General features: G+C 47.8%; 1 protein-coding gene across 11 annotated transcripts; it reads right to left on the bottom strand.

Moving 5' to 3' along the window:
• Positions 1-8,578: 8,578 nt before the first annotated feature.
• LOC129854555 (transducin-like enhancer protein 3-B) lies at positions 8,579-59,558 on the bottom strand. 11 transcript variants are annotated; one of them, XM_055921757.1, is made up of 22 exons: positions 59,100-59,558; positions 58,212-58,417; positions 56,523-56,623; positions 56,165-56,228; positions 54,323-54,367; positions 43,681-43,743; positions 43,325-43,399; positions 33,151-33,183; positions 30,159-30,373; positions 29,663-29,723; positions 25,558-25,680; positions 25,115-25,165; positions 24,471-24,623; positions 23,077-23,209; positions 22,742-22,914; positions 18,922-18,995; positions 18,547-18,796; positions 15,639-15,886; positions 15,310-15,457; positions 10,897-11,047; positions 10,535-10,611; positions 8,579-10,265 (listed from the first exon to the last, which is right to left on the bottom strand). In XM_055921757.1, the coding sequence occupies exons 2-22, from the start codon at positions 58,233-58,235 to the stop codon at positions 10,158-10,160; spliced, it is 2,370 nt and encodes a 789-aa protein (XP_055777732.1). In that variant the 5' UTR covers positions 58,236-58,417; positions 59,100-59,558; the 3' UTR covers positions 8,579-10,157. The 11 variants fall into 11 exon arrangements, with proteins under 11 accessions (XP_055777732.1, XP_055777735.1, XP_055777734.1 ...); XM_055921760.1 differs by having other exon boundaries at positions 22,742-22,911; positions 29,663-29,679; positions 30,160-30,373; positions 43,295-43,399; XM_055921759.1 differs by having other exon boundaries at positions 29,663-29,679; positions 30,160-30,373; positions 43,295-43,399.
• Between the last annotated feature and the right edge of the window lie 12,531 nt (positions 59,559-72,089).

The following is a 72,089-nucleotide window of genomic DNA, read 5'->3' on the forward strand; positions in this document are numbered from 1 at the left end:
CCCAATAACTACATGTTGTTTCCTATCCAGGACAGGAGAGAGAGGGGCTTTAGGATCCAATAACTACATGTTGTTTCCTATCCAGGACAGGAGAGAGAGAGAGAGGCTTTAGGACCCAATAACTACATGTTGTTTCCTATCCAGGACAGGAGAGAGAGGCTTTAGGACCCAATAACTACATGTTGTTTCCTATCCAGGACAGGAGAGAGAGGCTTTAGGACCCAATAACTACATGTTGTTTCCTATCCAGGACAGGAGAGAGAGAGGCTTTAGGACCCAATAACTACATGTTGTTTCCTATCCAGGACAGGAGAGAGAGGCTTTAGGACCCAATAACTACATGTTGTTTCCTATCCAGGACAGGACAGGAGAGAGAGGCTTTAGGATCCAATAACTACATGTTGTTTCCTATCCAGGACAGGAGAGAGAGAGAGAGGCTTTAGGACCCAATAACTACATGTTGTTTCCTATCCTGGACAGGAGAGAGAGAGAGAGGCTTTAGGACCCAATAACTACATGTTGTTTCCTATCCAGGACAGGAGAGAGAGAGAGAGGCTTTAGGACCCAATAACTACATGTTGTTTCCTATCCAGGACAGGAGAGAGAGAGAGAGGCTTTAGGACCCAATAACTACATGTTGTTTCCTATCCAGGACAGAGAGAGAGAGAGGGGCTTTAGGACCCAATAACTACATGTTGTTTCCTATCCAGGACAGGAGAGAGAGAGAGAGAGGCTTTAGGATCCAATAACTACATGTTGTTTCCTATCCAGGACAGGAGAGAGAGAGAGGCTTTAGGACCCAATAACTACATGTTGTTTCCTATCCAGGACAGGAGAGAGAGGCTTTAGGACCCAATAACTACATGTTGTTTCCTATCCAGGACAGGAGAGAGAGAGAGAGGCTTTAGGACCCAATAACTACATGTTGTTTCCTATCCAGGACAGGAGAGAGAGAGAGGCATTAGGATCCAATAACTACATGTTGTTTCCTATCCAGGACAGGAGAGAGAGAGGGGCTTTAGGACCCAATAACTACATGTTGTTTCCTATCCAGGACAGGAGAGAGAGAGAGAGGCTTTAGGACCAATAACTACATGTTGTTTCCTATCCAGGACAGGAGAGAGAGAGAGGCTTTAGGACCCAATAACTACATGTTGTTTCCTATCCAGGACAGGAGAGAGAGAGAGGCATTAGGATCCAATAACTACATGTTGTTTCCTATCCAGGACAGGAGAGAGAGAGAGAGGCTTTAGGATCCAATAACTACATGTTGTTTCCTATCCAGGACAGGAGAGAGAGGCTTTAGGACCCAATAACTACATGTTGTTTCCTATCCAGGACAGGAGAGAGAGAGAGGCTTTAGGATCCAATAACTCCATGTTGTATCCTATCCAGGACAGGAGAGAGAGAGAGAGGCTTTAGAATCCAATAACTACATGTTGTTTCCTATCCAGGACAGGAGAGAGAGAGGGGCTTTAGGACCCAATAACTACATGTTGTTTCCTATCCTGGACAGGAGAGAGAGAGAGAGGCTTTAGGACCCAATAACTACATGTTGTTTCCTATCCAGGACAGGAGAGAGAGGCTTTAGGATCCAATAACTACATGTTGTTTCCTATCCAGGACAGGAGAGAGAGAGAGGCTTTAGGACCCAATAACTACATGTTGTTTCCTATCCAGGACAGGAGAGAGAGAGAGAGAGAGGCTTTAGGACCCAATAACTACATGTTGTTTCCTATCCAGGACAGGAGAGAGAGAGAGAGGCTTTAGGACCCAATAACTACATGTTGTTTCCTATCCAGGACAGGAGAGAGAGAGAGAGAGAGGCTTTAGGACCCAATAACTACATGTTGTTTCCTATCCAGGACAGGAGAGAGAGGCTTTAGGACCCAATAACTACATGTTGTTTCCTATCCAGGACAGGAGAGAGAGAGAGAGGCTTTAGGACCCAATAACTACATGTTGTTTCCTATCCAGGACAGAGAGAGAGAGAGGCTTTAGGACCCAATAACTACATGTTGTTTCCTATCCAGGACAGGAGAGAGAGAGGCTTTAGGACCCAATAACTACATGTTGTTTCCTATCCAGGACAGGAGAGAGAGGCTTTAGGACCCAATAACTACATGTTGTTTCCTATCCAGGACAGGAGAGAGGGGCTTTAGGACCCAATAACTACATGTTGTTTCCTATCCAGGACAGGAGAGAGAGAGAGAGGCTTTAGGACCCAATAACTACATGTTGTTTCCTATCCAGGACAGGAGAGAGAGAGAGGGGCTTTAGGACCCAATAACTACATGTTGTTTCCTATCCAGGACAGGAGAGAGAGAGAGAGGCTTTAGGACCCAATAACTACATGTTGTTTCCTATCCAGGACAGGAGAGAGAGAGAGGCTTTAGGACCCAATAACTACATGTTGTTTCCTATCCAGGACAGGAGAGAGAGAGAGGCATTAGGATCCAATAACTACATGTTGTTTCCTATCCAGGACAGGAGAGAGAGAGAGGCATTAGGATCCAATAACTACATGTTGTTTCCTATCCAGGAGAGAGAGAGAGAGAGGCTTTAGGACCCAATAACTACATGTTGTTTCCTATCCAGGACAGGAGAGAGAGAGAGGGGCTTTAGGACCCAATAACTACATGTTGTTTCCTATCCAGGACAGGAGAGAGAGAGAGGCTTTAGGACCCAATAACTACATGTTGTTTCCTATCCAGGACAGGAGAGAGAGGCTTTAGGATCCAATAACTACATGTTGTTTCCTATCCAGGACAGGAGAGAGAGAGAGGCTTTAGGACCCAATAACTACATGTTGTTTCCTATCCAGGACAGGAGAGAGAGAGAGAGGCTTTAGGACCCAATAACTACATGTTGTTTCCTATCCAGGACAGAGAGAGAGAGAGGCTTTAGAATCCAATAACTACATGTTGTTTCCTATCCAGGACAGGAGAGAGAGAGAGAGAGGCTTTAGGACCCAATAACTACATGTTGTTTCCTATCCAGGACAGGAGAGAGAGAGAGAGGCTTTAGGATCCAATAACTACATGTTGTTTCCTATCCAGGACAGGAGAGAGAGAGAGGCTTTAGGACCCAATAACTACATGTTGTTTCCTATCCAGGACAGGAGAGAGAGGCTTTAGGATCCAATAACTACATGTTGTTTCCTATCCAGGACAGGAGAGAGAGGGGCTTTAGGATCCAATAACTACATGTTGTTTCCTATCCAGGACAGGAGAGAGAGAGAGGCTTTAGGACCCAATAACTACATGTTGTTTCCTATCCAGGACAGGAGAGAGAGAGAGGCATTAGGATCCAATAACTACATGTTGTTTCCTATCCAGGACAGGAGAGAGAGAGAGGCTTTAGGATCCAATAACTACATGTTGTTTCCTATCCAGGACAGGAGAGAGAGAGAGAGGCTTTAGGATCCAATAACTACATGTTGTTTCCTATCCAGGACAGGAGAGAGAGGGGCTTTAGGATCCAATAACTACATGTTGTTTCCTATCCAGGACAGGAGAGAGGGGCTTTAGGACCCAATAACTACATGTTGTTTCCTATCCAGGACAGGAGAGAGAGAGAGGGGCTTTAGGATCCAATAACTACATGTTGTTTCCTATCCAGGACAGGAGAGAGGGGCTTTAGGACCCAATAACTACATGTTGTTTCCTATCCAGGACAGGAGAGAGAGAGAGGGGCTTTAGGATCCAATAACTACATGTTGTTTCCTATCCAGGACAGGAGAGAGAGAGAGGGGCTTTAGGATCCAATAACTACATGTTGTTTCCTATCCAGGACAGGAGAGAGGGGCTTTAGGACCCAATAACTACATGTTGTTTCCTATCCAGGACAGGAGAGAGAGGCTTTAGGACCCAATAACTACATGTTGTTTCCTATCCAGGACAGGAGAGAGAGGCTTTAGGACCCAATAACTACATGTTGTTTCCTATCCAGGACAGGAGAGAGAGAGAGGGGCTTTAGGATCCAATAACTACATGTTGTTTCCTATCCAGGACAGGAGAGAGAGAGAGGCTTTAGAATCCAATAACTACATGTTGTTTCCTATCCAGGACAGGAGAGAGAGGCTTTAGGATCCAATAACTACATGTTGTTTCCTATCCAGGACAGGAGAGAGAGAGAGAGGCTTTAGGACCCAATAACTACATGTTGTTTCCTATCCAGGACAGGAGAGAGAGGCTTTAGGACCCAATAACTACATGTTGTTTCCTATCCAGGACAGGAGAGAGAGAGAGAGGCTTTAGGATCCAATAACTACATGTTGTTTCCTATCCAGGACAGGAGAGAGAGAGAGGCTTTAGGATCCAATAACTACATGTTGTTTCCTATCCAGGACAGGAGAGAGAGAGAGAGGCTTTAGGATCCAATAACTACATGTTGTTTCCTATCCAGGACAGGAGAGAGAGAGAGGCTTTAGGACCCAATAACTACATGTTGTTTCCTATCCTGGACAGGAGAGAGAGGCTTTAGGATCCAATAACTACATGTTGTTTCCTATCCAGGACAGGAGAGAGAGAGAGAGGCTTTAGGACCCAATAACTACATGTTGTTTCCTATCCAGGACAGGAGAGAGAGAGGCTTTAGGACCCAATAACTACATGTTGTTTCCTATCCAGGACAGGAGAGAGAGAGGCTTTAGGATCCAATAACTACATGTTGCTTCCTATCCAGGACAGGAGAGAGAGGCTTTAGGATCCAATAACTACATGTTGTTTCCTATCCAGGACAGGAGAGAGAGAGAGAGAGAGGCTTTAGGATCCAATAACTACATGTTGTTTCCTATCCAGGACAGGAGAGAGAGAGAGAGGCTTTAGGACCCAATAACTACATGTTGTTTCCTATCCAGGACAGGAGAGAGAGAGGCTTTAGGACCCAATAACTACATGTTGTTTCCTATCCAGGACAGGAGAGAGAGAGGCTTTAGGATCCAATAACTACATGTTGCTTCCTATCCAGGACAGGAGAGAGAGGCTTTAGGACCCAATAACTACATGTTGTTTCCTATCCAGGACAGGAGAGAGAGAGAGGCTTTAGGACCCAATAACTACATGTTGTTTCCTATCCTGGACAGGAGAGAGAGAGAGAGGCTTTAGGATCCAATAACTACATGTTGTTTCCTATCCAGGACAGGAGAGAGAGGCTTTAGGATCCAATAACTACATGTTGTTTCCTATCCAGGACAGGAGAGAGAGGCTTTAGGATCCAATAACTACATGTTGTTTCCTATCCAGGACAGGAGAGAGAGAGGCTTTAGGATCCAATAACTACATGTTGTTTCCTATCCAGGACAGGAGAGAGAGAGAGAGGCTTTAGGATCCAATAACTACATGTTGTTTCCTATCCAGGACAGGAGAGAGAGAGAGGCTTTAGGATCCAATAACTACATGTTGTTTCCTATCCAGGACAGGAGAGAGAGAGGCTTTAGGACCCAATAACTACATGTTGTTTCCTATCCTGGACAGGAGAGAGAGGCTTTAGGACCCAATAACTACATGTTGTTTCCTATCCAGGACAGGAGAGAGAGGCTTTAGGATCCAATAACTACATGTTGTTTCCTATCCAGGACAGGAGAGAGAGAGAGAGGCTTTAGGACCCAATAACTACATGTTGTTTCCTATCCAGGACAGGAGAGAGAGAGAGAGGCTTTAGGATCCAATAACTACATGTTGTTTCCTATCCAGGACAGGAGAGAGAGAGAGAGGCTTTAGGACCCAATAACTACATGTTGTTTCCTATCCAGGACAGGAGAGAGAGGCTTTAGGACCCAATAACTACATGTTGTTTCCTATCCAGGACAGGACAGGAGAGAGAGGCTTTAGGACCCAATAACTACATGTTGTTTCCTATCCAGGACAGAGAGAGAGAGGCTTTAGGACCCAATAACTACATGTTGTTTCCTATCCAGGACAGGAGAGAGAGGCTTTAGGACCCAATAACTACATGTTGTTTCCTATCCAGGACAGGAGAGAGAGGCTTTAGGATCCAATAACTACATGTTGTTTCCTATCCAGGACAGGAGAGAGAGAGAGAGAGAGGCTTTAGGATCCAATAACTACATGTTGTTTCCTATCCAGGACAGGAGAGAGAGAGAGAGGCTTTAGGACCCAATAACTACATGTTGTTTCCTATCCAGGACAGGAGAGAGAGGCTTTAGGACCCAATAACTACATGATTTAAGAACATAACGTATCCATACGCCACTGCAGCTGATCAGGTGTGGATAGTCCTGTAGTCTCGTCTTCGCTCTCTTTCAAGACATTAGGAGGAAACCATTAACAACTGGAGGGTCTCAACAGACAATGAACTGAAAACGTTGGCTTGACACACTAGTAAGTCTGTGGCAGCTACTGTGACTGAGTGTGTGTGTGTGTGTCGTGCCTGTGGTTTCAGCGAGGCGCTGAGGCAGCAGTGTGTGACACTAAGTCACACGGGTGGTTTGGCAACACACCCAGATCCTCAGCAATGTGTCTCCTCTCCCAGCATTAGTCTTTAGAACAGCCTGCGACCACAACACCACACCTGGACAGCAGTCTACTGACTCCACTGCTATTCAACACACACACACACCTCATATACAGCATTAGTCTTTAGAACAGCCTGCGACCACAACACCACGCCTGGACAGCAGTCTACTGACTCCACTGCTATTCAACACACACCTCATATACAGCATTAGTCTTTAGAACAGCCTGAGACCACAACACCACGCCTGGACAGCAGTCTACTGACTCCACTGCTATTCAACACACACACACACCTCATATACAGCATTAGTCTTTAGAACAGCCTGCGACCACAGCACCACACCTGGACAGCAGTCTACTGACTCCACTGCTATTCAACACACACACACCTCATATACAGCATTAGTCTTTAGAACAGCCTGCGACCACAACACCACGCCTGGACAGCAGTCTACTGACTCCACTGCTATTCAACACACACCTCATATACAGCATTAGTCTTATGAACAGCCTGCGACCACAACACCACACCTGAACAGCAGTCTACTGACTCCACTGCTATTCAACACACACACACACACCTCATATACAGCATTAGTCTTTAGAACAGCCTGCGACCACAACACCACGCCTGGACAGCAGTCTACTGACTCCACTGCTATTCAACACACACCTCATATACAGCATTAGTCTTTAGAACAGCCTGCGACCACAACACCACACCTGGACAGCAGTCTACTGACTCCACTGCTATTCAACACACACACACACACCTCATATACAGCATTAGTCTTTAGAACAGCCTGCGACCACAACACCACGCCTGGACAGCAGTCTACTGACTCCACTGCTATTCAACACACACACACCTCATATACAGCATTAGTCTTTAGAACAGCCTGCGACCACAACACCACGCCTGGACAGCAGTCTACTGACTCCACTGCTATTCAACACACACACACACCTCATATACAGCATTAGTCTTTAGAACAGCCTGCGACCACAACACCACACCTGGACAGCAGTCTACTGACTCCACTGCTATTCAACACACACCTCATATACAGCATTAGTCTTTAGAACAGCCTGAGACCACAACACCACGCCTGGACAGCAGTCTACTGACTCCACTGCTATTCAACACACACCTCATATACAGCATTAGTCTTATGAACAGCCTACGACCACAACACCACGCCTGGACAGCAGTCTACTGACTCCACTGCTATTCAACACACACACACACACACCTCATATACAGCATTAGTCTTATGAACAGCCTGAGACCACAACACCACACCTGGACAGCAGTCTACTGACTCCACTGCTATTCAACACACACCTCATATACAGCATTAGTCTTATGAACAGCCTGAGACCACAACACCACGCCTGGACAGTAGCCTACTGACTCCACTGCTATTCAACACACACCTCATATACAGCATTAGTCTTATGAACAGCCTGAGACCACAACACCACACCTGGACAGCAGTCTACTGACTCCACTGCTATTCAACACACACCTCATATACAGCATTAGTCTTATGAACAGCCTGAGACCACAACACCACACCTGGACAGCAGTCTACTGACTCCACTGCTATTCAACACACACCTCATATACAGCATTAGTCTTATGAACAGCCTGAGACCACAACACCACACCTGGACAGCAGTCTACTGACTCCACTGCTATTCAACACACACCTCATATACAGCATTAGTCTTATGAACAGCCTGAGACCACAACACCACGCCTGGACAGTAGCCTACTGACTCCACTGCTATTCAACACACACACATACCTCATATACAGCATCCAGTTAACTAGAAGGAATCACGATGCATATGTTTGAGGTTAGCTATTCATTATGAAACAGTTAAAGTGTTTAAGTATCACATCAAGTGTGGGGTAGAAGTGGCAGACTCCAGTGGTTTAGACACTACACTCTACTTTCAAACCTTTTAAGAGGAAGTTAATGTCGGGGCAGACACAGACACCCACGGCTCTCGTAGAAGTACTCAAACGCTCTTCCATACAACGACTGTGCGCTTCCTCAACAATGTGTTGCATTGAAATGAACTGGGAAGTCTTTCTACAAAACAAACACAGTTTATTGAATTATCATCAACTGTACATTATGTTCAGTGCTGACACAGTTTTGCTACATACTTTGGTTGTGAATTGGAGACGTTCACATGTCACCCCTCGTTATGACTGAAGGACAGGCAGGTATTAGGGTGCAGTGAAGAATTTGTGTGTTCACCCCAACAGCTGAACGGTAAAAGAAGAAACTCCCCTTAGACACAGAGCATCTTACCCTCAGCACCATCTGGGGACAAAACAGATCAGTGTCTAGGGACAACTTCCTCCTCCTCGGTACTGAACATTATGTAGATGCTGGTCACAATGCTAACTTCTGTTTTACATTTTGAAAGATCTTAATAGCCAACCCTAGCACTTAACAGGCACTGTATATCGTTTGAGTGGAATCCAATAGTTTGGTTGACTTCCATCCAAGTCCGGTTAGTCCAAGATGATGTACTGATAAATGATAGAGGATCAAATCAATGGATTCCATAGAAGCATGTTCTCCTTAACCCCCCCGTCTAGATGACCCTGTGGGTTGTTCTACATCGGCAAGATTTAGGTCCAGACTCAATGTTCAGATTGTGTCAGGCTAGCCAAAGCCCGGTCTGTCACCCCGTATTAGTAATAATCCAGTAGAATTGAAGTCCATCGTTAAACATCAACCAGACCACCCAAAAAATTATCCAAGACGTAAAAGAGACGGGTCAAAAAGGGCACAGAGAAAGTAGTACAGTTAGTTTCTTTAATATCGTTTTAATTTACATTGTTCTCCTCCTCTCGCCGATCCCCCAGTCTCTTCTGATAGGCCGGTCCAAGCGGGGGTCCTGTGGTATTCCACGGACTTCCGTGGCTCTGCCTGAGCCGGCAGGCTCCACTTCCCAGACATTTTCGTAGCTCCAAAAAAAAGGGCACCATACTAAAACTCACATTTGAATCTGCAAAAAGTGTTCTGGTTGACCATTTCGTTTTTGGAGAGACATTTCCATTTGATTTGGAAAAAGGTCCGCCTGGAGAACACGCTTCAACAACCCCAAAAACAAAAAATTAATCCTTAAAAAAAAAGAAGGCTTATTCTACTTTCTGTTCTCCCTTGAATATCAAGCAGAAGGGAGAGGCCGAAAGCAAAAACGTCACAAGTACACCAGGACATGAAAATAGATATATATATTTATAATATATATATATAAAATGTCTTTTACTCCATTATGTACAATTTTCACAAGACGTCCAGGGAGCAACTGTTGTAAAGACAAAGCGCCGCTTCGTCCAGTCACATGACAGAAACATTCATCACGTTAAAAACAGGCCCAGGAACCAATTCAAAACAGCAAGACAATTTACATCTTCAGTGCCCATAGGCTTACAGTCTGCAGCGATAGCCAATCACAGCCAGGCCAACTGCCAATCGCAGTTCATGGTGCCTTCTGAGCACCAATCCGGGAGCGGTATCGGCCGACATTGTCTGTAGTCCAATCCCTGGTGGTCTTTGAGGTTAGGGGGTGTGGTGAGTGAAGTAAGAGGAGGAGGAGGGGCTAGCAGCTCCCCTTGTCAGGCCAGTAGGAGGGGTCAAACTGGTGTTTCTAGTAGATCACCTCGTACACTGTGGCCTTCTTGTCTCCGGAGCCCGTCACAATGTACTTGTCGTCTGCAGAGATGTCGCAGCTCAGGACGGAAGAGGACTCCTTTGACTGTTGATGGAAAGGGTCAACAAAACATGTTAGCGATCCTATTCAGAGCATGTAATGTGTTTGCCTGAACTAACCTTGTCCAAAGTGACCATCTCTCTTGGTTGGTCTGAAAGACAATCCTCTGAACAAAACTGTTTGCTTATGATTTACAGATTACAACTGACAGTGGTAGCTGGGGTTTCCATGCTGTTGGTCATGTCACAGGATTGTGAGCATCGATGCATGTTTGAGAGTGTGTATATTGATGTGTGTGTTATTGATTGGCGTACCTGGAATATGCTGGCACCGTACGGAGTCCTCCAGGCATTCAAGAGGTTGTCCTTCCCCGTGCTCACAAACCATTTACCTTCAAACACAGGACATGATACATGAGCTCAGAGTCCAGGTTGCCCTCACCAAGCAGGACAGGCCTGCACAAGACTCTCCAAGCACAAAAATGCAAGTCCACATGGTTTAAGATTTAGTAACTAACACAATACAACTGATGTGGGGCAGTTGGTGTTACTTGTTGGTACAGGAGAAGTACCAACTAAACAACATGGTTCGTTTCCTTGAGAAAAAAGGTTTCTACACTTGAACTACATAAATAGGGGTTATAAATGACTTCATGCACCCTGGACATGTTTCTTACCACAGTAGGCGAACTTAAGCGAGAGGACGCAGCTCTCATGCAGGTGAAGCTGGTACTTGTCAGGCTTGGTGTGATGGAGAACCTCCACGTTGCTGCTCTCCATGCCCACTGCCAGCCACTCCCCTGTGGGGCAGTAGCCTAGAGAGAAGATCTGGGAGGAGACGGGAGGTGGGGGTGAACCAGGGCAAAATAGTGTGTGTGTGTGTGTGTGTGTGTGTGTGGGATGCAACGGTACACTGTATGTTGTCGAACCGTTCGGTTCAATACGCACACGTGAACCACGGAATTACGATACGCCTGTCATTTTCCTATAACAAACGTGCTTATTGCGCTGCAGACTACACGCACATTGTACATTCAGATCCGCAGAACCAGACACGCAGCTAGTGGCCGTTAAGGGGCTCCTGATGGCCAACAAACTTTACTCAACAGCAATGTCTCAAAATGTGGCAACCGCAGTGACAGCAACCCCCTCCCCCTTAAACAACCAATGGACGATTTGCAATGACATCTCAGTAGGAAACCTCCCTAAAAGGGGCCCCGTGAAGAGGGGAAACTAAAAACAAATATTCTCTCAGCTCCAACGTGACAATGGCGAGCGCTAGCGAGACAGAGAGAAGCAAATTTGAGGCACCGCAGTCTTTCAAATCCGCTATATGGGAACATTCTGGATTCAGCGTTCAATACGATGACGAGGGTAAGAAGACCGTAAACAAACAAAGTACAGTCTGCAAGCATTGCTTTTCCACTGTCGGCTACTCGAGTGGAAACACTTCTAACACAATGTGTCATTTACGTGGCCATCACTCAGCCGTATCCCTTGCAGGTGGAGCTGGAGCAAGGAGAGTCCACTCGTTAGCCAAAACTATGTACTGGAAGCTACCTGACTGTGACGGTTCACCATGTACTGGAAGCTACCTCACTGTGACGGTTCACCATGTATTGGAAGCTACCTCACTGTGACGGTTCACTATGTACTGGAAGCTACCTCACTGTGAAGGTTCACTATGTACTGGAAGCTACCTCACTGTGAAGGTTCACTATGTACTGGAAGCTACCTCACTGTGACGGTTCACTATGTACTGGAAGCTACCTCATTGTGACGGTTCACTATGTACTGGAAGCTACCTCACTGTGACGATTCACCATGTACTGGAAGCTACCTCACTGTGACGGTTCACTATGTACTGGAAGCTACCTGACTGTGACGGTTCACTATGTACTGGAAGCTACCTGACTGTGACGGTTCACTATGTACTGGAAGCTACCTCACTGTGACGGTTCACTATGTACTGGAATCTACCTCACTGTGACGGTTCACTATGTACTGGAATCTACCTCACTGTGACGGTTCACCATGTACTGGAAGCTACCTCACTGCGACGGTTCACTATGTACTGGAAGCTACCTCACTGCGACGGTTCACTATGTACTGGAAGCTACCTCACTGTGACGGTTCACTATGTACTGGAAGCTACCTCACTGTGACGGTTCACCATGTACTGGAAGCTACCTCACTGTGACGGTTCACCATGTACTGGAAGCTACCTCACTGTGACGGTTCACCATGTACTGGAAGCTACCTCACTGTGACGGTTCACCATGTACTGGAAGCTACCTCACTGTGACGGTTCACCATGTACTGGAAGCTACCTCACTGTGACGGTTCACCATGTACTGGAAGCTACCTCACTGTGACGGTTCACCATGTACTGGAAGCTACCTCACTGTGACGGTTCACTATGTACTGGAATCTACCTCACTGTGACGGTTCACTATGTACTGGAAGCTACCTCACTGTGACGGTTCACTATGTACTGGAAGCTACCTCACTGTGACGGTTCACTATGTACTGGAAGCTACCTCACTGTGACGGTTCACTATGTACTGGAAGCTACCTCACTGTGACGGTTCACTATGTACTGGAAGCTACCTCACTGCGACGGTTCACTATGTACTGGAAGCTACCTCACTGTGACGGTTCACTATGTACTGGAAGCTACCTCACTGTGACGGTTCACTATGTACTGGAAGCTACCTCACTGTGACGGTTCACTATGTACTGGTCTGGGAGATCTATGTGTTGCAAACTCGGCCCCTGTATGAGAGTCATACAAGCGCACACTTAGCCCTAGAATGAATGAATACTGTGACTGAGTGGAAGCTAGAGAGACCAAATATCCCAACCCCAGCCACTACAGATAACGCACAAAACATAGTGAACGCCATCCGTGAAGCTGATGGGGTTTGAGCCCCACATTGGATGTTTTACACACATCCTGAACCTCACAGCCAAGAGGGCAGTCTCTCTCAAGGCAGTGTCCCGCCTCCTGGGGAAGGTCAGAAAAGTGGGGATGTTTTTTCTCTCTCACAAAAGCAATACCGCCCATTAAGTTGACAGTTAAGCAAGAGATGCTGAATATACCAAAGCACAAATCAATCCATGATGTCAGAAGAACCCGTTGGAATACCATATATAACATGCTGGAACGTTACGTGGAACAGCAACCGGCCATCTACTCTGCTGTATTGGACAAGGCTCTGAGGAAGTCGGTCAAAGACAGCCATGCTGACGGACAGTGAGCTGAAGCTGACGGACAGTGAACTGAAGCTGACGGACAGTGAACTGAAGCTGACGGACAGTGAGCTGAAGCTGACGGACAGTGAACTGAAGCTGACGGACAGTGAGCTGAAGCTGACGGACAGTGAACTGAAGCTGACGGACAGTGAACTGAAGCTGACGGACAGTGGACTGAAGCTGACGGACAGTGAACTGAAGCTGACGGACAGTGAACTGAAGCTGACGGACAGTGAACTGAAGCTGACGGACAGTGAACTGAAGCTGACGGACAGTGAACTGAAGCTGACGGACAGTGAACTGAAGCTGACGGACAGTGGACTGAAGCTGACGGACAGTGGACTGAAGCTGACGGACAGTGGACTGAAGCTGACGGACAGTGGACTGAAGCTGACGGACAGTAGCTACTCAAACCCCTGAAAACAATGACAACTCTCGCGAGCAGTGAAACAAGTCCCACCTCATCAATGATTCTCAACTCCGTGGCACCAGGTCCTGAGGACAGTGCAACCATCAGGGAGGCCAAGGCAGCCATCACTCAGGACTTGGAGAGAAGATACACAGAGCCAGATCTACCTTCACAGAGTTACAGCCCTTGAGCCGAGGTTTAAATCCCAGCCTGCTGCAACAGGGATCATCAAAGAAACTGATATCTGATCTATTTTTTTTTAAGTTATGAGATAGTTTATTGTTTTTATCATGTGCGTTAAAATGTGATGTTTTTTGATGAGATGTGTCACTTACACTTAATGTGTTTTTTCTTATAGTTTCAAGCAGTGCAAGCAGAGCCATCCACAGGGGAAGAAAATCCATCCTCATTATCCCATCCTCAAAAGAAGACTCCCGTGTCAGAGTTATTTGGGGAGCTTTTCAGAGCAGCAGACCAGGCTCTTTTCCAAAATGATTGAGGAGGTGGTCCCCTCATACAAGGCAGCAGCTTCCTGTGGCTGCTGATCCTTGTGTGTGGTGGAAAACAAACCAGTCAAAGCTCCCCATGTTGAAAACATGCAGAGCCTCCTTGTCCCGGGAACCTCTGTTGTAAGTGGGAGTTGTCTCCACCGCAGGGCCGTTCTCGCCTTGCTTCAGAGAATGTTGACATGCTTATCTTTTTACAGAAGAACCTCAACATAGAGGAATAGATCTCTCATATAGGACACCAACTTGATGTTGCATTTTGTTATTTTTATATGTAATATTGCCTATACAAGTATGTACCCTGTTTATTTAAAATAGAGAAGGCAAAGCACCTACAGCTGGTCAAAGCTAAGAAGCACTTTTCATTTTATTCTCCCCTTGATGTTTATTTTTTATTTTTTTATTTTACCGTTATTTTACCAGGTAAGTTGACTGAGAACACGTTCTCATTTGCAGCAACGACCTGGGGAATAGTTACAGGGGAGAGGAGGGGGATGAATGAGCCAATTGTAAACTGGGGATTATTAGGTGACCATGATGGTTTGAGGGCCAGATTGGGAATTTAGCCAGGACACCGGGGTTAACACCCCTACTCTTACGATAAGTGCCATGGGATCTTTAATGACCTCAGAGAGTCAGGACACCCGTTTAACGTCCCATCCGAAAGACGGCACCCTACACAGGGCAGTGTCCCCAATCACTGCCCTGGGGCATTGGGATATTTTTTTTTTAGACCAGAGGAAAGAGTGCCTCCTACTGGCCCTCCAACACCACTTCCAGCAGCATCTGGTCTCCCATCCAGGGACTGACCAGGACCAACCCTGCTTAGCTTCAGAAGCAGTGTGTGTGTGTGTGTGTGTGTGTGTGTGTGTGTGTGTGTGTGTGTGTGTGTGTGTGTGTGTGTAAACACATGTACGTACCTGGGAGGTGAAGTCATGCTGCTGGAGCTGGCGTCCCTCCCTCAGGTCCCATGAGCGGACGGTGTTGTCCAGACCTCCGGTCCACAGCTTGGTCCCATCGTGGGAGATGTCAATACAGCTGGCTCCGTCCGTGTGGCCCTGGAACTGCCTACAACACCCAATACAAACACCGTGGACTTAGTCAAGTGATTCCACTCACGTTTTGGACATTTCAATGTAATCCCACTCCAATCATTACTGCTACTCCATTCCTGCTAAAATCATATGGGTAGTAGTACATCCTTCCCAGCCCCCACCAGTCATCTGCTCTCTTCAGATAGATCACTCACCTGACCAGGGTCTGGTTGTGCAGGTCCCAGACGGCGATGTTCCCATCACTGCAGCAGGAGAAGCACACTTTGGCGTCGGGGGAGATGGCCAGGGCGTAGCAGGCGGGGGCCGAGGAGGTGAGCTCCGCCTTGATACGTGGCGTCGGAGAGGCCAGGTCCCAGATGGTCAGCGTGCTGGCCTCACCACCCACAATCAGGGTGCGGCCATCAGGGAGGAGCTTACAGGAGCGGATGTAGTTGTCCCTGTTCTGGAGACAGAGAGGGAGACACTTAAGATTTGGGCTTCAGACAGTTATCCTGATAATAGCTGGTATCGTGAGACACACAAATGTATTGTTAAATATTACTATACTGTTGAAGCGAGGAACACAACCATTTCACTACACCTGCAATAACATCTGCTAAATATTGTATGAGACCAATAAAATGTGATTTGATTTAAAAGCAGGTGTGGCAACAAAAGCAAGTATGGCGACTCCAACCCCATTGGATGAATTGAACGGATGTGGGTGGAGCAGTATCTCCATAGGGATGCTGGTTGTGAACTCATGAAGCTCTGATGAAGGCCTTGAGGTCGATACATAAAGCTTAATAAAGAGCCGTGGCCCTAGCGAGAGCCGTCTCGTGGCCCCAGCGAGAGCCGTGGCCCCAGCGAGAGCAGTGTGCAAGTTTTTTATTTTTCCTCATCTTATTCAACTGTTAAAATGCACCTGCAACAAAGACAGCTCAGATGTGTGAGTGCCTGTTGAAGCAGGTATGACGATAAAAGCATCAGAGTGTGTTTGAGTGTGGCTTCCCTCGGCTGTGGTGGAGCGAGACTCATTGTCAGCTTTAACAAGGACAGAAGAGTGTTAGCTGGACTCTGGCCATGAGGCGGGGGATGTGAATGACAGATCAATAGAGGGCCGGGGCTCTCAGATGAATTAAACAGCTTGCTGATGACTATATAAGACCTGGTCACACAGCCAGCACTCTCCCTCTTCCCTCTGCTCTTTCCCCCTCTCCAAAGTGGCCAGGAGACAGTATCAAACCGATGAATGGGGAGGATGGGAGAATGACTAATGTGGTGGGTAATGATGAACCGGGGCCGGACGATCAGAAGATCATTACTTTTGGTCTTTTTCCAAAACGTCACACACAAGGCCGACGAACAAGACGCTGTGCCTTGAATTATTACATTCACAAGAGCAGATGGAGGGAGAGGGTGGATGTGGGGTTCAGAGGGCTGGTTCAGAGGGTGGATGTGGGGTTCAGAGGGCTGGTTCAGAGGGTGGATGTGGGGTTCAGAGGGCTGGTTCAGAGGGTGGATGTGGGGTTCAGAGGGCTGGTTCAGAGGGTGGATGTGGGGTTCAGAGGGCTGGTTCAGAGGGTGGATGTGGGGTTCAGAGGGCTGGTTCAGAGGGTGGATGTGGGGTTCAGAGGGCTGGTTCAGAGGGTGGATGTGGGGTTCAGAGGGCTGGTTCAGAGGGTGGATGTGGGGTTCAGAGGGCTGGTTCAGAGGGTGGATGTGGGGTTCAGAGGGTGGATGTGGGGTTCAGAGGGTGGATGTGGGGTTTCAGAGGGTGGATGTGGGGTTTCAGAGGGTGGATGTGGGGTTCAGAGGGTGGATGTGGGGTTCAGAGGGTGGATGTGGGGTTCAGAGGGTGGATGTGGGGTTTCAGAGGGTGGATGTGGGGTTCAGAGGGTGGATGTGGGGTTCAGAGGGTGGATGTGGGGTTCAGAGGGTGGATGTGGGGTTCAGAGGGTGGATGTGGGGTTCAGAGGGTGGATGTGTGGTTCAGAGGGTGGATGTGGGGTTCAGAGGGTGGATGTGGGGTTCAGAGGGTGGATGTGGGGTTCAGAGGGTGGATGTGGGGGTTCAGAGGGTGGATGTGGGGTTCAGAGGGCTGGTTCAGAGGGTGGATGTGGGGTTCAGAGGGTGGATGTGGGGTTCAGAGGGTGGATGTGGGGTTCAGAGGGTGGATGTGGGGTTCAGAGGGCTGGTTCAGAGGGTGGATGTGGGGGTTCAGAGGGTGGATGTGGGGTTTCAGAGGGTGGATGTGGGGTTCAGAGGGTGGATGTGGGGTTCAGAGGGCTGAAGGCAGCAGTGTAAAGTACTTAAGTAAAAAATACGTTGAAGTACTACTTAAGTTGTTTTTGGGGGTATCTGTACTTTACTACTTTTGACAACTTTTACTCCACTACATTTCTAATGAAAATAACGTACTTTCTACTCCATACATTTTCCCTGACACTCAAAAGTACTCGTTACATTTTGAATGCTTAGCAGAACAGGAAACTGGTCTAATTCAAGCACTTAGAGAAAATCCCTGGTCATACATCAGCCCTATGAAGAACATTCTCCATACCCATCAGTAGGCTTGATATCTCAGTCCATGTCAAATGATAACCGTCACGGTATCATCTCAGATACATGGCTTGTTCAGCTTATCCTGTTAGCTAGCATACAGCCCAGCCAACCGAAGTTACAGCCTTCGTCCCACGTTGTCTGTTGTTATGCCTTACGCCATTATAACAACGATATGATCGTTCAGCTTATCCTGTTAGCTAGCATACAGCCCAGCCAACCGAAGTTACAGCCTTCGTCCCACGTTGTCTGTTGTTATGCCTTACGCCATTATAACAACGATATGATCATTCAACAGATGGCTTTATCCACAGTGACGCTCATCCAGTTGAAACATACAGTACCAGTCAAAAGTCTGGACACACCTTCTCATTCCAGGGTTTTTCTTTATTTGTACTATTTTCTACATTGTAGAATAAGTGAAGACATCAACATGAAAGAAATAACACATATGGAATCATGTAGTAACCAAAAAAGAAAACCCCCTGAATGAGTAGGTGTGTCCAAACGTTCCTCTGGATATACAATACCAGTCTTTCTAAAACAGAAATGTCTCCTTACCAGGCAGTCCAGTTGGGACACGGGGCTCTTGCTGCCCGGCTGGCTGATGTCCCAGATCTTGACGCAGCCCTTGCCGCCGGTGTAGACGTGGCGCGTGGGGTTGCTGATGGTGACGGCGCACACCACCTCGCCGTGGCTCAGCGTGTTGATCTGGCGGGCGTGGCGTGGGATGCCCGGGCCTATGAGAGCGTCCGGGGGAAAGGGCACCGGCTGCATCTGGCCGTCGGCGCTCACATGAAAGGAGTAGGCTCTACCGTGGGGAGAAAGGGCAGTTGTTTTGAGCCAAAATGAAACCTGGAACCAAAATGTTGGACTTGACCTGTGATGTTCAGGCTCTAGTGATAAACAGTTGAAACAAAGGGTTGGGAGACTTACGGCTTTCCTCCAGAGATGGACGTGAGGCTGGCTTGCAGGCCTGGTCTCATGTGGGAGTGAGGGTCAAACCCCGCCTGGGAAAACAGCACAGACAGACAGTTAGCATGTTAACACGATAGCCTAACAAACAGTGGAAAGCCTATCCATGCAGCCAACTAGGCTAAGCTAAATGTTCAAATAGGAAACTTAGCATCACTGCTTCTGTAGCGTCAAATAAGGCAGGGGTACTCAAGTACTATTTGAGAAGGTCCGATCACACAAATGTCCTATGTGGCAAACCCCCAGCTCGCAACCCAATGCTACCCAGAACTGGTCACACCCATCTTGTTGACAGAGAGATAGTTTTGCATCTTGTTGGTAGAGAGATAGTTTTGCATCTTGTTGGCAGAGATAGTTTTGCATCTTGTTGGCAGAGAGATAGTTTTGCATCTTGTTGGCAGAGAGATAGTTTTGCATCTTGTCGACAGAGAGATAGTTTTGCATCTTGTCGACAGAGAGATAGTTTTGCATCTTGTCGACAGAGAGATAGTTTTGCATCTTGTTGGCAGAGAGATAGTTTGCAGTTTTAAGTTACATTTTTCGCAATTCTATACATCTTGCACTGGGCAGAGATTTTTGTTGCTGTTTTAAAGCTCATTTCCTGCAATTCTAGATATTTTTCCAGGTCTTGTGTGTGTTTATAAACTGGGTGGTTCGAGCCCTGAACACTGACTGGCTGACAGCCGTGGTATATCAGACCGTATATCCCGATTATGACAAAACATTTATTTTTACCGCTCCAACTACATTGGTAACCAGTTTATACTAGCAATAAGGCACCTCAGGAGTTTGTGGTATATGGCCAATATACCACGGCTAAGGACAGTATCCAGGCACTCCACGTTGCATCGTTCAACAGCCCTTAGCCGTGGTATATTGGCCACATACCACACCCTCTTGGGTCTTCTTGCTTAATTATACGACACCAGGGGTGGAAGCCTGACCTAGTTCAGTATTACTAGTAGAGCCCCGCGGTCCGTACTGAACCAGTTATGAGTGTGGGGGACATAAGGGCTATTCTTACTATCATGTCATACTGTGGATTCTACATTCCTTTAAAAGGCAGAGCCTTTGCCCAGGTTTGTGGTAACGGTGTAAAATCCCACTAATGCTAATGAGAGCCTGGGAGATTTCCACACACACAGAACTGTTTTGACTGAGCTGTTATTTTTCCCCTCCCTTGTAGCACCAGACATCAAAGCAGTGGAGTTAGGCAATAGAAACATTGGAGTTAGCTAACACTTTACACAGAGAGTAGAAAAATTATTTTTTTATGCATTTCTAAAGAAATATTGAAAAAGTGAATTATTGAAATAGGAAATTCATTGTAAATTGGCTGCTAGTCATATTACCATAAGTCTTTTAGCCGACAGCCATGTTGGCTAACTCAACGGTAGCGCTGCTGAGACATGTAATATATAGTGAGAAGTGAGTCTGATGTACGTTTGCATGTGTGTGTGTTTGAGTGAACACATTTTCTTTCCTCTTCCTGTGTTGTATTGGTAACTGTAGCCTGTGTGACTGTGTTGTATTGGTAACTGTAGCCTGTGTGACTGTGTTGTATTGGTAACTGTAGCCTGTGTGACTGTGTTGTATTGGTAACTGTAGCCTGTGTGACTGTGTTGTATTGGTAACTGTAGCCTGTGTGACTGTGTTGTATTGGTAACTGTAGCCTGTGTGACTGTGTTGTATTGGTAACTGTAGCCTGTGTGACTGTGTTGTATTGGTAACTGTAGCCTGTGTGACTGTGTTGTATTGGTAACTGTAGCCTGTGTGACTGTGTTGTATTGGTAACTGTAGCCTGTGTGACTGTGTTGTATTGGTAACTGTAGCCTGTGTGACTGTGTTGTATTGGTAACTGTAGCCTGTGTGACTGTGTTGTATTGGTAACTGTAGCCTGTGTGACTGTGTTGTATTGGTAACTGTAGCCTGTGTGACTGTGTTGTATTGGTAACTGTAGCCTGTGTGACTGTGTTGTATTGGTAACTGTAGCCTGTGTGACTGTTGTAATGGTAACTGTAGCCTGTGTGACTGTGTTGTATTGGTAACTGTAGCCTGTGTGACTGTGTTGTATTGGTAACTGTAGCCTGTGTGACTGTGTTGTATTGGTAACTGTAGCCTGTGTTGTATTGGTAACTGTAGCCTGTGTGACTGTGTTGTATTGGTAACTGTAGCCTGTGTGACTGTGTTGTTTTGGTAACTGTAGCCTGTGTGACTGTGTTGTTTTGGTAACTGTAGTCTGTGTGACTGTGTTGTATTAGTAACTGTAGCCTGTGTGACTGTGTTGTATTGGTAACTGTAGCCTGTGTGACTGTGTTGTATTGGTAACTGTAGCCTGTGTGACTGTGTTGTATTGGTAACTGTAGTCTGTGTGACTGTGTTGTATTGGTAACTGTAGCCTTTGTCACTGTGTTGTTTTGGTAACTGTAGCCTGTGTGACTGTGTTGTTTTGGTAACTGTAGCCTGTGTGACTGTGTTGTATTAGTAACTGTAGCCTGTGTGACTGTGTTGTATTAGTAACTGTAGCCTGTGTGACTGTGTTGTATTAGTAACTGTAGCCTGTGTGACTGTGTTGTATTGGTAACTGTAGCCTGTGTGACTGTGTTGTATTGGTAACTGTAGCCTGTGTGACTGTGTTGTATTGGTAACTGTAGCCTGTGTGGCTGTGTTGTATTGGTAACTGTAGCCTGTGTGACTGTGTTGTATTGGTAACTGTAGTCTGTGTGACTGTGTTGTATTGGTAACTGTAGCCTGTGTGACTGTGTTGTATTAGTAACTGTAGCCTGTGTAACTGTGTTGTATTAGTAACTGTAGTCTGTGTGACTGTGTTGTATTGGTAACTGTAGCCTGTGTGACTGTGTTGTATTGGTAACTGTAGCCTGTGTGACTGTGTTGTATTGGTAACTGTAGCCTGTGTGACTGTGTTGTATTGGTAGCTGTAGCCTGTGTGACTGTGTTGTATTGGTAACTGTAGCCTGTGTGACTGTGTTGTATTGGTAACTGTAGCCTGTGTGACTGTGTTGTATTGGTAACTGTAGCCTGTGTGACTGTGTTGTATTGGTAACTGTAGCCTGTGTGACTGTGTTGTAATGGTAACTGTAGCCTGTGTGACTGTGTTGTATTGGTAACTGTAGCCTGTGTGACTGTGTTGTATTGGTAACTGTAGCCTGTGTGACTGTGTTGTATTGGTAACTGTAGCCTGTGTGACTGTGTTGTATTGGTAACTGTAGCCTGTGTGACTGTGTTGTATTGGTAACTGTAGCCTGTGTGACTGTGTTGTATTGGTAACTGTAGCCTGTGTGACTGTGTTGTATTGGTAACTGTAGTCTGTGTGACTGTGTTGTATTGGTAACTGTAGCCTGTGTGACTGTGTTGTAATGGTAACTGTAGCCTGTGTGACTGTGTTGTATTGGTAACTGTAGCCTGTTGTGACTGTGTTGTATTGGTAACTGTAGCCTGTGTGACTGTGTTGTATTGGTAACTGTAGCCTGTGTGACTGTGTTGTATTGGTAACTGTAGCCTGTGTGACTGTGTTGTATTGGTAACTGTAGCCTGTGTGACTGTGTTGTATTGGTAACTGTAGTCTGTGTGACTGTGTTGTATTAGTAACTGTAGTCTGTGTGACTGTGTTGTATTGGTAACTGTAGTCTGTGTGACTGTGTTGTATTGGTAACTGTAGTCTGTGTGACTGTGTTGTATAAGTAACTGTAGCCTGTGTATAGGGAAGAGGGGCTGAAGGTGAGTATGTGGCTTCATGAGGTGGAGTTTTAGGGGAGCGTACCATGGGCGAGCGTCCGTACGCAGCAGCGGCCACGCTCATCTGGGGGGAGATGTGGAGTCCGGCGTAGACCCCGGGGCTGGTCAGGGAGCCGTTCATCTCGTGGTGGCCCATCATGGCGAAGGGCGTGGCGTAGGAGCCAGCTATGGACAAAGGGGTACGCAGGGCTGGAGCTGCTAGAGAGAGGGAGGAGAGCGAGACGGTAAGAACAACTGATTCTGTCATAGGCAAATGGGCAGACCTACAAGGAAGTTATTTTCTTGTTAATCTATTTGTGGTTAGCGGGCGAGTGTGTTTGTATACATGTGGGTATGAGTGTGTATGTGTGGAGGACTCACCCAGTGCCTCCATGCCCGAGGGCTTGCCCATGATGGGCCGTAGACCAGGGGTGGTGCTGGTGCCTGGTGTGGGGGCATCGTTACGAGGTGTGGGGGTGTTAGACTTCAGGCCCGGCGTGGATGACTTATCATTCTGACAGAGAGAGACTTGATGTGATTCATGTTGCTTAATTCCAGCGTGTTCCATTGTAATTCTAAATGATGCCAATTACAAAACAATAGAACCCCAACCCACCCGCCTAGATCACTGGCAACCCCCCCCCCCCCCCCCCCCAAACAAACTGAAATCAACTTGCAACCCCCCCCAAACAAAATGAAATCAACTGGCAACCCCCCCAAACAAAATGAAATCAACTGGCAACCCCCCCCCCCCCCCAAACAAAATGAAATCAACTGGCAACCCCCCCCCCCCCCCCCCCCAAACAAAATGAAATCAACTGGCAACCTCCCCCAAACAAAATGAAATCAACTGGCACCCCCCCCCAAACAAAAAGAAATCAACTGGCAACCCCCCCAAACAAAATGAAATCAACTGGCAACCCCCCCAAACAAAAAGGAATCAATTGGCAACCCCCCCCAAACAAAATTAAACAAACTGAAATCAACTGGCAACCCCCCCAAACAAACTTGCAACCCCCCCCAAACAAACTTGCAACCCCCCCTAAACAAACTGAAATCAATAATAATTAACAAGCAGCTACCAAGAGACAGGGAGAGAGAGGGACAAATAAAATACCAAAATAAAAGACCAAATCCCAAAATAACTGAACCGCTTTCCCCCAAAATCCAGTGACAATTTGAGTGGTGAGCTGAACATAATCCAGTCTACTAGTGCCAGTTAGAACCCTGTGGGGCCACATAAACCTCTATTAGAGACGGGCCTGTCAGAGCCCTGACATCCAAGATGGTGGTCCTTCTTTAGCCCTCATTTCCCTTTAATCTGCACCCCTCCACCACACCCCCAGAACTAAACATCAGTCCTGACTAGTTAAGCACATTATCACAGCCAAGGAGATAGGGCTGGTGAGGGAGGGAGAGCTCTGTAGTTTGCTCCCTGACTAGACCAGTAATTAAGCACATTGACATGGGGCCTGGTAAGAGAAGGAGGGATGGGAGAGAGAGAGAGAGATGGAGGGTGGGACAGAGCAATCTCCCTGTCCTTGCCCCGGTTTATTTACGATCCGGGGCTGGGAAAGCAATGAACATTTATTCTGCCTGCCATAAAGGATATTGAAAGAAGCAGAGCACTGTGTGTCTCCTGTGTGCCTCCTCTCCAACCCTCATTCAGCAGTTTAATAGCTACACTTCCTCCCATGTATGAGCCCCTCACACTCACCCCTTGTCTATTGTTTTCCCCTAGCCCCTCCTTTCCCGTTTCTCACACACACACTCACGTGGGCGTGGTCCTTGGCTTTGGAGGAGGGCGTGCTGCCGGAGGAGGCCACGGAGGCGGGGCTGTTGGGGGCGTCCTTCTTTAGGGCCCGTGATTTGTCCAGACCGTTTTCTGGAGGAGAATGGGCGGGGCTGGCCCTGGGAGTGGCTGGGTCCTAGAGAGAGAACAAGAGAAAAATGATGAGGGAGAGGAAGAGAGAATGAGTGGAAACACACTGGAACATGTAGATGAAGGTCAAACAAACCCAGGCCTCATGTACACAGACAGACTTTGTTTCTCCTCTGTCTCCGTCACTCTGGGGGTTCCATCCCCTCTAGGTTTCTTTGAAAAGCATTTCTTTGTATAAGCATGTCTCTGTACAAATAAAGGTTTTATTTGGTACACATAAGTGGATGTTATACACAACCACACGGTTCCATTTCCTTCTTTATTTTAGGGGAGGTTTCCCCGGTGACCTTAGTGAGGGTGTGACAGCTGTTAAGGTCTCTGTCAGCTCTGGTTCCTCAACAAAGACACCAGTGTTCAGTCACTAGCTACCAGAGAGACCAGGTGAAATGTGGCTCTGCAACTCAACCACACTAACATACCAACACACTCATACGTGTCCACTCAAACACACACATGCAAGCGACCAGCTGCTCTTACCTCATTGGACACATCCACGACCAGGTCGTCACTTTTGTCTCCATCGCTATCCTGTTGAGAGACAGTGTTAGACAGTGACCACACTTATATCGGAGTGTGTGAGCAGTACTTGTGTGTGTGTGTGTGTGTGTGTGTGTGTGTGTGTGTGTGTGTGTGTGTGTGTGTGTGTGTGTGTGTGTGTGTGTGTGTGTGTGTGTGTGTGTGTGTGTGAGAGCAGTACTTCTCCTGTTTAAATGTGCTGAGTGTATTATGTGTGTGTGTGTGTGTGTGAGCAGTAATTCTCCTGTTTAAAGGTGCTGAGTGTATTATTTGTGTGTGTGTGTGAGCAGTACTTCTCCTGTTTAAAGGTGCTGAGTGTATTATTTGTGTGTGTGTGTGTGCAGTACTTCTCCTGTTTAAAGGCGCTGAGTGTATTATGTGTGTGTGCGCGCGCTCCCACTCACGTATCTGCTCATAGTGTCCTTCTCCTCCACCTTGCGTTTCTTGGAGTCCATGCTGTAATCAGAGGAGCTGCGGTGCTTGTCGCTGGCTGCACGCAGGCTGTCCGACGGAGACACCGAGTTATTCTGGAACAACACGCAGACAGACGAGGAACCATGTCAGACACAGGAGTCTTCCCATGTAACAAAACGACATGAAAAGTGCTCTGTTAGTTTAGGTCTTGAAGTGTGTCTTTGTGCTGTAGAGACAGCCATCTTAGAGGGGAGAGCTGCCAGGCCACCGATGGGGCTTTACCAAAGTCCTTCAAACACACACCCCTTGACAGAGCTACACCTCCCCTCAGAGTAGAGGATATCAGCTCAACAAGCACCATGATGCATTAGTGAGGGACAGGGAGTGAGCATGACTGAGTGAGCCCAGGAGACAAACTGCACATTCTACCAACTGACTCATCTTCTACCAGGCCTTCCATTGACTGAGGCTGCTGACACACAACGCAAACAATGCACAACTTGTTTTCCTGTCTCCCTCCTGCTATCTCTCCAAAACACACACACACACACACACCTGAACAAACACACACACACCATCAGAAAGGAAAACACCAGGTGAACAGTGGTTCTTTCTCCAGAGCTGCTGGTTTGAACGGATGACTGCTGGAGAGAGGGCTGGAGTGGTGAGTTCTGACCTCACACAGGTCGACACCTTGCCAGGACCACTCAGTGGTTATACAGTACATAAACAAGTAGCGAGGAAGGGACAGGAAACTGCCTAAACCACAGGGACTGAATGACAGGGGAGACTCAATGAGTGAGTGAGTGAGAGCACAGAAGGAACGTTGACAAAGAGCAAACGGAAACGGCGAGGAAAAGTAGAGCAGGAAAGTTGTCGAAAAAGAGGGAGTGAAAGAAAGAGGAAAAGGCAGGTGGCATCCAATGAGAGGCCAGTAGTGATGCAGCTGGCATCCAATGAGAGGCCAGTAGTGATGCAGCTGGCATCCAATGAGGCCAGTAGTGATGCAGCTGGCATCCAATGAGGCCAGTAGTGATGCAGCTGGCATCCAATGAGAGGCCAGTAGTGATGCAACTGGCATCCAATGAGAGGCCAGTAGTGATGCAGCTGGCATCCAATGAGAGGCCAGTAGTGATGCAGCTGGCATCCAATGAGAGGCCAGTAGTGATGCAGCTGGCATCCAATGAGAGGCCAGTAGTGATGCAGCTGGCATCCAATGAGAGGCCAGTAGTGATGCAGCTGGCATCCAATGAGAGGCCAGTAGTGGTGCAGCTGGCATCCAATGAGAGGCCAGTAGTGATGCAGCTGGCATCCAATGAGAGGCCAGTAGTGAGGCAGCTGGCATCCAATGAGAGGCCAGTAGTGAGGCAGCTGGCATCCAATGAGAGGCCAGTAGTGAGGCAGCTGGCATCCAATGAGAGGCCAGTAGTGAGGCAGCTGGCATCCAATGAGAGGCCAGTAGTGAGGCAGCTGGCATCCAATGAGAGGCCAGTAGTGAGGCAGCTGGCATCCAATGAGAGGCCAGTAGTGATGCAGCTGGCATCCAATGAGAGGCCAGTAGTGATGCAGCTGGCATCCAATGAGAGGCCAGTAGTGATGCAGCTGGCATCCAATGAGATGCCAGTAGTGATGCAGCTGGCATCCAATGAGAGGCCAGTAGTGATGCAGCTGGCATCCAATGAGAGGCCAGTAGTGATGCAGCTGGCATCCAATGAGAGGCCAGTAGTGATGCAGCTGGCATCCAATGAGAGGCCAGTAGTGATGCAGCTGGCATCCAATGAGGCCAGTAGTGAGGCACTGAGTTGAGCTCCCCACTTGTGGCCATGCTGGGCAGGCTGGGGGGGAAGGGTTAGGCTGGCACTGCCAGGATGCACTGGGTACACTGGGCCCTCCATGCCAAGCCCACACACTCATCCAGCCTTTCATTACCCACAGAGACAGAGAGAGAGAGAGACTAAAGAGAGGACAAGAGCTACCCATTTTAACCCCTCACCCATGTCCACTGAGAAAGAAGAAACGAACGACAGCGAGAGTACAGAAATAAAAGGAGCAAGAGAAAAAAAAGAGACGGGGCCTTGTGGTTGACAGACAGAACGAGAGAGAGGAGGATGTGGTTGGGCAGCGTTGGGGTGCCCCATTCAGAAGGGCTTTCTAGGCAACATGCCCTCGTCCTGGCTGCTGCACAAAGGAATCTGACTCTTCGTGACTCTAAGTCAAACCCTCCATTCTACCCCTCCTTTTCCCCCCATCCCGGCTCTAAATATGTACATGAATGTTGCCATTGTGGCTCCAAAATGCGCAACTTCTCTTTTGGAGAGGATAAAAGGAGAGAGACAAATAGAGGTGGACTGGCCTGAGGGGTTGAAAGAGGGGAGGTGGGGTGGGTAACTAGCTAGCTACCTCCTGTGCGTTTTTGGTTTTACTATCCTTGTGGGTATCAGAAGTCCTGTGTCAGCATGCTTCAGTTCAGCTGAAGTCGACTAGGCGAACCGAACAAGTGTGTTCGCATACTCCCTTAAAGACATGCGCTTGAAAAAATGAGGGGAAAAAAGCAGCAATAGTAGTTTGTCCATTTTGAGACGCCGTAGCCAGTATACACTTCCTCAAAAGTCAGAATTAAAAAAGTAATTACATTTTGACGTTTCTGCCAAGGAGATCTTAGTCACGCAATTTTACATGAACTATGTTTGATGCAATATTTCTCAATGAAGAAATGTGCATGCAAACGAGTCGTCTCTCATTGAACAACAACAAAGACTATTGAAGAATCCCTACAGTTGACCAATCACGGGCGAAGACGTCGGCTCCCAACTGGCCTCGAGAAAAAAATGTGCCCGAAAAGCCCCAACATTTTGTCATACTATATGCATAAACTCTTCCAAACTGTTCCGTCTGGGAAGCATGCGGACACCTTTACAAGAATAGTAAAAACAGGGACAATTCTGACAAGTGGGGACATTTCACCAGCCCCCACAAGGGAAAAGGCTATTTTAGGCTTACGGGTTAGGTTTAAGGTTAGGGTTCGGTTTAAGGTTAGGGTTAGATTTAGGGTAAATATAATTTTGAATGGGAATACATTGCTTGGTCCCAACAAGGATAGTAAAACAATGTGTGTGTCTGTCTAATACACAGTGGCCTTTTAAGGCATGATTAACAGACTGGATAACCTCACCCCTATCAGGTGACCTGAGACAACAGGACAGGAAGGGAGGAAGCGACTGAGGGAGATGAGGGAGGGGAGTGACATTAGCATTAGCACTACTAATCGCAGGGGCCCAGTTTCGTTCCCTTCAGACATGACTGCACCCATTCACGCTGCCCAGTCATTGGGAACCCAATCCCTGCGTTGTCGCAGCCGCCACCGCATCACTATCCCTGGCTATCAGAGAGATTTAATCCAGTCTAATAAACAGAGGCTTTAACAAGAGAAGAAGCCCGGGGGAAGGAGGGAGGCAGGAGGAAACTATTCACTATCTGTGTTCAGAAATATTTACTGGAAGTAGGCAGAGAGAGAAAGAGACAGAGAGAAAGAGACAGAGAGACAGACCAAACGATTGAGTATGAACAGAAAGGAAGGAGAGAGAGAATGATTACAACAAACAGACAAAAGGAAAAGGAGCGTATTAGAAAACAAAGAGAAAGATGGAAGGAGTCAAAGGCAGAGAGGAGGGAGGAGGGGTGGATAGATGGGCAACAGTAAATCCTCTTAGGAGAGACGAGAGTCAAAGTCTCTTTTAATTGTGATGAAATTATAGAGCGGGCTAATCCTCGCCTGGTGACTGGAGTCATTTTCCACCTGGATTAGATAGTGTAGAGGGGGAAGCAGCACCAGCTCTATGAGGCAGACTCGGCTCCCCCCATTCATTATTTGATTGCAGAATAGCTTATACCAGACAAAACGTGTGTGTTCTACTGCAGGGATCAGGAATTTTACATTTCTAACAAGGCGTGGTGTTTAAAGTCTATGCAAAGTGCCTTAGTCACCAAACAGACTGGCTCAAAGTCAATGTCAAGGGAGGGCAAGGTGGGTGAGAGAGGGTGAGAGAGGGGGCGGTAGAGATGGGCGGGACCTCAGAAGAATAAAGGACAACTTACCGTGCTCGACTCTCGTTCTTTTACCAGAGGGATCGCCAGGGGGGAGTGAAAGGATGACAGGCCAAGAGGGAGAAAGTGAAAAGAACGTTAGTACGAATGGCAACATGTATTGTGACTTAACGGGTCTGCATTCACGAGAAAAATACATTTTTAAATACTTTGCTTTGACATTCAGACAAGTTAATTTAATGAGTGTTTACAGCCACTGTGGCCTGAGAGTACATGGACATCAAGCCACCCAACTCATACCCAAACAAAATCAGCACAGAACCAAAATGGGTGTAATTTAGAGCCACAAATGTCCACTGAGCAGGGACAAAATGGCCACAATATCAAATCAAGTTTATTTTATATAGCCCTTCGTACATCAGCTAATATCTCGAAGTGCTGTACAGAAACCACAATGCCTATTGTATGGATCCAAAATGGCCGCAATGCAAAGTGACACTGCACATTGAGCAGAACCACCTGACTATCCACACCCTCAAGCGCCTCACCTCTGTGCTCCAGGTCGTGGTTGTTCTTCTCGTCCTTGACGGAGGGCAGGTGGGCCTGGCTGCCCAGGGCACCCAGCGCCAGCAGACCGGAGCCTGCCACGCCCGGGATGGGGGGTATGCCGGGGGGCTGCAGGCCCGAGGGGTGCGGGGGCATCTGGATGGGTGGCCCACCGTGGGCAGCGTGGGACAGGTGTTGAGCCTGGAGCTGCTGTTGCTGTTGGGGAACAAGGCATAGGACAAGTGGGTCGGCTGGGAAGAGACCGGGGGACTGGATATACAACACATGGAGGGGGCTTAGTTCAGGTGGGCACAACGTTACACAAACTCTCAGAAATATGTACTGGCTAGAGCTGATGTCAATGGCACATTTCTATCTGCAGCGGTCTAAACGTGACACTCCACTGGATAACAAGCCCTGGTACTGTGGTTCTCAAATCTCTTCTCCAGGAACCCCGAGACGTTTTACTATTGTGTTTTAGCATAGAACTAGTTCACCTGATTTACCTAGTCAAGGGCTTGATGATTAGTTGACAAGATGAATCAGGTGTGCTAGTTCTGGAATAGATCAAATATATTAACCGGCTGGGGGTCCCTGAGGAGAGGTTTGGACCGGCTGGGGGTCCCTGAGGAGAGGTTTGGACCGGCTGGGGGTCCCCGAGGAGAGGTATGGACCGGCTGGGGGTCCCCGAGGAGAGGTTTGAACCGGCTGGGGGTCCCCGAGGAGAGGTTTGAACCGGCTGGGGGTCCCCGAGGAGAGGTTTGAACCGGCTGGGGGTTCCCGAGGAGAGGTTTGAACCGGCTGGGGGTCCCTGAGGAGAGGTTTGGACCGGCTAGGGGTCCCTGAGGAGAGGTTTGAGAACCACTGTCCTAGTACATAAAGTTGTTAGTCTCCCTTCCCTCCCCAATAACAGTCCTAAACCATGGGAAGGAGGAATGATTGGGGAGTTGAATTAAATTGCAAAGTCCTGTTTGTTAGAGACCAGTAGGTAAGAACCATCCTTAGCAATAAGGCCATCACCACCACCCCCCCCCCCCCCCCCCCCGTATCCTTCACACACCCACCCCCCATATCCTTCACACACCCACCCCCCGTTTCCTTCACACACACCCACCCCCCGTATCCTTCACACACACCATACACACACACACACACACACTACCTTCACACACACCGTACACACACACACACTACCTTCACACATACCGTATCCTTCACACACACACACAGACCATATCCTTCACACACACACACACACCGTGGAATCCTTCACACACACATCCTTCACACACACACACACACACACACAGACCATATCCTTCACACACACACACCGTGGGAATCCTTCACACACACATCCTTCACACACACACACACACACACACACCCCATATCCTTCACACACACACACACACACACGTCGCACTAAAGAAAGTCCACCTCATTTTATGAACAGAATATACTTGATAAATACTGGATGAACTGCGCCCAAACACCAGCTGCCTGCAGCAATTAGTGAGAAGCAGCTGATACACAACAACTGCTAGTTAACCGTCCTTCAAAGCAGGCTTCCTACTGGAAGATCTCTATTCTATGTGCACTGTTTTAGCAGACACTACAGACAGGAACATGGCTGGGGATGTATTCCCAGAGGGTTGCACATAGGGTTAATTTCACACACGACATGACCGCAGGTGAAAATCAAAACTGCAAACCCTTCAACACCCAACAAGCAAAGCCAGCCGCCCACCTCCTGGCCCTCTGGCAAAGCCTGTTAACAGGCAGAGAGGGCGGGACACAGACACTTAGCCCTCCCAAGAGCCTGTCAACGTCAGAGAGCGTGAGAGAAAGAGCGTGAGAGAAAGAGAGGCTGAGAGAAAGACAGGGAGAGACAGACAGAGGAAGAGGGAGAGCGAGAGAGGGAGAGCGAGATTGACTCAGGGATCCAGACTAACAGGCGGGAGTTAAATAGCCACTCAGCTGAAAAGGGGAAGCGAGTGCTTTAAAACGAGGTTAAATAACACTTAGCACATCCATCAACTGTCAGTCCCAAACCAATCTATTGACCTTCCTGATAGCTGGGAGTATTATACCCCTGACCCATACTACTCATTAGGAGAGGAGGGGGAAACACATACAGAGCTTGTAAGCCTTTTAACAGTAAAGGTTGATCAAGTCTGGTCTCAACAATAGGCCTATTATCCAGTAGGCTCATTATCTGGAGCTGAGGGGCTGGCGGTATAGAATGGATGGAACCCACTTAGACAGGCAGGATTGTTAATCAATATTGTGCTGGTGGTGTGTGGAGCAGAGGCCTATGTGTGTTAGGGAGGGAGGTAAGGATAGAGCAGAGAAGTCCCTGTTGAGGGTGCCTAATGAGGGAAGCATGCAGAGAAGCATCATCAAGAAGTCTCATTAGGGGGCCACCGAGGCGGACGAGGAGAGGAGTGAGGGATGGGGAAATAAACTGCCTCCGATTCAATATTCCTGGATAAAGAGGTGACCGACTTCCTTTCACACTTATCTGTTTTCATCTGTGTAAATGACTCCAAATCTTAGCCGGGTTTTGTCAGGAGGGGATGAGCAGGGAAGAGACTATTAAAGCTAACGGGGCAAATCACAGCTCCCACAGACAGACTGTTAGAGTCAGCTAGAACCAACATCAACACTATGAAAGAATAACTGACTGGCAGACTGGCTGGCAGACTACATGACTAAAGAGCATAGAAACAAACGAGGCTGGGTTCCAATACTTTGAAGTGCTTCCTTTCCTGCACTAGCCTTTTTTTGGATCAAGGAAAGCAAACAAAGGGAAGGTAGCCAACTTCAGTATCGAGACACCCAATGCATGCTTTAGTTCCCGACTTCCTACCACACAGTGGTTTATCTGTCGTTACAAAACCACTTGACATGCTAACAGTAGCAGCAATTCAAACAAACGTCAACCACATCTCTTCTCATTCCCTCCATCCATCCCTCTCCCAAACACTGACCATGAAGGCTGGGTAGACAGCATGTTGCTGTTGCTGTAGGAGTCAAAGAAAAAGGGTGGTAAGAGGAGGTAGCTGTGGCTAGGGAAGATCTCAATTGCACACTCAAGTCTTCTCTTCTCAAAACCCATTGAGGAGGTCAGAGGGGAGGGACCTCTGGCTTTCTCATCCAATGGTTTTTAAGGAGACGAGGAGAGAGGACGCAAAGAGTACGCAATTGAGGACTTCCCTAGATCTAGCTCAGTACTAATGCTAGCTATAGCTCCATGCTTGCTAATGCTAGCTATAGCTCCATGCTTGCTAATGCTAGCTATAGCTCCATGCTTGCTAATGCTAGCTTTAGCTCCATGCTTGCTAATGCTAGCTATAGCTCCATGCTTGCTAATGCTAGCTATAGCTCCATGCTTGCTAATGCTAGCTTTAGCTCCATGCTTGCTAATGCTAGCTATAGCTCCATGCTTGCTAATGCTAGCTATAGCTCCATGCTTGCTAATGCTAGCTATAGCTCCATGCTTGCTAATGCTAGCTATAGCTCCATGCTTGCTAATGCTAGCTATAGCTCCATGCTTGCTAATGCTAGCTATAGCTCCATGCTTGCTAATGCTAGCTATAGCTCCATGCTTGCTAATGCTAGCTATAGCTCCATGCTTGCTAATGCTAGGAGGCTAATCACAGGTGCATGCAATGCAGTACAGTTTGAGTGGTAAGGCTACGATAACACAATGTCCAAAGTGAAATGAACTGTGAGAACACATCGTTGGTCAGCAGTATGAGAGTCCTTCAAGGGGGCTGAGGTACCTGCAATGGCTGAGGTTCTTATGTCACACAGTGGCGTGTATTAATTAGTTTTCAGGTGTTGAGTAGAAAAATACATTTAAAAAATATAAAAAATACTCATTAAATAGAGGGATAGGCCTACACATACTGACGTATAGGGCAAAATAAAAGTCTGGTCTTAAAATCAGTCTAATTGCTATATTCTTTACAGACTATGTAGTGTCCATTTAGCCAGTTTGCTACGCTCCACCTAGATGGAAACCAAAGCCATATCTACCAGACATCTAATATGTAAATAATGAGGTACTACCCAGAGGTTTGAGCCAATGTGACTGCAGACAAATGCCCTCTGTGTGGAAAAAGGGGCACACTCAAACCAAATGGAAATGTGAATTTGACACTCAAATCTGCAGCAAATAAAAACATGCAAAGTGAGCGAGTGGTTCCTCCAAATAGCAAATGTTTGGCCAAGAACAACAACAGAACGGGGGCTGTAATACGTGTTTTACATGCATCGTGTGTCCGGTGTCCAAAAGATGACCATTTACATAGGCTTTACTAGTTTAGATATGCAAAACACCAACAGTAACCCATCTGTTACCCATTGATGCTGCCCCTAGGTACTAATCTAGGATCAGCTTTCCCTGCCCAAATCCCAACTTTAACCATTGGGGTGGAAACTTGCTAAACTGGTCTTAGATCAGTGTCTGGGGGTAACTTCATCCTGTCCTGTTAACCTTTATCTAAGAACAAGGTGGTGCTAAAAAGCTAGTAGCTTCACACACACTACCTAAATTAAAATGGGCACCTAGTTTGTCTACTTGGTAAGATTAACAATGAACAGATCCGTGATTACTTTGGAATGGGTTAACGTTCTGGAACATCATGTGCAATCTGTTAGTACAGCAACTGTGCTGGTTGTCTGGAGAGCTAGATTAGTGCACCTGTGTTATGGGACACAATGGGGAACAGTGTATAAACTGTTGTCTGTGCAGAGCGATATTACTGTAGGAAACCATATAAACAGTTTGCATACAAACTGGCAGGAATGCAGTGTTGTGTTGGGGGTTGTCAGCCCTGTTGGAATCTGTTGTTTATTGGAGCGCCCTCTCTCTCAGGTCACTCTGTGCCTGGGGAAGAGGACAGATTAGCAGGTAGTATATCTCCTGAGATAACACTGGCCTGGGGAGCGGAGACTGACTGACTACTGGGAAAAGAAATCTGACCCGGTCAGGGTGATTCGGTCAGGGTGCGCTGTGTGTGTGTGTGTGTGTCGCTCCCTTTCTGGAGGACTGGGTGTGTGTGTGTGTGTCGCTCCCTTTCTGGAGGACTGGGTGTGTGTGTGTGTGTGTGTGTGTGTGTGTGTTGCTCCCTTTCTGGATGACTGGGTGTGTGTGTGTTGCTCCCTTTCTGGAGGACTGGGTGTGTGTGTGTGTGTGTCGCTCCCTTTCTGGAGGACTGGGTGTGTGTGTGTGTCGCTCCCTTTCTGGAGGACTGGGTGTGTGTGTGTGTCGCTCCCTTTCTGGAGGACTGGGGGTGTGTGTGTGTGTCGCTCCCTTTCTGGAGGACTGGGTGTGTGTGTGTGTGTGTCGCTCCCTTTCTGGAGGACTGGGTGTGTGTGTGTGTGTCGCTCCCTTTCTGGAGGACTGGGTGTGTGTGTGTGTGTGTGTGTCGCTCCCTTTCTGGAGGACTGGGTGTGTGTGAGTGTGTCGCTCCCTTTCTGGAGGACTGGGTGTGTGTGTGTGTGTGTGTTGCTCCCTTTCTGGATGACTGGGTGTGTGAGTGTGTCGCTCCCTTTCTGGAGGACTGGGTGTGTGTGTGTGTCGCTCCCTTTCTGGAGGACTGGGTGTGTGTGTGTGTGTCGCTCCCTTTCTGGAGGACTGGGTGTGTGTGAGTGTGTCGCTCCCTTTCTGGAGGACTGGGTGTGTGTGTGTGTGTGTGTTGCTCCCTTTCTGGATGACTGGGTGTGTGAGTGTGTTGCTCCCTTTCTGGAGGACTGGGTGTGTGTGTGTGTCGCTCCCTTTCTGGAGGACTGGGTGTGTGTGAGTGTGTTGCTCAAGTTTATCCACACCAATCTTGACGAACCATTTCTGCATGGGGGCATTGTCATGCTGAAACAGGAAAGGGACTTCCCCAAAGTGTTGCCAAAAAATTGGAAGCACAGAATCGTCTAGAATGTCATTGTATGATGTAGCAATTTGATTTCCCTTCACTGGAACCAAGGGGCCTGAACCATGAAAAACAGCCCCAGACCATTATTCCTCCTCCACCAAACTTTACAGTTGGTACTACGCATTCGGGCAGGTAGCGTTCTCCTGGAATCTGCCAAATCCAGATTCGTTAATCAGACTGCCAGATGGTAAAGCGTGATTCATATTTCCATTTCTCCAGAGTCCAATGGCGGCAAGCTTTACACCACTCCAGCTGATGCTTGGCACTGCGAATGTTGATCTTAGGCTTGTGTGCGGCTGCTCGGCCATGGAAACCCATTTCATGAAGCTCCCAACAAACAGCTATTGTGCTGAAGTTGCTTCCAAAGGCAGTTTGGAACTCTGCAGTGAGTGTTGCAACCGAGGACAGACGATTTTTACGCTCTACAGCACTTGGCGGTCCCATTCTGTGAGCTGTGTGGCCTTCCCCTTCGCGGCTGAGCCTTTGTTGCTCCTAGACCTTTCCACTCCACAATAACAGCACTTACAGTTGACCAGGGCAGCTCTGGCAGGGCAGAAATTAAACCAACTGACTTGTTTGAAAGGTGGCATCCTATGACAGTGGCACGTTGAAAGTCACTGACCTCTTTAGTAAGGCCATTCTACTGACAATGTTTGTCTATGGAGATTGCATGGCTGCATGCGATTTTATACACCTAACAGGTGTGTAACAGGTGTGGCTGAAATAGCCGAATCCACTGATTTGAAGGGGTGTCCACATATACTTGTGTGTGTGTATATATATATATATATATATATATATATATATATATATATATATATATATATACACACACGTCTCTCTTCATCAGCGCTGAGTTAAGTCTATGGATCTTCTTTCTCAGACAAATTACTCTGCATGTCTGTCCCTCAGTGTAAAGACGACCTAGTTGAGTCCCTCCGTGTAAAGACGACCTAGTTGAGTCCCTCCGTGTAAAGACGACCTAGTTGAGTCCCTCCGTGTAAAGACGACCTAGTTGAGTCCCTCCGTGTAAAGACGACCTAGTTGAGTCCCTCCGTGTAAAGACGACCTAGTTGAGTCCCTCCGTGTAAAGACGACCTAGTTGAGTCCCTCCGTGTAAAGACGACCTAGTTGAGTCCCTCCGTGTAAAGACGACCTAGTTGAGTCCCTCCGTGTAAAGACGACCTAGTTGAGTCCCTCCGTGTAAAGACGACCTAGTTGAGTCCCTCCGTGTAAAGACGACCTAGTTGAGTCCCTCCGTGTAAAGACGACCTAGTTGAGTCCCTCCGTGTAAAGACGACCTAGTTGAGTCCCTCCGTGTAAAGACGACCTAGTTGAGTCCCTCCGTGTAAAGACGACCTAGTTGAGTCCCTCCGTGTAAAGATGACCTAGTTGAGTCCCTCCGTGTAAAGATGACCTAGTTGAGTCCCTCCGTGTAAAGATGACCTAGTTGAGTCCCTCCGTGTAAAGATGACCTAGTTGAGTCCCTCCGTGTAAAGATGACCTAGTTGAGTCCCTCCGTGTAAAGATGACCTAGTTGAGTCCCTCCGTGTAAAGATGACCTAGTTGAGTCCCTCCGTGTAAAGATGACCTAGCTGAGTCCCTCCGTGTAAAGATGACCTAGCTGAGTCCCTTCGTGTAAAGATGACCTAGCTGAGTCCCTCCGTGTAAAGATGACCTAGCTGAGTCCCTCCGTGTAAAGATGACCTAGTTGAGTCCCTCCGTGTAATGATGACCTAGTTGAGTCCCTCCGTGTAAAGATGACCTAGTTGAGTCCCTCAGTGTAAAGATGACCTAGTTGAGTCCCTCAGTGTAAAGATGACCTAGTTGAGTCCCTCAGTGTAAAGATGACATAGTTGAGTCCCTCAGTGTAAAGATGACCTAGTTGAGTCCCTCAGTGTAAAGATGACCTTGTTGAGTCCCTCAGTGTAAAGATGACCTTGTTGAGTCCCTCAGTGTAAAGATGACCTAGTTGAGTCCCTCAGTGTAAAGATGACCTAGTTGAGTCCCTCAGTGTAAAGATGACCTAGTTGAGTCCCTCAGTGTAAAGATGACATAGTTGAGTCCCCCAGTGTAAAGATGACCTAGTTGAGTCCCTCAGTGTAAAGATGACCTAGTTGAGTCCCTCAGTGTAAAGATGACCTAGTTGAGTCCCTCAGTGTAAAGATGACCTAGTTGAGTCCCTCAGTGTAAAGATGACCTAGTTGAGTCCCTCAGTGTAAAGATGACCTAGTTGAGTCCCCTAGGTTTAAAGAAAACAGGGTTAAGAGTACACTTCTGTCCGTCTCCCTGTCAATTTAGTTTCTCCCTCTGATAGAAGTGTGATTGTGTGTATGTGCCTCTGTTTGACACGGGACATAGTTTAGTCAGACACACACATCAACTAGCCAAACCCTGCTGGCTTCTGAATATGTGACCTCCCTTCTTCCATCCCTCTATCCCTTGCTCTCTCCTCCACACAGTGGCAGCATGGAGATTGATTTCCTGCCATCTCTTCCTCCAACAAATAAAAGCCTGTTTTCATAGTGTTTGTGTGTATGTGTGCCAAGTTGCCGAGCACAACAGCCCTGCCCCTGCTTAATGGCAAAGGCGTGTCTGTCTGTCTGTCCGCTGGACAGTCAAATTAAACTGCCTGGTGGCTGGGAGGAGAGGAGGAAGTAATTACCTTGGAAACGGGGGACACAGTCTTGGCTCATTGCCTTAATTGAATTCCAATATCTGCCTCCGGCCAGCTTGACCCCGTCCATGGAGCTGGCTAACTGCTAGCTAAGGGCTTCAGGATAGCTACTGGCAGCTAGGGGGTCAGCTAGCTAACCGCTAAGGGCTTCAGGATAGCTACTGGCAGCTAGGGGGTCAGCTAGCTAACCGCTAAGGGCTTCAGGATAGCTACTGACAGCTAGGGGGTCAGCTAGCTAACCGCTAAGGGCTTCAGGATAGCTACTGGCAGCTAGGGGGTCAGCTAGCTAACCGCTAAGGGCTTCAGGATAGCTACTGACAGCTAGGGGGTCAGATAGCTAACCGCAAAGGGCTTCAGGATAGCTACTGGCAGCTAGGGGGTCAGATAGCTAACCGCTAAGGGCTTCAGGATAGCTACTGGCAGCTAGGGGGTCAGCTAGCTAACCGCTAAGGGCTTCAGGATAGCTACTGACAGCTAGGGGGTCAGGGCTTCAGGATAGCTACTGGCAGCTAGGGGGTCAGATAGCTAACCGCTAAGGGCTTCGGGATAGCTACTGGCAGCTAGGGGGTCAGCTAGCTAACCGCTAAGGGCTTCAGGATAGCTACTGACAGCTAGGGGGTCAGCTAGCTAACCGCTAAGGGCTTCAGGATAGCTACGGACAGCTAGGTGGTCATCTAGCTCGAACTAGTAAAAACAGCTAGCATGTTAGCTTTATATAATAGGGCGGAAGGAACAAAAGATGTTCTAGGAACTTAGGAAGACAAGGTGTTATCATTTCAGAGTGTTCAGATTCCCAGATGGATCTGACTGCTCCTAGAAACACACAACTCATCAGCAAGCCCTTGGTTAACTGGATCAGGTGTGCCACGACTGGAATAGATCAAATAAGTGGAATGAGGAGAGCTTTGACTTTCAGGGTGAAGGGATTACTAGGTGAAGCCTTATTACGATACAGCCACAACATGGTTAAGTTCTATAGCCTAGTTTCCATAGAGCTCTAAGATGGTGTGTGTGTGGGGGGTGGGGAGAGGCTATAACAGTAAGTGTAATCTCAGCTTCAGGACACTACTGGTGAGCCTGTAGAGGAATAAGAAGGCTGAGAGGTAGCGATGAAGACTGCACTGGCTGGAGCTCCTTATCCAATTAAAAACATCCTTACTGGCAAAGTGGAATCAGAGCAAAGCTCCAAGATCTGATCAGTGTTACCGCTCTAATCTCAGCCAGGTCTTTACGTTACCCTCTCTGTGAACATCTCAGTTCACAACCAACACCAGCCACTCTCTCAGTTCACATCTAACACCAGCCACTCTCTCAGTTCACAACCAACACCAGCCACTCTCTCAGTTCACATCCAACACCAGCCACTCTCTCAGTTCACAACCAACACCAGCCACTCTCTCAGTTCACAACCAACACCAGCCACTCTCTCAGTTCACAACCAACACCAGCCACTCTCTCAGTTCACAACCAACACCAGCCACTCTCTCAGTTCACAACCAACACCAGCCACTCTCTCAGTTCACAACCAACACCAGCCACTCTCTCAGTTCACAACCAACACCAGCCACTCTCTCAGTTCACAACCACCACCAGCCACTCTCTCAGCCATTGCAGGAGGGGGGCCCCTTGAAGGACAGATTGCTGACTGACCGACACACTGCTGACCAGTGGGATAGTATGTATCACCGTCAGACGTATGTATAATTGAAGATAAATTAATCAAAACCACCATGGTAACTGGTAAATCATATAGACAGTGCATCACATAAGGTACATCAACTCATAATGAAAAACCAGTGGTGACAGAGGCAACGCTGCACGTGGGAGGGGTATGGTGGTGACATAGTGTGGCAAGCTAGTGCACCCCTCCAAAGATACCCTACCAGGACACTACAGTAACCATCCCCTACCAGGACACTACAGTAACCATCCCCTACCAGGGTATTACAGTAACCATCCCCTACCAGGACACTACAGTAACCATCCCCTACCAGGACACTACAGTAACCATCCCCTACCAGGACACTACAGTAACCATCCCCTACCAGGACACTACAGTAACCATCCCCTACCAGGACACTACAGTAACCATCCCCTACCAGGACACTACAGTAACCATCCCCTACCAGGACACTACAGTAACCATCCTCTACCAGGACACTACAGTAACCATCCTCTACCAGGACACTACAGTAACCATCCTCTACCAGGACACTACAGTAACCATCCTCTACCAGGACACTACAGTAACCATCCTCTACCAGGGTATTACAGTAACCATCCTCTACCAGGACACTACAGTAACCATCCCCTACCAGGACACTACAGTAACCATCCCCTACCAGGGTATTACAGTAACCATCCTCTACCAGGACATTACAGTAACCATCCTCTACCAGGACACTACAGTAACCATCCCCTACCAGGACACTACAGTAACCATCCCCTACCAGGGTATTACAGTAACCATCCTCTACCAGGACATTACAGTAACCATCCCCTACCAGGACACTACAGTAACCATCCCCTACCAGGACACTACAGTAACCATCCCCTACCAGGACACTACAGTAACCATCCTCTACCAGGACACTACAGTAACCATCCCCTACCAGGACACGACACAGTAACCATCCCCTACCAGGACACTACAGTAACCATCCCCTACCAGGACACTACAGTAACCATCCTCTACCAGGACACTACAGTAACCATCCCCTACCAGGACACTACAGTAACCATCCTCTACCAGGACAGTACAGTAACCATCCCCTACCAGGGTATTACAGTAACCATCCTCTACCAGGACATTACAGTAGCCATCCTCTACCAGGACATTACAGTAACCATCCTCTACCAGGACACTACAGTAACCATCCCCTACCAGGACACTACAGTAACCATCCCCTACCAGGACACTACAGTAACCATCCCCTACCAGGACACTACAGTAACCATCCCCTACCAGGACACTACAGTAACCATCCCCTACCAGGACATTACAGTAACCATCCTCTACCAGGACATTACAGTAACCATCCTCTACCAGGACACTACAGTAACCATCCCCTACCAGGACACTACAGTAACCATCCCCTACCAGGACACTACAGTAACCATCCCCTACCAGGACACTACAGTAACCATCCCCTACCAGGACACTACAGTAACCATCCCCTACCAGGACACTACAGTAACCATCCTCTACCAGGACACTACAGTAACCATCCCCTACCAGGACACTACAGTAACCATCCTCTACCAGGACACTACAGTAACCATCCTCTACCAGGACACTACAGTAACCATCCTCTACCAGGACACTACAGTAACCATCCCCTACCAGGACACTACAGTAACCATCCCCTACCAGGACACTACAGTAACCATCCCCTACCAGGACACTACAGTAACCATCCTCTACCAGGACACTACAGTAACCATCCCCTACCAGGACACTACAGTAACCATCCCCTACCAGGACACTACAGTAACCATCCTCTACCAGGGTATTACAGTAACCATCCTCTACCAGGGCATTACAGTAACCATCCTCTACCAGGACACTACAGTAACCATCCTCTACCAGGACACTACAGTAACCATCCCCTACCAGGACACTACAGTAACCATCCTCTACCAGGACATTACAGTAACCATCCTCTACCAGGACACTACAGTAACCATCCTCTACCAGGACACTACAGTAACCATCCCCTACCAGGACACTACAGTAACCATCCCCTACCAGGGTATTACAGTAACCATCCTCTACCAGGGCATTACAGTAACCATCCTCTACCAGGACACTACAGTAACCATCCCCTACCAGGACACTACAGTAACCATCCCCTACCAGGACACTACAGTAACCATCCTCTACCAGGACACTACAGTAACCATCCTCTACCAGGACACTACAGTAACCATCCTCTACCAGGGTATTACAGTAACCATCCTCTACCAGGGTATTACAGTAACCATCCTCTACCAGGACACTACAGTAACCATCCCCTACCAGGACACTACAGTAACCATCCCCTACCAGGACACTACAGTAACCATCCTCTACCAGGACACTACAGTAACCATCCTCTACCAGGACATTACAGTAACCATCCTCTACATCAGTTTCCCAAACTCAATCCTTTTCCCTCCCCCGGGTGCACCTTTTGGTTTTTGCCATCGCACTACACCACGAATTCAAATGAGTTGGTTATTTGAGTCAGCTGTGTAGTGCTGGGGGAACGGACAGACAGTGTCTAGGAAAACCCTGGTCTACATACTACTAGTGTAACATCCTCTACCTAGCTACCAACTCCACACTGGGCTATATATATATAAATATATTATCAAACAACATGTAGTCTACTGTGAACGAGATCTATGAGATAGATGGGCCTAAATCTTTGTGAAATGAGAGTTGAGACAGTATATTGCTAGTGGAATAGCGGCCCCCTCCGTACATGCAGGTTTACCCCCGTCTCTGGCTGAATGAAGTAAAGTAAGAGGGGTACACACGGTGAGAGGCAGATTGGGAAGTCCACGTACCCCGATGATGGCATTGAGCTCAGTCATCGTGACCTGCTTGGCACGCTCAACAGCCTGAGCAACCTGCTGCTGGTGCTGTTGGGGAGAAACACAGAGACAAGGTTTAGCCAACTTTAGCTGGGCTACTGTACCGCAAGTCTCGATGGTTATAGAGCCTGTTTCATAGACAGATTTATTAAGACAGAATTAGAGTCATCTTGGGTTAAACTAATCAAAACCTTTACATGTGAACAGGGATTAAGCTTCAATCATATAGGGCTGAAAAGAGGCTCTATTCAACAGGCCTACACAACCATGGGAACAGCAGAAGTGTTTTATGTTAAGACAGCATTAGGATGGATGTGTGGGGCACTCACCTCTTGTGACAGGAAAGGCATGATCTGTGCGAGAATTGCGTTGAGCCGTTTAGCAATCTCAGTCTGGAAGAGAGAGGAACATGGTGAGGACTACATCAGCAGCCAGCTTGGATTACTAACAGAGAGAGAGAGGACTACATGAGCAGCCAGCTTGGATTACTAACACAGAGAGAGAGAGGACTACATCAGCAGCCAGCTTGGATTACTAACAGAGAGAGGGGACTACATCAGCAGACAGCTTGGATTACTAACAGAGAGAGAGAGGACTACATCAGCAGCCAGCTTGGATTACTAACTGAGAGAGAGAGGACTACATCCGCAGACAGCTTGGATTACTAACAGAGAGAGAGAGAGGACTACATCAGCAGCCAGCTTGGATTACTAACTGAGAGAGAGAGGACTACATCCGCAGACAGCTTGGATTACTAACAGAGAGAGAGAGAGGACTACATCAGCAGCCAGCTTGGATTACTAACAGAGAGAGAGGACTACATCAGCAGCCAGCTTGGATTACTAACAGAGAGAGAGAGGACTACATCAGCAGACAGCTTGGATTACTAACAGAGAGAGAGAGGACTACATCAGCAGACAGCTGGATTACTAACAGAGAGAGAGAGGACTACATCAGCAGACAGCTTGGATTACTAACAGAGAGAGAGGACTACATCAGCAGCCAGCTTGGATTACTAACAGAGAGAGAGAGGACTACATCAGCAGACAGCTTGGATTACTAACTGAGAGAGAGGACTACATCAGCAGCCAGCTTGGATTACTAACAGAGAGAGAGAGGACTACATCAGCAGCCAGCTTGGATTACTAACAGAGAGAGAGAGGACTACATCAGCAGCCAGCTTGGATTACTAACAGAGAGAGAGAGGACTACATCAGCAGACAGCTTGGATTACTAACAGAGAGAGAGAGGACTACATCAGCAGACAGCTGGATTACTAACAGAGAGAGAGAGGACTACATCAGCAGACAGCTTGGATTACTAACTGAGAGAGAGAGGACTACATCAGCAGCCAGCTTGGATTACTAACAGACAGAGAGAGGACTACATCAGCAGACAGCTTGGATTACTAACAGAGAGAGAGAGGACTACATCAGCAGACAGCTGGATTACTAACAGAGAGAGAGAGGACTACATCAGCAGACAGCTTGGATTACTAACTGAGAGAGATAGGACTACATCAGCAGCCAGCTTGGATTACTAACAGACAGAGAGAGGACTACATCAGCAGACAGCTTGGATTACTAACTGAGAGAGAGAGGACTACATCAGCAGCCAGCTTGGATTACTAACAGAGATAGAGAGGACTACATCAGCAGCCAGCTTGGATTACTAACAGAGAGAGAGAGGACTACATCAGCAGCCAGCTTGGATTACTAACACAGAGCGAGGACTACATCAGCAGACAGCTTGGATTACTAACAGAGAGAGAGAGGACTACATCAGCAGCCAGCTTGGATTACTAACAGAGAGAGAGGACTACATCAGCAGACAGCTTGGATTACTAACAGAAAGAGAGGACTACATCAGCAGACAGCTTGGATTACTAACAGAGAGAGAGAGAGAGGACTACATCAGCAGACAGCTTGGATTACTAACAGAGAGAGAGAGGACTACATCAGCAGACAGCTTGGATTACTAACAGAGAGAGAGAGGACTACATCAGCAGACAGCTTGGATTACTAACAGAGATAGAGAGGACTACATCAGCAGCCAGCTTGGATTACTAACAGACACAGAGAAGATGACAATGTCAATGTTTACACCTCCACCGCACCTTCCAAGAAACCATTTCAGTTTTGGTTGGTTGAACACAGACAGACACACACACACCACTATGCTTGATAACACAGCAAGGGGGCATGTTTTTCCCCTCACACACACACCTAAATCCCTCAGTCCACTCCAGAGTCCATCTAGACGCCGGATGTCCCATTACTCTTAACTGAAGTGAATGGGGGGGGGGGGAAGAGCTCTCCTTAAAACAAACCAACTCTGGTCTCCCTCTATCCCACATCCATTAGACAGCTGGCCTTATTTCATTAGCAGTTTGAAATATGATATTACCATTTGGGAGGAGGAAGACAAACCAGGGTAATACTTCACAATTACTACGCAGCCATTTCACAGAAGACAGAGAGAGAAAGGAGAGGGGAGGCTGGCTGACAAGCAATATCTATCACCAACATCATTGGTATAGAGCGGGGGGGACAATACCTCGGGCCTGATTCAGACAGAGCACTTTAGAGCCCCACATTTGGAGTTCTGGATCCAGTTGTGCTGCTCTTGAATATCCACAGACATAGTCGCCAAAACACCCTTTCCTCCTAACTTATTTCCAGAGAGCAAAAGAGGGAGAGACTTGACACTAAGCTAATCTAATTTGACTGTGTTGGGGAGAGAAGAACTAATGGATTGTGGGGCAGATGGCCCAGCAGGTGTATGTGAGCGTGGGACAGAGAGACGGGGGCTTTTCTCCTTTGTTTCTTCACGCATTCCTCTCATTTTACCTCGTTTAATAGTAAAGAGGGGATGGAAGAAAAAGGGGGTGGTAGTGGCCTTTTGCCCTGCTGTGGTGTCACTCTTCTGTTTGACTCAGGGGAAGGAAGGAAGGGGAATGAGGGGATGTGGGGGGAGAGAGACCTATTCTGACCTGTCAGGAACTCACAACCCCCTTAACCCCAGGCAGACTCCCCTCAGATTTCTCATTCCCCTCCTCCAATCCCTCCATCTACATCCTCCCCCTTCCATTCCTGTCCCCGCTCTCTCCTGTTGCCAGGGCAACGGCGGCCCAGCAGGCCCTGTCTGACGGTGGTGATCATTATGTAAATTGGGCCTGGGCTTGACCATAGCAGGCTGTAAAATCATATTACGCGCACAGAGGCAGGTCATTAAATAGAATTTTTCTGGGCTGTCGATCAGATCAGAGGGAGAAATTAATGGGGGATAAGAGGGAGGAGGAGGGGAGCGCGGGGGGTGACTAGTCTTCATCCCTGGAAACAAGAAGAGACACACAGCTAGATCTGTAGAGGCTGGACTCAAACTAACAACCAAATATCCTCAGTGTTTCAAACACACTACACATAACATGCACAATAGACAACAAAACAGCCACCATTTTCAATCGTTCATTCCCTATTCCTGGTATAAAGGGACTTGCATGGACTGGAAGGTGTTCTGAGTTGAGTATACACGCTGTTCTTTCTGGATGAGCAGGTCGCTGGCACAAGCCGAGCTGGAACACCAGGTGCTCAGACAGCCGTGACCTCACCAACGGCGTGTTGCCTTTAGGGTTCGTCCAGGTTACAACATTCCTGGAACGTTCTCCCGCCCTTAACGTCGACTCTGGAGTACCTGTTCCTGTTCTGGTCAGCTGGTGAGGTACTCCTGGCTCTGACCAGGATGTAGAAAAAGTCTAAAAATGTATGAACAGAATGTATGGAAAGTGCTCTATAAATACTCAGGGGTAAGAAATCCTTGAGCATCACCTGTCACTAATCTTCTCTTTTCTCCTCAGAGGCAGGCATCCTCTCTCCTTTGAAAAGGCCTAAGATACCGACTGACCAAAAGCATCCAGGGAACTCCATTCAAAAGACACAGAAAGAAACTGTTATATCGGCTGTCAAAAGGCCAAAACTACTCAGATGTCAGGAGCGAATCACTACCCAGTAAACATAGAGGGACAAGTAGCAGAGTTTCAGTACAATACTAGTCAGATGTCAGGAGCGAATCACTACCCAGTAAACATAGAGGGGACAAGTAGCAGAGTTTCAGTACAATACTAGTCAGATGTCATTTTATGGACACTTGTGGAAGATCTACTTATGATTTCACTACACTCGTTCAGTAAATAACGCTACCTCATAACGCCTAGGGCTGGCAATTACCAGGGACCTTTAATACAATATCATCCCAATACAAAACGGTATAGAACCCCCCCATCACATTCATATGTTGGAGAGAGACCAGAGAAACAAAATGGTGCCAACGAGTGGTGACGTCGTGGGAAGACTTGGACTGCCGACCACCTAATGGGTCCAATTCCCAGTGTACGCACGCACGGCGTCGACTCAACGCCAACAGCTTTTAGGCCAGGAGGCGGATAAAATAGGGTATTGTCACTTTAAGCCAATGAAAAGCAAGCCCTTGAGCGGCGTGCCAGTAAAGGCTGTTCACTCCGGCTCCACAATTACAGGTACTCAGTGGCTCAGAGCTGTCTGGTGCTGCTAGTATAGAGGCCTCTCAGAGGATGGCCTTGTCAATAGCTCTGTGTTGAAAACCATTTGCCTGTTTGTCGCTGGAAGCCGCTAGCCGAGTGGAGAGGACGAGACTGATGAGGTTTCAATTGGCAGGAAAACAACTGGTGACAGGTAGTCACAGTGTCACACGTTGAACCAGAGAGCCACAGTGGTTTATGATCCACACACACATTTCCCTATCCGTCTCAAAGACGTCACGCTACTCGGCCATCATTGCAATCCTCTGCCTCAGTAGCAGCCCCTCATTTTTCATGTGCAGCAGATCCCTCCTCCCAGCCCCTCATTGTTCATGAGCAGCAGATCCCTCCTCCTCCCGGCCCCTCATTGTTCATGAGCAGCAGATCCCTCCTCCTCCCGGCCCCTCATTGTTCATGTGCAGCAGATCCCTCCTCCCAGCCCCTCATTGTTAATGTGCAGCAGATCCCTCCTCCTCCCGGCCCCTCACTGTTCATGTGCAGCAGATCCCTCCTCCCGGCCCCTCATTGTTCATGAGCAGCAGATCCCTCCTCCTCCCGGCCCCTCATTGTTCATGAGCAGCAGATCCCTCCTCCTCCCGGCCCCTCATTGTTAATGTGCAGCAGATCCCTCCTCCCGGCCCCTCATTGTTAATGTGCAGCAGATCCCTCCTCCCAGCCCCTCATTGTTAATGTGCAGCAGATCCCTCCTCCTCCCGGCCCCTCACTGTTCATGTGCAGCAGATCCCTCCTCCCGGCCCCTCATTGTTCATGAGCAGCAGATCCCTCCTCCTCCCGGCCCCTCATTGTTAATGTGCAGCAGATCCCTCCTCCCAGCCCCTCATTGTTAATGTGCAGCAGATCCCTCCTCCCAGCCCCTCATTGTTAATGTGCAGCAGATCCCTCCTCCCAGCCCATCATTGTTCATGTGCAGCAGATCCCTCCTCCCAGCCCCTCATTGTTAATGTGCAGCAGATCCCTCCTCCCAGCCCCTCACTGTTCATGTGCAGCAGATCCCTCCTCCCAGCCCCTCATTGTTAATGTGCAGCAGATCCCTCCTCCCAGCCCCTCATTGTTAATGTGCAGCAGATCCCCCCTCCCGGCCCCTCACTGTTCATGTGCAGCAGATCCCTCCTCCCGGCCCCTCACTGTTCATGTGCAGCAGATCCCTCCTCCCGGCCCCTCACTGTTCATGTGCAGCAGATCCCTCCTCCTCCCAGCCCATCATTGTTCATGTGCAGCAGATCCCTCCTCCCGGCCCCTCATTGTTCATGTGCAGCAGATCCCTCCTCCCAGCCCCTCACTGTTCATGTGCAGCAGATCCCTCCTCCCGGCCCCTCATTGTTCATGTGCAGCAGATCCCTCCTCCTCCCAGCCCCTCACTGTTCATGTGCAGCAGATCCCTCCTCCCAGCCCCTCATTGTTCATGTGCAGCAGATCCCTCCTCCTCCCGGCCCCTCACTGTTCATGTGCAGCAGATCCCTCCTCCCAGCCCCTCACTGTTCATGTGCAGCAGATCCCTCCTCCCAGCCCCTCATTGTTCATGTGCAGCAGATCCCTCCTCCCAGCCCCTCATTGTTCATGTGCAGCAGATCCCTCCTCCTCCCGGCCCCTCATTGTTCACGTGCAGCAGATCGGGGTCTAACAGTTTATTGATGTATGCATTTACCTCCCTGTTGATTGGCTGGGAGCTGGGCCAGGGGCCACTCCTAATAGGCAGGGACACACTACTGAGACCAGACAGACAGATGCTACTGGAACCTGACACACACATACACAGGAGGGAGGGCTAACTCACACAAACCTCCATCCTGTCACAAGGAACATAGAAAATTGTTGCTATTTTTTTACAAATCTCTAAGTTCATTATAGGGGCCTGGAGAATGGAAAGACACACAATATTTCCTTTAATTATCCCTGCAACCAGACACTTGTCCATTCCATTGGATCAGCATTCTGACTGACACATAAAACCCAGTGGGGTGGTTGTGTAACACAAAACGGCTTCAAGGAGACCTTCATCGTCTTGTGGGACTGTAGCAGCAGATCCAGGCTGACCAGAATGATGAAGCACGTTTCACAGACACTAGTAACCTCCATCCATGTGTGTGTTCTCCCAGGCCGTTTGTTTTGGCTCACAGACAAGTCGACTATCATCACCTTGGCAAACAATTCCTAGAATCCTGTGGAAATAATTCATTTGAACAAGCTCTCCCTCACACACCTCTCTCCCTCCCACTCAGGCCACAAACAGGACCCTAAATAAAAGCTCCCTCTCTGTGAAGCCTCGTTATCGACAAGCAGGGGAGGAATTGAGCAAACACAGTGGAAAAACTGAGCGCCTGAGGAAGAAAGCCCAGGTTCTCAATCAGAGCAACAGCGAGAGAAAGAAAATATGAGAGAAAATATGAAAGCGAGAAACTAAGCAGCGAATAAGATGGAGTACCCTCTGAACTCGTCACACTGACACAGAGAGACACAGCGCTCAGCGGGCCTCGTTGCCGTGGCAGCCTAATGAGCTGCGCTAATTAAAATCACTTATTGACAGCGAAGTGAGGGTGATTATCTCCACCCCGCACCACCCTTGACACCCCACGCCGCCGCATCATAAGAGCTCTGTCAAAACAAAATCACCCCCATGGCTGCCATAGAGCCCTGCGCTGCCTACCCACCCGGGGCACCGCCAGGATGTGTTAGACTATAAGTATGTTTATATTATGTACATGCAGCTTTGTATGTACACATATCCATGCGTGCTTGAAGGGAGCACACACACACAAACTAGCTCCACTGAAAAAAGGGGGCAAAGACAGATAGCCATGTTTCCTCCACTACCAAGTAAATCCTACTCAGAGCAGGGGGAACAATATGCTGCCTGCATCCAATAATACAGACCAACCCTCCTCTCCCCCTCCCTTCACCACCAGCAACCAGGATAAGAGGAGAGAGAGATGCTCACTGTTTACACCACCTCCTCTCCCCCTCCCTTCACCACCAGCAACCAGGATAAGAGGAGAGAGAGATGCTCACTGTTTACACCACCTCCTCTCCCCATCCCTTCACCACCAGCAACCAGGATAAGAGGAGAGAGATGCTCACTGTTTACACCACCTCCTCTCCCCCTCCCTTCACCACCAGCAACCAGGATAAGAGGAGAGAGAGATGCTCACTGTTTACACCACACTGATGTCATCATAAACACTAGTGTTCAGTGGGGAGCGATGGGGGGGTCATTCATTATTCACACCACTCACTAGACTCCATTGGTCTTATTGCTAAAGAAAAGGCGAGCGAGGGAGAGGGCCAGTCCATTAACCTGTTTACACAGCGGTTTCATCCTTCACCTCCCATCCTCACTCTGTTTACTTCCCATCCCACCGCTGTTTACCTCCAACCCTCCCTCGCTCTTCCCACTGTCCACCTCTCATCCTCCCTCGCTCTTCCCACTGCCCATCCTCCCTCGCTCTTCCCCCTGTCCACCTCCCATCCCACAGCTGTCCATCTCCCGCCCTCTTCCCACCCCTGTCCATCTCCTTCCCTCCCACCTCCCACCTCCTGTCAGTGATAAGAGCCTGACAGAACCTTCTGGGGGATCTAGTTCCCCGTGGGACACATTTGGCACACACACACACACACACGTATATAGGCAGCCACAAAAATATGCAGACGCACATACGCACGCACACACTTCTCATCCTGATAAATCAGCCATGCTGCTCCAATCCACCATCCTCCCACTGCTGCTATTAACCTTGCAGGCCCGGAGGGTGAGTCAACGACAGCCAGTCCCCCTTCCCTCCTCAACCAGCCTGCCTAAAGCCCGTCCCCCTCTCCTCCTCGACCAGCCAGCCTAAAGCCCGTCCCCCTCTCCTCCTCGACCAGCCAGCCTGCCTAGAGCCTGTCCCTCCTCTCCTCCTCGACCAGCCTGCCTAAAGCCCGTCCACCCCTTTCCTCCTCGACCAGCCTGCCTAAAGCCCGTCCACCCCTTTCCTCCTCGACCAGCCTGCCTAAAGCCCGTCCACCCCTTTCCTCCTCGACCAGCCTGCCTAAAGCCCGTCCACCCCTTTCCTCCTCGACCAGCCTGCCTAAAGCCCGTCCACCCCTTTCCTCCTCGACCAGCCTGCCTAAAGCCCGTCCACCCCTTTCCTCCTCGACCAGCCTGCCTAAAGCCCGTCCACCCCTTTCCTCCTCGACCAGCCTCCCTAAAGCCCATCCCCTCCTCCTCGACCAGCCTGCCTAAAGCCCATCCCCTCCTCCTCGACCAGCCTGCCTAAAGCCCATCCCCTCCTCCTCGACCAGCCTGCCTAAAGCCCATGTTCATACATCATATTACAGTGCTAATGACACACAGGCACAGCCCATCTCTCACTGTCCATCCCACTGAGAAGGGGGTGGGGGTAAAGAGAAGGAAAATAAATATCAAGGAAAGAGCGAGAAACCAGGAAAGACAGAAGAGAGATGAAAGGAACCAGAGGGAGACTAAAGAAGACTGCGTGATAGATGCCACAAATCACCTCGCCACTAAAAAGCCCGCTTCACAGCCCGGTGGATATTGACAGACTGTTTGACTGAGCACTGTTCCCCCTTCCTCTCTCTAAGGCGGCCATTTTGTCTGTTTCTCCAGTAGTGAGGCAGGTCTAATGTCTTCTCCACTCACAGCCAGGCTGAGGCGGAGGGAGCCCTCTGGTTGGCTTCTACTGCTGATTAATACTTTCTGCTGAGAGGCAGCTGACCTAATGAGGTTTTAGACTGGCTGGCTGGCTCTGCATGCTGCCTTTAGTGGAGTCAGACTCGTCACTGGGAGAAACACACACAAATACACACTCAGTCCTTGCCAGACTTCACTTTAATCTTATCAAAGCAGCCCCATCAGGCCGCCTGCCCCGCTCGCTATTTAGCCCGTCAGCGTTTTCACAGACAGGAAGGGAGTCGGTGTGTGTGTGTGTGTGTGTGTGTGTGTGTGTGTTACTTTGACGAGTGTTTATGACTGAGGGCATAGACTAAGGTCTCGTATGTGTGCGTGTGTTTTTCAGGAGGCAATGAGAACGTGAGGTGTGTGTCTGCCTGTGTGACTGAGAAGCATTTAAGATTTATCGACTAAGGTTGTGTGTCTGTGTCATTGAACAATCATAGGTCTTGCTTTCCAATCCCCTACAAACAGACACAGCACAATGTGTCAGACTTAATGAGTACATACATACATGCACACAGTGTGATTATTTGTGAATAATCAGATTAATATAATAGTTTGATTAAAACATTTACAAGCTTTGCAAGAAAAACACATTTCCCTAATAATAATAATCCTGTTTCCATGGACAAATCTGAAATCAGGCTACCTGACGGCACTCTGATAAATGCAGAAAATCACCAATCAAAATAAACGTTCTACCACAGCTACCATGTTATTTTGGGGAAGCAGATTTGATTCTGAGTTTGGACAAAGAAAGTTTGTATGGGAAAACTATTTCTAAGACACATATATTCAGAACTCACTTGTCTGGCGCTAAAGAGGGAGGCTCTCGGCTGGTGCCAGCACAGGCGCAGATCAAATACACCACTGGAACACCGGTGTTTACATGTCCTAATAATTCTAAAGATTGCTCAGAAAACCAGGTGCCTACTGCCATAATCAGATTAATATCACATTATTACTGTGCATGTAAACATACTCAATGACTCACAAGCTGATGTCCCCATCTTCCTTCATTTAACTGACAGACGCCGGACTGATAGAGGGCCCCATACGCCGGACTGATAGAGGGCCCCATACGCCGGACTGATAGAGGGCCCCATACGCCGGACTGATAGAGGGCCCCATACGCCGGACTGATAGAGGGCCCCATACGCCGGACTGATAGAGGGCCCCATACGCCGGACTGATAGAGGGCCCCATACGCCGGACTGATAGAGGGCCCCATACGCCGGACTGATAGAGGGCCCCATACGCCGGACTGATAGAGGGCCCCATACGCCGGACTGATAGAGGGCCCCATACGCCGGACTGATAGAGGGCCCCATACGCCGGACTGATAGAGGGCCCCATACGCCGGACTGATAGAGGGCCCCATACGCCGGACTGATAGAGGGCCCCATACGCCGGACTGATAGAGGGCCCCATACGCCGGACTGATAGAGGGCCCCATACGCCGGACTGATAGAGGGCCCCATACGCCGGACTGATAGAGGGCCCCATACGCCGGACTGATAGAGGGCCCCATACTCCGGACTGATAGAGGGCCCCATACTCCGGACTGATAGAGGGCCCCATACGCCGGACAGATAGAGGGCCCCATACGCCGGACAGATAGAGGCCCCATATGCTGGACAGATAGAAGCCCCATATGCTGGACAGATAGAGGCCCCATATGCTAACAACCACACTTTCAAAGAAGACAGATGAGGATAATGCTACATACCTGTTTGTGCATCTCAATGTTCAGCCCATAAGACATCTCATAGTACTGGAAAAGACAAGAGTCACATTTAGAAACATTCATATCCCATTCATTTACTAGTTAGAATATCAAAAAAGGTAAATAGTGGACAAGTGAAAGCTGAGTTTTCCATGGGAATCAGTCTGCATGTCAGAATGCTGGACTCCTGAGCAGGGCTAGGGGGAGAGAACTAGCTGTCCTAGCCCGTTACTGATTAACACTTCAAATCCTCCACCCAGGCCGGCTCAAAGGCTGTAGTGATGCCTCTATTTCTCCCTCTTTTTCTATCCCTTTCTTTGTTCTTCGAGCTCTTTTTGGGAGTCTAGGGGGTGAGCGAGGTGAACCGTGTCTGAGTGGATAGGGTAAATGCTAAGCTACAGGACTCCAATCCACTTCTTTTGAACACAGTCCGATTTTAAAATGCTAAGTTGCTAACTCAATCAGTCTGGCAAAATACGAGTCTTTCAAAACAAATAGATTGTTGTCAATCGTAGATTAGACATCCGTAGCGATACTCACTATCAGGGCGTGAACCGGCGGCTGCCAGATTTGGCCTAGTTAGTCCATCCTGTTTATCTAACAACCCCCCTCTCACACACTACCGCTAAACCGGTGCATGCGTTTCCTCAGAATAAAAAAAATAATGTTTAACTAAAGTACCAGTGCGTTTGGTTAAAGTCAATCCTGGCGTGGACAAATAAGATAAGAGGAGTTTATATGAACGGGGCCTCAGCTCAGAGTTGGGCCTCTGTTACATCATGTCTAGGGACTGACTGGTTATTTTCCATTCATTCACCAGCCCTTCTTGTGTTACCCAGAACCTCAGCTAGGCTCTTTGAGTTGGATCAATGTTGTAGCTTGACAGTAAATAGTCAGGCACAAATAACTTTGTACTATCTACACTTACAATTTCTATTTGATCATGGGGGGGGGGGGGGGGGGGCTTTCAAAATGAAAAGAATGATTTAAAAAGGGAGTGTTTGAACGTGGATCAGCCGGAGCTGTTGTTTTGGAGTTAAGTCACACATTCTAAAATGGCAACAATGTAAAGGTTAATACTGCTATTTGTTTTTTGAAATGGTAATACTTCACTTGACTATGTCCTCTACTTGAGGTCATTCAGCCATAGGCCACAGTATTGTCTGCAAGTCATCCAGGATAGGAGGCCACCGCTAAACAGCTAGGCTAAAATAGAAATGTCATACTCCACCGTGACTAACTAGTTGTCTACCTGGCCAGGGGGTCCCTTCTACCCCCCCAACTCTCTCCATCCTTAATGAGAGCCCTGGGTGTCTTAGAAGGCCCTGGATGTGTCAGAAAGGCCCTGTGTTTGTGAAGGCCCAAAGGCCATAGCTCACCCTGGGAGAATACTGCCCTAAATAAATCAGCTTCACACACAAAGCCAGCAGGCCAGTCATTAACCCTTAGGGGGTCAGAGGCATAAAAGAGGCCATGGAGCCATTATAACCCCCCCCCCATCATCACAAAGCCCCGTCCGTCACGCCCTTTTATCAACGGCCGGACATTTGACCTCTGATGGAGTTTCACAACAACCTCCACGCACTCCTTCTCTATAGGCACACACACACGCTTCCTCCAATCACAGGAGGCCCAATGTCCCTTTCTGGCCAATCACCTCACAGGGATGATCATGAGTCAACAATCTCAAATGCGCCCAAAAATGTCACTCAAATTGCCTCTGCAAACAAACACGGTTGCTACCGTTTTATCTGAGGGAAACTAATAACACAGCTTACTAACCATCACATGCAGGGTTTTAGTTCCAGGAAGTGATTGTACTTGTATGTAGTGTGATATTCTTACCATGACATAGTGACGCTGCATCTCCGTCTTCTCATTGGCCAGTTTGTCGTACTCCACTTTGAGACTGAAAGAAGAGAAATTTGGTCCATTATTATTAGCCAATATTTATGCTTTATTACATAATTAATACATGTTAGTCCCTTTCACAGAAATATATGGTTAAAAACACAATACACCATAATATAGTTGTACCATGTGAAAAATCTATTTTTCTAGATATTACCAACAGAACCTTCACATTTCCCATAACAAACATGCCATGGAAAACACAGTGTTAGCAGACATCGCCAACTAGATTGATCACGAGTAGCCTAGTTCTTTCAGTTGAAGTACATCCTCTAAAAGAGGATGTCATTACCTGTGGTACTGGGCCTGCAGGAACTGAAACTCGTCTTTGATCCTGTCGCAGGACTCGGCCACGGTGAACTTGAAGCCAGGCTGCCCTGGTTGGTGTGGTGCCTAGAGAAAAGCAGGGTTGATATCAATAACCCCAATGGAGTGGTGGTGCAGCCACACCCATTACATAACGCCTAGATCTCAGCCCATTTCTATAACATAGACTGTAACACATCACGCCTAGATCTCAGCCCATTTCTACAACATAGACTATAACACATCACGCCTAGATCTCAGCCCATTTCTACAACATAGACTATAACACATCACACCTAGATCTCAGCCCATTTCTACAACATAGACTGTAACACATCACGCCTAGATCTCAGCCCATTTCTATAACATAGACTGTAACACATCACGCCTAGATCTCAGCCCATTTCTATAACATAGACTGTAACACATCACGCCTAGATCTCAGCCCATTTCTACAACATAGACTATAACACATCACACCTAGATCTCAGCCCATTTCTACAACATAGACTATAACACATCACGCCTAGATCTCAGCCCATTTCTACAACATAGACTATAACACATCACACCTAGATCTCAGCCCATTTCTACAACATAGACTATAACACATCACACCTAGATCTCAGCCCATTTCTACAACATAGACTATAACACATCACGCCTAGATCTCAGCCCATTTCTACAACATAGACTATAACACATCACGCCTAGATCTCAGCCCATTTCTACAACATAGACTATAACACATCACGCCTAGATCTCAGCCCATTTCTACAACATAGACTATAACGCATCACACCTAGATCTCAGCCCATTTCTACAACATAGACTGTAACACATCACGCCTAGATCTCAGCCCATTTCTATAACATAGACTGTAACACATCACACCTAGATCTCAGCCCATTTCTACAACATAGACTATAACACATCACACCTAGATCTCAGCCCATTTCTATAGCATAACAGTCTATTTATAATAAATAGCAACAGAAACATGGCAAAATAGTATCATCATCCTTCAGCATGCTTTCATAGCCTCCCTCTCCTATAGGCCTCTCTCTTCCGTGTAAAATGATTTTTTTGCTGCTGCTGCTGAATGGTGGTTTGTCAGTGTGGTACCCAAACGTTCCCTTGAGCCCTGCCTGGTGGCCGCTTTTATAATGGTGGGAAGAACCACTATCACTCAAGAGTGCGATGACAGAGGCGGGTCAGTACGCCCGTCCTCAAAGAGCACGGGAAGGGGGGTGATCGGAGAGAGAGAGGAAATCACAACCTGATTTGTGAGGAATTCAATGCATGCCAATGATGCCGTGCAGTAAGCTCGATAATTACAGCATATCCGCTACTGCTTCAATGCAGCAGCTTGGAGGAATTTAGAGGGTAACAAAAAATATTCGCCCAGAAAATATTTTTTTCACCTCTTACATATTGGCCCGTCTTTCGTTATTAAAACTGCTCATAAGAATCTTATACGTGAATCGATTGTTTATTTGCAGTTTCCTGTCGAAACGTGTTGTCGAGTGCCATGAACAGAGAGACTAGGCTACTCGACGTGCAGACCATAAATAGTAAGGTGCAGATCACGAGCTCGTGTCTGACAAGCTAATTATTTTGAAGGCGGTACATTTGCATTATTTCGCATAATAATCTCAAGAGCTGGGATACTTACCGGATGCCGGCCCTGTGGATACATCTTGAATGTATCCTTTTTTGTGGGAAATCGGGGGATACTTCAGTAATCCGAGTAGATGTGCGATAGTCCGCCACCCCTCCCTGTGCGCACAAGCGGTCGGACAATGCCAATCCTCCGCCGCGGAGAACACACTTCGACCCTCCGATCTCTCGATCTTTATTGTTGATTTTTAAGCCCCTTTCCTTTCACCATCACAAACAAACATAACAAAAAAGCAGAACAGAATGGATATTAGCTAACTTAATGTAGTAGGCAATAGGAACACGCACATAGCTTCAAAATATGTTCGTGACGACAGCAAGGAAATACTTGCTGAATTTAGTCAATGGCATGTGCAGATTATAGCCTCTATAATTTAACTCAATATCATCGCCTGGTCTGTCTCTCAAAAATACATGCCATAATAAACCGCTATTCTCGATTTGCAAATATTTATCCGACATGTTGGGAAATGGTGATATCTAAATGGGTTTGCTTGACAGGTTTGTTGGCGTGTCAAGCCTTCACGCTAGAGTGATAATAGGCTACACTAGCAGACGGAAAAAACTACAATAGCCGCGTAACACGGCTAACAATTTATCCAAAACCAAAAAGACCAGCCTCGCTACAAATCAGAGTTGATACATTGTATCATGTTTTTGTATTATCTGCATTCGCAACAAATGTAACAATTTGCTGTTTCGCCGATCTGCAGTGTTCGAGCGCAACTGGAAAACAGAATATTTGACAAAGCGGGCTGCGGGATTATGACATTCAGTCCACCAAACTCGGTTATAAAACACAATGCTGTTTTCAAAGTAGCCCAGCCATGAAAGCTACACCACCCGTCTTGTTAGCGGGCTCTTCTCGGGTCTTCTTCTTTACCTTTGTCTCGATTGATTCCCCTCCCCTACGACGGCAATAATCCCTCTGTTGAACGAATTTTCACAATCCTCGGCTGGTAACCTTCCTTCTGAGAATGAAAAAATGATCCAAAAGTAATCGCTGGTTACATGGAATCCTTGTCCCAGCCGAGCCCTTTGGAACTTCGGCGATCTCGTGGCGCCGCACGACCTGCCTCGACAATGCCTTTCCGATCCGACGTCGGAGAGCCGTCGATTAGAACGAGTTGTTGACCGCATAAAACTTCCAAGAAAGCCTTTCTTGACTTAATGCAATTATTGACGAGTCTTCTAGTAAATCCAAATACAATTTTGTAAGTTAAAAGAGGTTAAATCGTAGAAAAGTTGGATGTTGTAACGAAGCAATTGCTTGCATTCGATGTACCCAGTTTCTCCAACGCTTGCTGTACCACACACAGACTGTGCACTGACACGAGGACTCAACTGCCGCGAGAGAGCCTCTCACAAGCCAATCCGATTCTCCGAAGGAGTTTATCCGCATTGGCCTATCAGAGAGGGATGTTCCCACGTGGTGTACATAGTACCCTTGTGTTCCCATTGGACTGTGATATATGACCTCATATATTCGCCATTTTGGATCTAAACTGGTATTCAACTGACGAACCTGTAATAAACAAAGGTAATTATAAATGTTTCTGCCACAAATGTCAGAATATACTGTTTGACTTTTAATCATTGATATATTAAATCCCTCATGTGATGCAGACATGGGCATGTGCAGCATGGTACACATGGTTAAATCTCCTATAATGTTAGATACAATGTAACAATCAAATTGAATGCCTCGCATGCCTGTGTTTCTGGACTAAAAAGTGTCCTAGCAATTAAGCAACTCTTTTTCTATATCAGCTAATTACTTGTCTCATTTAAACGTTTAGAATAGGCTATACTGCAGTTTATGAAATCTGAAACTTACAAGCACATTAAATGTGCTCTGAAGAAAGTATGTTTTCTATAATTTGCTATCTTAGAAGATCCAGCCTACAAATAGCTTAATCATTTAGGACGGTAGTGTTTAATGTATGATTTGCTCCATCGCATAGTTTTGAAAGCCTATAATTAAGAACGATTGAATTTAATAAGAATAGCCCTTGCATAAGTCTATCACGAATACTAGAAAATGGGGATTAAATGTATTCATTGATCAGACTGATTTGATCGACCTACATTTTTAATAAGACCTCAACCATCAACAAGCTTTCATATCGGCAACGCTGAAAGGTACAACATGTCTGCGCCCGAGGAAGTCAGCCTATCACGTGTTGCTCGCTATACTCAGCCCCACGTGGGGCTCCCCTTCCCCGTCACTGCTCGTTATCCAATGGCTGTGCAGCTGTCTTACCTCCTCGCTTACAATTGGCCAGAGGCAGCAAATGCTGTCAGTCAGGATCCCATGCTGTCAATCAATACCACGCGGGGCTCAGCGCTGACAAATGCCTGTGCTTCTCTCCCTCCTGCCTGCAAATAGTCCCTGGAATGGCTGCTTAATTAGCTTCGAATGGCTTTTCCTTCCAGCTCAAACAATCTGTCACTACCATGTGGTAAAAAGAGCCTTGCATAAAACAAAAGAGGGGGGGGGTGGAGTTAGTAGGGGCTAAATATCAGTTTGATTCCCCCCTCCTCCACCGAATACATTTGTATTACCGCAAAACAAAGCATTTACCTCGCTCTAACATTGGCTCATTGCAGCCAACAGTTTCTGTCTTCATTGTGGTTTGATTTTTTTTTTCTCCTTAAAACAAAAATGTGAGATTATATGCATTTTTAATCCCTTGTTTTTGGAAAGCTAGCCTATAAGCAAGCAGGATGAGGTCGTGATGGTGTTCTTCGTGGCCTTATAGAAATGTAAATATAGGGTATAAACGTGTTTGCTAAATAAAGGTAATGATTTATTACCAAAGTCGACATCATGTCTGTGAACCTAATTATGGCTCCTGTTTACTCAACATCACTAAATTATTCATCGCGCTAGAGAGCTGTGCGAATTATACTAGAAGTCAAATATGGAATGGGCCTATATTTTTCATCACTAAAACGACCTAGTTTTATACATGGTTAACAAACTAATATTTCATTCTGACTTTTCCACTATGTGAAAAATCCATCTTTTTTTTTTACCATAACATCTGTGCAGACCGGAAAGCAGGAAAAAAAATAAACATGGTATACATTTTAAAGTGTAAGCTATGTGTAAATTATAAGTTAACGGCATTTGCTTCAGATGAACCTTCAAACGCCTGGAGATATCACCACTTTAATTGGATGCCTCTCAGATGTTTATGCTCAGTGAGGCTAGCAGGGTTATTCGCTTAAAGGAGGGAGAAAATGACCACTCCTCATTGGCTACCTCATTGTAAACTTTGGACTGGCCCACGTGGGCTAGTTGAGGGCTGGAACAAAGACTCTGGGCTGAGGTCGAATGCATAACAAAAGGCCCCAAATAGTAAAACTGGGCCAAAGGGCTGCTAGTCTACCAATTTTACTAAAGTATGGGAAAGAAACTATGTAAATAACCCAGATCAGTTTCCATTAAAAAAAAAACCCGATCAACGAAAACCATTACCTGGCCATAAGTGCGCTGTCAAGACCTGAAAGTCTTGATCCCTCACACACACATGTATTCACACACACAAGTACATGGTGGACCTTGCATTCTAATATCACACACAGAGACCCACTTTTCCCTCATCCTCAGTAAAGAGTGGCCTGAATTAGGAGGCAACAAAGGCCAGGGCTTCACCTCTGGGAGAAGAGGCCCTCCACCCTCGCAGACCTCTGCACTGTTTATTTACACTGGAACCATGGACGCTGTGAAACTCCCACCCCGGGGCTCTACACACACTGGGGCTATTTGCAGAGGTGGTTTTAATTCTTTGCAGAGCGATGATCGGCCTCCCGCTTTCACTCCATCTCCAGGCTTACAATCGGATTCCCACAGCCCTACCTGGCCCCGCAAACCAGCCCCCAAATTAATAGAACAGATGTCTGTTTTCAGTGGTTTTAGTGGCCGCTAAAGACCAGAATCCCATTTGTTCTGCCTGCAGAATTACGCTCTCTACTCAAACAAACCTCCGGTGCCGAAACCACAGTCTCACGGCCAAGCCTACTGCTGGTTCCTTCCAGCCACTACTACCGTCATCTCAGAACTGATACTTCCTGAAATGAGGTCCAAAAGGTTTTACTTTTTATTGAGACCTCAGTTGTGAAGTGCAGAATGGGCTATGTTAACTCATGCAAGATTTCTCACCATTTTTATTACGTAACCAAATGGGGACTTTGGATCCATTTTTACGAGAGCACACACAATACACTCTCGCTCTGTGGATCATGCACATATTAATTTAGCTAAATGCTAGCATTATGCCATTTTAGCTAGGCTATCGCCCCCACCCAGAAGCAGGGATGGTGAGCTTGGGGTTTGATGTTCCGCGTCCATCCGTCTGCTCTCTCCTATCCAGCCAGCACTCTCCCCTTAGTGGAGCGGAAAATGAGGGCCTTATTTCCATGGCGAGTCGGGGTATTGTAGAGCACCGCTGTCTCAGGATTATTGACATGCTTTCATAGGCGGGCTCAGGCCCTGAAAGGAGACACATTCCTGGCCACAATGGGCCCAGTGTGCAGCGAGGCCGGCCTGAATAGGGCCCCGAGTGTATCAGGGTGACTCGTCAGCCAGTAATCAATGCAAACAGGATGAAAGGGTCTTATCAAAAGGGACAAATGCAGACATGAGCAGTGTCGCCAAACAAAAAAAAAAAGTGAGCGAGGGGGGGAAGGGAAAAAAATAAAGATGGAGGCTTTTGGCAGAAGCCCCAGGCCCGCATTGGTTCGAATGCTGCTGTCGAGCGAACTAGGGGAACGGAGCCAATTACCATTCTGCAATTCTCATTCTCTGACATCAACAGCCACTTAGCCATATCTTAAAAACACAAGGAGTAGCATTATCAAAGCCCTCGCTGCCAAAAATGTTTTACAAAGGCTGTGCACTGCGGATTGTATCAAATCTCTATATAAAAAACAACAACCAGAGAGACTCTATTTGTTAATCTTACACGGCCAGATTTCACAAACAGACGCCGCAAAAAGTGAAGCCAGTTCTTGAGGAATTTCCCTTCAGAGAATCCTATCTGGGGCTGATGGGTTTGCCTCTAATCCTGCCATGAAAGAGGCCGTCCTCTCCAAAGAAACCTGTGGCGTGTAAGCCTTTTGAAAACACAGCTGCCTATCAGGCCAATTCGTTAAGGCACTAAAGGTAAACGGGGACAAGAGGCTCCTGGAAAAACTCTGTCACAATGAGCTCTTTCCCACATCGTTAGAGGAATCAATAGCTGCCCTCGGTTCAGATGGGGCCTGCTGCTTCAGGAGACACAGAGCAAGAGAAGACTCGATTCTAGCTGGTATAGGAGGTCGGCTCACTCGGATGTTCATTTTTCTCTCAGCGAGACACTTTTTCAAATTGCAATAACATTCTCCAATGAGAGGTCGAAGTGCAAAGTCTCACACGTTCCAGATGCCCAGATACAATTTACAACTTTTTAGTTTTACTAATGAATCCCTTTGTCAGTTATTTTTTATAAACTGTCAAATTGTGTAATAGAGTAGAATTGGGGCCTATCATGGGGTTTATCACTTCAACACAATGTCATTTATATGGGGATGAGTTTTATATTCCAATAATTATATTGGCACTGCGGAGGCTTGGGCGGCCATATTTGATTTATTTGCACGCTATTGTTTACCCCCTCCTCTGGTTTGATATCGAAACACACAGGGCCCCGGCGCCAGGTCGTTCAATGACTTTTTAGCATAAAGCAGTTGAATATGTATGCTTTCAAAAGGGTCCACCTCTGTTGTTGCTGGTGATTAATACAGTCATTCTGGGAGTGCTTGTTGTGTGACTCGATTCACAGGCCAATGGGCGTTAGGCTCTTTAGAGCGCCGGTGTTATTTTTGGTGATTACTGTCCAAGTGGTGGGGCTTTAAAAGCAGGTCAACAAAGTGACCCTCCTGTCCTCCAGCTGGAGTGTGAAAGGGAGCTGGTGTGTGATGGTGGTGGAGCACCTCACCCACTTGCCAGGGACGATACCGGAGTGCCAACCCCTGCTATCGCCGCCGGCAATGCAGAGAGCGAGGGGGCGGGGGTACGGGTGCTGGAGAGCCGACACATTCTCACTCGACACCCACACATCCACTTTAGAATGCGGACGCTTTGCAACGCTTGGTGCACCGTTGTTGCAAAACGTCTTTACATTGAAAGCTTCAGGCGTTCAATAGTTTTGGCTTTAATTTTTATGGATCCTACTCAAAGGTATGCTAATCACAGGGTGGTTGAGCAGAACTGAGGGTGTGATTGGGACATGTCTGTCACCACCCCCTCTCCTCTCAGTACACGGCTCGCTCTCTTTCTTTCCCTTTCTCCACCTCCTTGGCTCACCTGATCTCTTCCTGTTTTTCCAGCACGTCCCCCTGGGTCCCATCCAGCCTGGCAGGCAGTTCAATAGCCCCTGCGGTGAACGCGTAACAATCCCCACACCTGTGGAACAAGGCCCATTGTAAAGACTCCCCTCTTTCTCCCTTTCCCAATCCCCTTAAGGTACGGACACACCGGTAGCGTTTGTCGGCCGAGAGTACTTAGCACTTCTGAACAGAGTGCTGTCTGTAATTTACAAACCGAGTTCTACATGTAGAATCTCGTGAACATTTCAGCAGTCAGATGACTGCACCGAACGAACAGCAGACGAGCGACAGATGAACGGCAGACCAACATTCGGTATGTTGTTCCTTACATCTGTATGTGAAAGACAGATGAGACCTCCCTTTACTGTCCTTACACCCCCCCCTGTCTGTATGTGAAAGACAGATGAGACCTCCCTTTACTGTCCTTACACCCCCCCCTGTCTGTATGTGAAAGACAGATGAGGCCTCCCTTTACTGTCCTTACACCCCCCCCCTGTCTGTATGTGAAAGACAGATGAGGCCTCCCTTTACTGTCCTTACACCCCCCCCCTGTCTGTATGTGAAAGACAGATGAGGCCTCCCTTTACTGTCCTTACACCCCCCCCCTGTCTGTATGTGAAAGACAGATGAGGCCTCCCTTTACTGTCCTTACACCCCCCCCTCTGTCTTGCCTGTCATTGGAACACCCTGGTGTGAGCCAGCAGGTGTTGTCTCCCTCCCAGACGAGTCATTGTGGAGTCAAGCAATGTTGAGAAGAGCTTAACTCCACGGCCTCGGGGATCAATTAGGCCTCAATGCAGCGCAAACAGGTTATCTCACCCCCATTTGACAGCCCCCGGTGACACGGTAGGGGGCACAGCTAAAAAGAGGAGGCAGAAGTTCCATAGACACACAAAGCCAAAGGCAGTCTATATGCTGAAGGATTGATGGAGCTGATCTGTGTGTGAGAGAGAGTGTAGAAACACATACACAAACAAATACTCCCACTCAGACACACACACATAAAATGATTATACTCACAAACACACACACAGATACACAAATGGATACATACACACGTACACACACCCTGTTGTTTACCATCCCATATTTTGGCAATCATATTATCTCTGTTTATCCAGCTTTGTCACTAGAAAACATGACTAATACATCTGGATCGGTCAAATGGTATTAGATATTGAGTGATCTTCACAGTATTTGAGTACAGCTTGACATATCTCTGGTATCTCGGTCTCTTTCCCTGGTCTCATTCAGATTACTCTCTCTCTCCACAGGTCACCAGACTGGTGAGGTCATTGCAGCCCTGAAAGGGGTTTCCAAGGGAACAAGCCCCGGCACCAATTCCCTTAAGGCCTGGGGCTAGAGAATGGAGATGTGTGTGTGAGTTTTGCAGGGGAGAGATAAATGAGAAGGGAACTTCACCTGGGGTAAAAACAACTGGTCCGGCAGTTCACGGGTCATCAGTTAACGTCGAGACTTGCCAAGGCACATGCCCCCCGGCCCAACGAGAAGGCTATCATTTGTGCCGATCAATAGCGACTAATGACCAACTATTCCATGGCAGTAATCTCAGACCGCCCAAGCATCCCCAGGGAGTTGGGATCACAAATGAGGAAGATCTGTAATACACAAGGATAATGACTGTAGCTATTGTTATCACCACTAATATCTGGTAAGGCGATCAAAGACCTAGTATTTATCATGTAGACCACCCACAAGCATAGTGCAGCACACACACACACACACACACACAAGTGCTGTTAATACAGCTCAATCAGAGCAGTGCCCCACTCCCTCTGTTAGTTAGAGGAAGCTTCCTCTACACCCCTTCCTCTTGTCCCATCATTGACACCTCAAGCTCGCTGACACACACACACACAGCCAACGGCCTCCAGCTTTGATAATTTCAAGCTGCCCTCTTAAAAGCAATGCTGTTGTCAGGGGTTTATTGTTATTGTTGCATGTTGACTTCATTGAGTGCTTCCATCCTGCTATCAGGTGTTTTTCCCTCCTAACTTCATGGTCCACTTATCGCTGGTCTGGAGAGCTGCACCAAGGCCCATCTCTCTCTCTATCGCTCTCTCTCCCTCTCTCACACATCTCTCTCCTATCTCATTCACATGGTTGGTGCCCAGCTCAAACAGCAGAACAGCCGCCACCCTCTTAAGCCCCTCTCCTGTGTGGTGGCAGCCCACTTAGCGCGTTCGACAGTAAGGCCTAATCAGAAGACAGAAGTGTGTGTGTGTGGTGTGTGTGTGTGACAGCGCTGCCGGAGAGTATCGTGTAGGACACTTGGACAGACCACCACTCCAAAGTGTCGTCACTCCGCAGTCCATCATGTCATAAAAGCCTAGATGAGGTTAAACACTCCTTAATTAACTCTCAGAGTTGGGGTCGTCACAGGAAGTGTGTGTGGAGTGTCTCCCTCCATGCGCCGCTGAAGGTCTTTGGCTATGCTGCCACCATGCTGATACCCGGCGCTAATGCAAGGGCGAAACGTGTTTGCACATGCTTATCAACTGGCCATGGGCCAGTTCAGCTGTTCAGCTCACAGTGGTGACTGATTAGAAGTAGGGTGGCCGAGAACTGACCCTCAATCAGTTGTTGACAACGGAGAGTTAACGGAGTGGAGTGCGGAGGCTGTCAGGATTTGATGATGTCACAGGGGTGGAATGCATTGGCCCCGGCAGCACTTCTCTTTAGCTCCCCCCTGGAGAGGCAGCTGATAACCCCATCCAGGGCTTAGTGGGGGTTAGTGGGGGTTACACAGTTTCATCACACGGCCCACTGAGAAGAAACTGAAACCATGCAAACATCCAGCAGCACCACCACCAAACAAGCTCTGAGAGTCAGGGGGGATACTGTCTGTCCAGTTCCAGGGGGAGAAACGATGTGTTCCCATTACTGTAAACGGGTTTCCTTGTCTCCTTTCCTTCATGATCTCGGAGATGACTGGCTCTGCACCCAGCATCCAGCATGTACACTGCATCTATCTGGCTCTGCATCCAGCATATACACTGCATCTATCTGGCTCTGCATCCAGCATGTACACTGCATCTATCTGGCTCTGCATCCAGCATATACACTGCATCTATCTGGCTCTGCATCCAGCATGTACACTGCATCTATCTGGCTCTGCATCCAGCATATACACTGCATCTATCTGGCTCTGCATCCAGCATATACACTGCATCTATCTGGCTCTGCATCCACCATGTACACTGCATCTATCTGGCTCTGCATCCACCATGTACACTGCATCTATCTGGCTCTGCATCCACCATGTACACTGCATCTATCTGGCTCTGCATCCAGCATGTACACTGCATCTATCTGGCTCTGCCTCCAGCATATACACTGCATCTATCTGGCTCTGCATCCAGCATATACACTGCATCTATCTGGCTCTGCATCCAGCATATACACTGCATCTATCTGGCTCTGCATCCAGCATGTACACTGCATCTATCTGGCTCTGCATCCAGCATATACACTGCATCTATCTGGCTCTGCATCCAGCATATACACTGCATCTATCTGGCTCTGCATCCAGCATGTACACTGCATCTATCTGGCTCTGCCTCCAGCATATACACTGCATCTATCTGGCTCTGCCTCCAGCATATACACTGCATCTATCTGGCTCTGCATCTATCTGGCTCTGCATCCACCATGTACACTGCATCTATCAAGTTCCTCAATGTGGAAGACACATTTCAGTTGAAGGCATTCAGTTGTACAACTGACTAGGTATCTCCCTTTCAATTAGTGGTCTTGATAAAAAGGAAGGGAGACAGGTAATGTGAGCTATTCTGTTTTCTGTGGGAGAATCAGGAATAGAAAGAGCAAACATGCTTGTAAGTGTCCCACCACTGGAGGGAAGCACTGAGCACCTGGTGAGACATGCCATGTCGGGGGCTTTTTGCCACTTCTCAAATAACCCCGGCGATTTTGCCCCTGCTTCTTGATTGCTTTTCCCCGGCCGACCAATCCCCTCTCCCAACCATGAGTAGAGGCCCAATGCAGCCATTTTTTATATCGATATCAAATAATTTCTGGGTAACAATTAAGTACTTTACTGTCATAGATTTCCATTAAGTCGTTTTTTAGGGGAAAAAACTATTTCTCAATCAAGAATTTTGCTCAGTCTGTCTGGGAGGGATCTGAGTGGGCAGGAGAAAACTAGCTGACATTGGTCTAGCAACCAATTTACCACATGGTGATGTCACCATGTAAAGCTGAAACTCCCGCCCATGCAAACCTGCTGATTAGAAGGCCCTGTGTAGATTATGTTCAACCAGCAACTATCAGGAAATAAAACTGATTTATGTTTTTTTCACAGTGTTAGTTTCATCAGCTGTTGAAACAATATGATATAAAACACAGGAAACATATAATTGTGACTGCACCTAATAGTTTTCTCGTCTTTCATCTTTTCTACAAAAGGTCCCCTGTTCCGCTCTGCCATCCACCTCTTTGCACTCTCAGGAGAGGCTTTTAGGAACCTCATGTATATGAGGGGGAAAGGCTGCAAGGCTTTGAATAGAAATGAGCAGAACCCTAACCTGTTGCAAAATGTATTTCTCCCATTTCCATTATTTATGCAGGAGAAATGCTTTCAGCCCCTCTTTTTTTTTTTTTTGAAGGCGGCATTATGTTAACAAGATGAGAACTCACAGGAGCTGCGCGCTTCGCACACAATGACGAAATGGTCACTTTTCATCCTCATTCCCTTTGAAAAGCCTCCCTTTAATGCGTCTTGCTTCCACCATGGACGCCCCGTCTTAATTTCTTTACCCAGCATGCCCTGCGATTAATAATGGCCCATAATGTCAGGTCCGGAACGCAAAGTCCTGGGAGCGTTGCATCGGCGCCGACCCACAATCGGCGTGATATCCACCACAAGCTCCACTCTGCGACACCAACGTGGCGAACGGGATGAACAAAGCAATCAGGCTAGAGATAAGAACTTTGGTCTGAGCTCAGATGGCACCTCTGTGAACCGCACATGAGCAGGGACTGGGGCATCATCCACATCCATCATCTCAGCCGCCACTGTAGCAGACTAGGCTAGGCTAGCTCCTTGACTACAACACATCATCCACTCTACCTCAGCCACCACTGTAGCATGCTAGGCTAGGCTATCTCCTTGACTATAACACATCAGCCACCACTGTAGCAAGCTAGGCTAGCTCCTTGACTACAACACATCATGCACTCTACCTCAGCCAGCACTGTGCTAGGCTAGGCTAGCTCCTCGATTACAACACATGGGCTGACTCTGGCGTTCATCCATGGCCTTTTGATATGCTACTTTAAGATGGTGTGCATGATCTACTGCTGGAGATGGGGATGTTGAAATGTGTTTTTTTCCCCCCAAGTGTCCCAGAGACAATTTCCTCACACACTGCTGAATCTGCAAAAGTCTGACAGAGAGCCAGCAGGAAGAACAGCAGCCCACTGTACAGATATCGCAGGCCTTAATAAAGGTCATATTTGATCGCAGTCCTTAGAAATGACTGTGGAAGAGAGGGAGGGGAAATTACACAGACATGTAATTCATTAGACATGAAAACATGCATGCATCTTTTCTCAGAATAGCCCCAATTGCACAATATCATATTAATCCCGCTCCAGATGTCCTATACTATGCATAGACATAGTAATGATAACTATAATGGTTGCAATGCATGATGGGTTCTACTGAGTACAGAGACACTAATGAGCGTCGTACATGGTATGTAGCAGGGTACCTCCACATAGGATGTGCCTCCGCCTGTCACACCGTCGCATTAACACGACCCAGTGGTCACAACAGGCTTAAATGAAGACGAGGGTCTGTGTAGGATGGCTCTCTACTGGGAGTGACAAGATAAAGTATAGAGACATACATGACATGAAGCACTGCTGTTCCTCTCTGCGCAATAATGGACCTAGAGAGTATTAACCCCGAGGTCACATCCCTCAAGAGTAAATACAGATTTATATAACAGATGTGTATTAAATCCTCTAGCACCGGTTTTCCTCCCGCGGTTCTAACTGTCCATTCGAGCAGTAGGTTCTATACAGTCACATCAAGGCCTCTTTATCCTCGCTACCTGACAATGTACAGAGGCTCGGAACAAAACAGATGTTCCACTATACCTCAGACCTGAGAGGTAAATTTAATATGCCAAACACCTTTCAGTTCAATCAGAAGTGCAGGGGGCCGTTGAACGGGGAAGGTTGTTGCCAGGGGGCTTGTGGGAGATTACAATTAAGCCGTCACAGGCAGAGTCAAGGGCACCCTCTTCAAACCTTTCCCTCATTAATTGGGATTTTTTTTTGTGTGTGGGGGGGGGGGGGGGGGGCGGCTCTGTCTACGCGGCAGCCTCAGGTTCAAGTGTTGTCAGTGAATGACAGAGGTACTCCACGGCCTCTCCAGCGCCCCGGCTGAGAAGATGAGTTTGTGACAAAACGTGATCAACAGTCCAGGGGTCATGACAAAGAGGCTACTCACTCACATACTCCTCTCCAACCCCATCCAACCACACACACACACACATACTCCTCTCCAACCCCATCCAACCACACACACACACACACCTCTCCAACCCCATCCAACCGCACACACACACATACTTCTCTCCAACCCCATCCAACCACACACACTACCCAGCACACTCACATACTCCTCTCCAACCCCATCCAACAACACACACACAGAAACACACTACACAGCACACACACACACACACTCTTCTCCAACCCCATCCAACCACACACACACAGAAACACACTACACAGCACACTCACATACTCGTCTCCAACCCCATCCAACCACACACACACAGAAACACACTACACAGCACACACACACACTCTTCTCCAACCCCATCCAACCACACACACACAGAAACACACTACACAGCACACTCACATACTCCTCTCCAACCCCATCCAACCACACACACACAGAAACACACTACACAGCACACACACACACTCTTCTCCAACCCCATCCAACCACACACACTACACAGCACACACACACACTCCTCTCCAACCCCATCGAACCACACACACACACAGAAACACACTACACAGCACACACACACACTCCTCTCCAACCCCATCCAACCACACACACACAGAAACACACTACACAGCACACACACACACTCCTCTCCAACCCCATCCAACCACACACACACACAGAAACACACTACACAGCACACACACACACTCCTCTCCAACCCCATCCAACCACACACACACAGAAACACACTACACAGCACACACACACACTCTTCTCCAACCCCATCCAACCACACACACACAGAAACACACACACTCCTCTCCAACCCCATCCAACCACACACACTACCCAGCACACTCACATACTCCTCTCCAACCCCATCCAACCACACACACACAGAAACACACTACACAGCACACACACACACTCCTCTCCAACCCCATCCAACCACACACACACACAGAAACACACTACACAGCA

The sequence above is a fragment of the Salvelinus fontinalis genome, chromosome 4, assembly GCF_029448725.1.
Source record: "Salvelinus fontinalis isolate EN_2023a chromosome 4, ASM2944872v1, whole genome shotgun sequence".
NCBI classification, from domain to species: Eukaryota; Metazoa; Chordata; class Actinopteri; order Salmoniformes; family Salmonidae; genus Salvelinus; species Salvelinus fontinalis.

Excerpts from the sequence above, each read along its gene's own strand:
- LOC129854555 (XM_055921755.1), bottom strand. The coding sequence starts at position 58,235 with ATGTATCCACAGGGCCGGCATCCG. Across the intron at positions 43,400-43,680 it reads TGCCTTTCCTGTCACAAGAG|CACCAGCAGCAGGTTGCTCA; the intron begins GTGAGTGCCCCA and ends TCTCCCCAACAG. Across the intron at positions 22,915-23,076 it reads CTCGGGCATGGAGGCACTGG|CAGCTCCAGCCCTGCGTACC; the intron begins GTGAGTCCTCCA and ends CCCTCTCTCTAG.